General features: G+C 43.4%; 2 protein-coding genes and 1 long non-coding RNA gene across 4 annotated transcripts; 1 reads left to right on the top strand and 2 right to left on the bottom strand.

The window, feature by feature from the left end:
- The first annotated feature begins 7,053 nt into the window (after window positions 1-7,053).
- On the top strand, window positions 7,054-8,133 carry LOC135188493 (uncharacterized). The gene is made up of 3 exons (XR_010307723.1): window positions 7,054-7,256; window positions 7,351-7,418; window positions 7,828-8,133. It is a non-coding gene; the product is annotated as an uncharacterized LOC135188493 (long non-coding RNA).
- Window positions 8,134-10,420: 2,287 nt separating this feature from the next.
- Window positions 10,421-25,877, bottom strand: NPEPL1 (aminopeptidase like 1). The gene is made up of 12 exons (XM_064167927.1): window positions 25,684-25,877; window positions 24,264-24,449; window positions 22,947-23,117; window positions 19,830-19,919; window positions 19,061-19,142; window positions 18,716-18,858; window positions 18,092-18,169; window positions 14,817-14,917; window positions 14,073-14,196; window positions 12,906-13,082; window positions 12,132-12,242; window positions 10,421-11,309 (listed from the first exon to the last, which is right to left on the bottom strand). Exons 1-12 carry the CDS (start codon window positions 25,831-25,833, stop codon window positions 11,151-11,153), a joined length of 1,572 nt encoding a protein of 523 aa, XP_064023997.1. The 5' UTR covers window positions 25,834-25,877; the 3' UTR covers window positions 10,421-11,150.
- Window positions 25,878-28,231: 2,354 nt separating this feature from the next.
- On the bottom strand, window positions 28,232-42,078 carry STX16 (syntaxin 16). Of its 2 annotated transcripts, none has more exons than XM_064167546.1 (8): window positions 41,776-42,078; window positions 37,984-38,091; window positions 36,718-36,858; window positions 36,007-36,169; window positions 35,002-35,093; window positions 33,717-33,860; window positions 33,143-33,223; window positions 28,232-31,048 (listed from the first exon to the last, which is right to left on the bottom strand). In XM_064167546.1, exons 1-8 carry the CDS (start codon window positions 41,908-41,910, stop codon window positions 30,944-30,946), a joined length of 969 nt encoding a protein of 322 aa, XP_064023616.1. In that variant the 5' UTR covers window positions 41,911-42,078; the 3' UTR covers window positions 28,232-30,943. The 2 variants fall into 2 exon arrangements, with proteins under 2 accessions (XP_064023616.1, XP_064023617.1); XM_064167547.1 differs by having other exon boundaries at window positions 41,830-42,077.
- Window positions 42,079-71,096: the final 29,018 nt, after the last annotated feature.

The raw sequence follows: 71,096 nt of genomic DNA, 5'->3' as shown, positions 1-71,096 counted from the left end.
TCATTGGTCCTGCAGAAAAAAAAACTATGGCAAAAAGAAAAGGTGGCAGGCCTGGCTGAAGCACACCTTGGGGAAATTAAAAGCCATCAAGTCATTACCAGTAGGAACGATGATGTGTAGAATTGGAAACAAGACACCCTGCTGGATATACGTGTCTACACACTGCCCTGACCTGCAGGAACAGACCCCACTGCTCTCCAGCAGCTGCACCCAGGGCTCCCCTGTTCCAAGGGGCGTGTGTGTGTTTCAGCAAGATGTGTGCAATTTTCCACTCTGTCCCTCCCAAACACTGCCACTGCCCAACAGACTTCAGTGTACATGGAAAATTATTTTCTTCCCAGATGTTCCTATTTAGAACTTAATGACTGCCTTAAACTATATTAAAATTACATTAAAAACACTAATAAAGGGAATAAAAACATTAACTGTATGTTCCATTATGCTATAGTTGACTTGTAATAAAAAAGTCAAGCATACACACTAAGATGTCCAACCACACAGAGATTAATTACAGGCACAGGGTTTTTTGTGGTTGAGGAGAATTGTTCTCCTAAATCATCTACAGGACTCTGAACTCCAGTGTCTTTTAGGTTGCTTCAGTGATGTGAACTGGTGGTTACCATCTCTTTGAGGCTATCATCCAGGCTTGCTATGTTTAACTACTATAAAAGGAGGGTAACTTGCCCATAATCTCAAGGCAAGTTAAGATCACAGCAACATCAATTAGCTTTTGCTGCACACTTGTGAAATCTTAATGCAATCTGCTATAAATTCATATTTAACTTTTGCCCCAAAGGAGAAAAGCACAGGTGAGACATCTGCCACTTGGCAAGAGCCTTCTGTTATCTCTGTCTAAAATGATCATCATCTATCAATTTTTTTTTCTTGTTACATTCAGAGATGTTCAAAAGAGCAAATTTGTGCAACAATGCCGAAGAAGTAGGCAGAGATGAAACAGCAGAAAAGATGGAAGCTGATGACAGCATCAAAGGCAAGATGCTAGAGATTAATTTACATGAGATATAAGGAAGAAACTCTTCATTGTGATGGTGGCAAGACAATGGCACAAGTTGCCCAGAGAAGTTGTGGATGCTCCATCCCTGGAAGTGTTCTAGACCAAGCTGGATGGGCCTTTGAGCAACTTGGTCAAATGGAATGTGTCCCTGCCCAAGGCAGCAGGGTTGGAACTGGGTGATCTTTCAGGTGCCTTCAAATACAAACCATTCTATAAACCTTTTGCCTGATTTCTCTGTTCAGTTTTCCAGCCAGGGGAACTGTTAGCTGCAGCAGACCACATCCCCTCCACATCAGGTCAGAAGAGCAAAGAGGCAGACAGGCCTGTAAATGAAGTTCCTGCTGTGATTGTTGCCAGTGAATTGTTTCTGAACATGCAAAACCAAAAAGCAAACTCGCCAGTTTAACACACATGTGAGCACTGCAAAAACTCTAAACCATCCAACCAACCAAAAACACAAACAAAAAAAATCCCCACTTACTAGTTTCCAATTTTTTAACTTGTTCCAAGAAGGATTTGAATCATATGGACTAAAAAAAGTGGTGTAGATCAGTTGTCCTGAACTGTCATTACTGCCTGGACAGATATTCTGTACCCACTGTGTGTCTACCCCTGCCAGGACTACTGGCAATGTCACGTGCAGGGCCTGATGCTCGTTTTCACACCATGCATTGTCTCTGTGGCCTTTTAAAGAGAATTAGACTTTGGGCAAAGCAATCTGCAGCTGGTTAGTGCCCTGTCTCTTGTGTAATTGTAAGCACATCCTTGTAATCAGGGAGGTTACAGAGCAGATGCAATTTAGATTATTTAACTCATTCTTTTGGCCCCTGTAAATCAACCCTGGGATCCTGGACTGAGATTACCAGTGACTGAGTCAGCAACAGTCTTTAAGAAAGACTTGGTTACCATGCTGTTACTACCTCACACCTTCAGTTCTTCAGAAGTTCCATTGTGCCATTCCCTAGTCTGATTTACTAATTGTCTGGATTGGAAATGCTGTTTATCAGTCTCTCGCCTTTTTTCCTAGAAAAGAAAAATTATTCATTTGAACTCTTCCCCTCCACCTCTTCCCTCACAGTTCAAGTTATTTCATGGCAATGAACTAGAGGAGTCAGAGATGTTTTATCAGCCTGCCTTGTGCTGTGTTTGTACAATGCTGCAGTGTCCAAGTCAGAAAGACTGTGATTTCGTGATCATTCTGCATCACAGGATTTCAGCTTCAGTTCTCACTTTGCTTCTGCCCATCTTTATTGTGTTTCTCTGGATCATTTTATCTGTTCCAAGGCCAACAAAACCCTTCTGCAGGATAGCTATTATTCATACACAGGTATGTTTTTCTTACTACCGCTAAGGTTTTTCTTAGTATAGAATTGAGTAACTTTGCTAACCAGACATTTCTAAAACACAGTGAGCGCCCTTTAGGATCAATGTTAAGGTTGATTCACAAAGATATAAGACCTCAAACAGACTGTAGACAATTCATTGACTTGAAAATAAAAACTAAATTGACTAAAAAGAGAAAATATTTACCCACCCTAAAGTTCCAGTGGCTTTCAGAGCAAGACTTGCTCTCCAGAGTTTCAAACCATTAAGAATGTCTGCTGGAACAATCCCCTATACTTAAAAGGCCTGCATATCCCTCCTACAATAATTATAGCTCAAAATTCCAGCTAATTTGGTTTCTGCCCCTACTTCCCCCAGATAACAGTAGTTGTCAAATATTTTCTCAGTTTGGATTTTTGCCCTGCACCACTAGACTGTGTTGTGCCATCAGTGCAGAAGAACCGCGCGTTCTGCCAAGTATTGTTGGGATTGAGAAGACGCCTGGCTGCGTGCACTTTGATCTCATCCAGCTGCCTGCTTTCTTACTGCACAGGTCAACGCTGGAGGTAAATTTGCATACATTTGAAGAAGAATTCTGCTCTCTCCCACCAAAAAAAAAAAAAAAAATCTTAGACATGTTGGTAGCTAAATTAAGTGGCACAGAGTGTACTTCAACTTCATTGTTGTTGTAATTCCAAAAGTGACTTTTTTACTATAAGGAACATGGCCTCGGTATCCAAACTTGATGTGAAGGTGTCTCTTGGCTTTGTAAAAGGCTAAATCACACATCTAAGGACCATTGTCCCTACTTATTGTGCCACATCACACAGGGGCCTGAATAAGAGATACTCCCTTTAGCTTGTTGCTTTGCTTTACCATGACTCAATGGGAATTTCCTTTAATGTACAGCTACTCTTCATTGTCTCCTTGTTTTTTGATTTATCCTTAATAAAGAAGTCAAATATGTTACTTTTTTTTTTAAAAGATATTATTCTTTCAAATGAAATTATGTAAATATTTCATCAAATCCTATGCTTGCTCATTTCCGGGGGGTTTAACACTAATTGCCTGGTTTAGCTTTTGTACTTGGTCAAACACACCTACTTCAGTCTGCCAGACCATCAGAGCAAGCGTGCCTGTAGCCCAGTCCAGTGCTAGGCAACATTCTGGTGGAGATACAGTTGCATGCCCCCTTATCTCAGGGGTGACCACCACAGTGACATACAGCTTTTGTAAGAGTACAAAAACTCGAAGCCCAGTCCTACCCACAAAGGACCTCACACCACAGTCGTGCTGTGGTTTAGCCCAGAACATTTGCAATCAAAGTAAAGTAAAAACGATCAGAAATCCTTTGCAGGAAACCAAAACGATGTCTGAACGCTATTGTCTGACCCTTATACACCAACCACATTTCTTACAGCCATGGTGAGCCTACTCCCTTCCCTTGTGGAGCACTGCTTCAACTCTAAGTAATTCCTCCACAAGTAGTTCAGACACACAGTCTCATTTCTGGCAGCCTCCCCTACACTAAATTCTCTCTGGTGCCTGGAACAGCTGCTTATTCCTCCAGCTTGGGCCTTTGAGATGTAAATAGTGTAATCCAACTTCAAGAGGCAAGGAAATATTAGCAGAATTTAATGTAAATATTGTATAAATCATCCCAAAATAGCATGGCCATGGGATGAGCCAAAGACACTAACTGAAAGTTAAACAGACTAAGTAAATACAGACTAAATATATTCCCCTCCTGGAATTGCCACTGGAACGGATCCAGACAGGAAAAAGGTTAAAATGCAGTTTTGTGGCAGCAATATTAAAAAGCCATAGGCCTGTTTGGTGACATTTATAATGAATTTTATGTATTCCATACATTTTTAATACATGCTGAGTTAAATATTATCAGGTCTCTAAAAAGAGTATGGAAAAAATGTCTGTTTTCATATGGGTGGACACTGCTTGGAACTCTCTCTGTGGGTTTTGTGTAAGAGAAGTGTTTGAAAGAAAACACGAAAGGGAAAAACAAAAATCCCCACACTAGAGTTTTTCAAAACTATTACTTGATCATCCAGAGCCTAAAAGTCTTCACACATCAAGGCAAGAGAGAGTTTCCAGGGCACAAGGCACAACAGAGCAAGGAATGAGACGTACTAACTCCACCCCTTACTCGTGCAAATGGAGAGAATTCGATGTAATTGTCTAATGTGACTTTGTGCAGCTTCTGATTCACTCAAGTGAAGTATAAAAGGACCCTTGTCTAGTATGGATGCCTTTTTAGCCCCAGTGCTGCTGTAGCAAACATAAGTAGTAGTAGTTCTGTGCACAGGTAGTAGAAGAAAGATACCCTGACTCAACAGTCTTGGAATACAGGAGCTTGTATTCCACACACACACACAAATACATGTGTGTGTGTGTATAGAAAGAGATAAAACTGTTCAAACTTTTGTCTGCTTTACAGACAGGATGGGATTTCTGTGCCTCTCACTCTCATAACGTACCCTAAGACAGCTATAGATGTCTGTGATCCCTCCAACTCAGACACCCAAGCATGGCTCAGCAGAATTCAAAGCTGAAGCTATAGATGAAGTCAAACAAACCGAAAAGGAACCAAACTGGGTCTGAACCAAGACAACCCTCAGCTTTGCTAGCTGGATCTGCGTTTGTGTGATTTATGTTCTAACAATTTCACTCTGAAATGCAGTGACTCCTGTTGTGCAATCCCCTTTTCACACCAGCTTCTGAAACAGCTGTGACAAATTAGCCAACATTTTCTTTCTTTGCAGAAATCTCCTCAGCCAATGGGGCAGGAGAGGAAAATGGATGTCAAATGCAAACTGTGGTCTCCTTTGCTTCTTATGTCACTTCTTCCGTCCATGGCAGGGGGACTCACAAGGGGAGTTTACAAATTAAGGGGCTCCTCTGACCAAAGCATGACACACGACTGTAAGTTCAAACCTCAGCAGCTAAAAGACTTTGATGCATCACCTCAACTGGAGGCTGCTCAGTCTCACAGGAAAAGCAGCTGAGTGGAAAATGACAGAAGCAAGCAAAGAGAGAATGAGAAATGCGGACACAGTGACTTCCACTTCAGTTTCTTTTTGCCTTCCAACACCACAGGTTTTGTTGATTTTAGTAAATGCTGCTCCAGATGCAGAAAGAGATATTTCCAAACATCCATCAACCCAGGCTCCCTCTATGTAATGGGAAGCAGTTTGCCCCTGTTGGCAATCAAACCACAGCATCCTCCAAAGAAGCTTTTCTCTCAGTCTCTCTGCCTAATTCGCCTCCTCAGGCTACGCATAGCCCTGGGTCTATGCAGGCTGCACTTAGAGCACCCTGCCAGACTCTTCTTCCTGGAATTCTTTCTCATGGGTGCACAGCAGAGGCTTTTGAGCCCTTTTACTTTGGCAGAAAATAACAACCAAACAAATCACTATGCCCTTTACCCAGTAGTTGCTGCCCAAGAAATTGGATACCACACACGGGTGCAGAACTCCTATACAGTTTACAGATGTGCAGACAGCACAGCTGTGGCAGTGGCATGTGGTACTGTGCCTGCTACTCTACCAAAGCTCTGGCAGCTACACCAGCACCATACTCAAACAGCTAACAAAAGGCAGCAGCATGTGAGATGTTGTGAAGAACTTCCATCTCTACTGCATCTTGTAACCACCCTCCCAGGGTTAGTACTGACCTGCAAGAGCTAATCCCTAAGCAGTGCTTTGAGCAAGATCATCTTTCCCTTAGGGACTGAGCCCTTGATAAAACTCTGGTGATGGTTCTGTCACCAGTCTTCATTCAGACTGCATTTAGTAGCAACACAATGTGACAGGTTACACTGATGGCTTAATTTGCTCCAGGCAAAATGCAACAAAGCCAAAAAAGGCCTTTCCTGTGGTAAGGTTTAAAAAATGAAAACCTCACACATTTATTCCTGACCAAACACACTGGCCTTAGACAATCCATAAAACACCAGCTCCTCTTCACAAGCAATCCAGCAGATCATCCTTGTCTCCCACTCTAAAGTCTGCCACACAGTTCACAGCAAACTTACTGCCCAGACTGTGGTGTTGTCACCAAGATAAAGAGCAGCACTGATCTGCTGCCCCCAGATCTGTGTGGCCACAGTAGAGGAGCTTGTTCTTACCTGCTATGTATGTCAGCTTCCATATGTACCACCCTCAAGTAACAACACAGCTCCAAGGAGAAAGTGAGGAGAAAGAAAACTCCTGAGAAAATGTATTAGCTTCTGACTGTAAACCTCCTCTTAAAAGTGTGGGGCCTACAGCTGTAGGAATTTAAGCTCTAATTCTTAGAGAACAGCCTAGAGAGGCACCTCCCTAGCCTTGTGCTGCTCTGGAGTATGCTGTAAGAGCCCCTGTGAACCTGCTCCATCTCCTGTGCTTGCTTAGAAGGCAGCTGAAGAGTGGGAGAACGTGTGGAAACCTGCAACTTGAGAGCTCCCAATTTTCAGTTCTCTGCTTAGATACTGAAACAATCCTTGAGCAGCTCACTGATCCCTGTGCTGCTTTGGTTTCTTCAAAGGGTTGGCCTAGGGTGCCCCACAGCATGGAGGACCCAGGACCTTGAAGTGATTTACAAAATCACACAAGTGCATGTTGTGGAGGAGAGTTTCTATTTGAAGTTGCTTAATGGTGCCAGAATGTACTTCAAGTGTAGCCACCTAAATCCACTGAGGTCAATCTCTGGTGTCTGGATCTGTTTCCTGTGAATAACTGCTGCTTTGTCGTGCAGGAAGGACTGTAACTTAAAAGCATTAGCAATTGAGGAGTGCTTGGTCAGAGCGGCCATAAGAACATCACGAATCTTCTGCAGTCTGCTCACTTCATGCCACATGGTTATGAGGATGAGGAGCAGGTGGCAGCTGCCCTGACCAAATCAGCTTTGCTGTACAGAGCAGGTTTGTTAACTATCCCATGTTTTCGTTTCTGAGTAGATACTCAATCTCCTCCTTCTAAGGCACTTTTGGGACCTCCTGTTTTGATTGTTTCCAGGTCTCATACCAAGACAATCCAGAGCAAATGGTGCAGCAGAAGCTAGAAGGGCCCAGCACCTACATTAGGTAAGTTAACCGAGGTGGAGGAGACAGGTGTTGGAGGAGCTAAAATTCTACTCCTTAGGGCGTTAAAAACCAGTGAGCTTAACAGGAATGGTCCCAATGCAAGCACCATGAAACACAGAAGAACACAGCTGACAAATCACTGTCTAGTGTAAGTTCCAAGCTTCTGCTTTGGAGGACAGACCTCTTATCCAAGCAGAAGGAAATAATAATGTACACTGGGAATTGCAAGAGATTTTATTTCAGAATTGGGGGGAAAAAAAGCCTTGATTTTCATTTTGTATCCCTGAAACATAGGGAGGAGGATCCGACCTTACTGCTAGGTGTTAAACTGTGATTTTCACTTTGCTTAGCAACATTGAGCTGGGTTTCATTTTTTGATTTCTTAAGTATTTATCCCCATTGATTCCAGGTGTGCTGTATTAGATTCCTTCATATGAGGTATTTCTTTTTAATGATGTCTTCCACTACCTGCCTTCCAAATTAAATCCAGAATGATATGCTCCAAGACACAGCAAAATGGAAGACTAAGAGAATTACTCATCAAAATCCTTTATCTGGGCTTGCTGCATTCAGTGAACACCACTAGAATTTAGCTTTACACCACAAAACCATGGGCTTTTAAGGTAAAAATCTGCCTCATTTTGGCAAAAGATTAAGCTTCAACATTAGAGTTGATTAATTTGAAGAGTGTTTCTAGATGATGGAGATCACAGTATCACAGTATCATCAGGGTTGGAAGAGACCTCACAGATCATCAAGTCCAACCCTTTACCACAGAGCTCAAGGCTAGACCATGGCACCAAGTGCCATGTCCAATCTTGCCTTGAGCAGCTCCAGGGACGGCGACTCCACCACCTCCCCAGGCAGCCCATTCCAGTGTCCAATGACTCTCTCAGTGAAGAACTTTCTCCTCACCTCGAGCCTAAATCTCCCCTGGCGCAGCTTGAGGCTGTGTCCACTTGTTCTGGTGCTGGCCACCTGAGAGAAGAGAGCAACCTCCTCCTGGCCACAACCACCCTTCAGGTAGTTGTAGACAGCAATAAGGTCTCCCCTGAGCCTCCTCTTCTCCAGGCTAACCAATCCCAGCTCCCTCAGCCTCTCCTCGTAGGGCTTGTGCTCAAGGCCTCTCCCCAGCCTCGTCGCCCTTCTCTGGACACGCTCAAGCATCTCAATGTCCCTCCTAAACTGTGGGGCCCAGAACTGAACACAGGACTCAAGGTGTGGTCTGACCAGTGCAGAGTACAGGGGCAGAATGACCTCCCTGCTCCTGCTGACCACACCATTCCTGATGCAGGCCAGGATGCCACTGGCTCTCTTGGCCACCTGGGCACACTGCTGGCTCATGTTCAGGCAGGTATCAATCAGAGATTGAAGACTTGATTTCAGACCACTGAAATCAGAATGTCCTGCCGTTAGGTCAGGCTGTCAGTAACAAAACTAACCCTTCAGCCGGCCAATTCCTACAACGTTTTTTGGTACCAGATAGTTCTTCTTTATTTGACTGACTAAAGGCAGAACTCAGTTATATATAGTGTTGTGGAGGCAGGGAATTAATGTGGCCAAGTCAGGAATTTTATATATTTTCCCAAAAACCCACCCCCAAAACTAGATACAGAAATTAAGTTCGTTTCAGTTAGCAGAGTCAGTTAGGTTAAGATCTACAAGGATACCATAGGTAATTTGACTCTTTCTGAAGGCAGAAATTGGAAAAGGCCGAGCTATTAAGTGATAGTGTTCCCCGATAATAATAAGGCTGAGCCAGAGCTACTCACAGGCGATGCAGGCTGGCTGACAGAAGGGCGGTGCAGCCGCTTGTCCCCTCGGGTTCTCCGTCAGAGGCCGACCGAGGGTCCTTAAGGCCTATTGAGCCTGCATAAAGGGTGCTAATGGTGGGAAGCCCTCGGAGCAGAGCGCCAGGGGCTCCTTCTGCAGAATCTCTCCAGGCGGGGGAGAACTCTGAGGCGGGAAGCAGTCCAATATTTATCCCCTTCCCAGACAGCTCCCACAGCTGGGCGCGCAGAGCACAGCCGATCCGCAGCCCGCTCCCGGCGCGGGCACTCCTCGCGCCAGAAGGGCCCCTGGCTCACCCCCTTCTCGCCTGCAGGGCGGGGAGGGGGAAACAGCTCTTTTCGCGCCTTTTCCTCTCCCAGTCCAGCCATTTAGGGGTACACAGGACTTGAGGACATAGAGATCTCTTAACACTATGGTCAAGCAGCCCAGAGCAGCAAAACTGAAGCAAATGCAAGCAGTAATGAAATCTGGAGGGGTACTAAGAAAACCCTCAAAAACTGATGTTCTGCATAAGAATCAAACAGTCCCAAAAGAAACGGATATAGCCCTAAAACCAGGATGAAAAAGGTTGTTTCTTCTCCCTTATGCATTAAGCTTTCCATGAAGCCTTTAATCAAGACTCATGCCTAAACCAGATGTGTACCTCATCGTTGGAACTCCCCACCCAGCACCAGTTCTCTCCAGAGAGCACCTCCAATACAGGGACAGGTGCAACTCATCACAACTCAGCCTGACTTTATCTGCAAAGGAGCCAAAAATTGTGTGCTGGGTGGGATTTTGCACCACTAACACTCCACTGAAGCCAGGAAATGTTTCCAAAGGCTGATGCTCAAACCACAGGGTAGGAACCAGCACTGACTAAAAGGTGGTCACTCTGTTCCCAGTTCTGATGCTGATATTACCCACACTGGGAAAAGTCATTTCCCATGGGTGCCCAAGCCAGATGAGTGCTTCTAAGTTCTGTGTGACTGCCTTAGAACCCAATATGACACATCCCTGCTTACTGCTGAATCAAACAAATGAAGTGAATCAGGGTAAGCTCTTCAGGACTGCTCCAAACCATCCAGTGTAAGCTGTTACTCCTCCCTGAGTTCCACTTTCAGACACATAAGTGCTGGGAAAAGGAATCTGAACAGAGCAATGACACCACGCGCAAACTTCTGGAGCACTCAGTGCTCTCAGAAATGTAAATAACACCATGAAATGCCACATGGGATACGTAAGCTGCTTTAATAATAATAAATTTATTAAGTGGCAAGAAGCCACTCTGCTTTGTAAACCGATTTTACTCAATCACAGTCCCTCTATTTTTCTATTAACACGAATACATTCTGCAATTTGTATGTGAAAGATTTACGTAGAGATATGTTCTGGACCACTCTTGCTGATTTTACTGGTCAGAAAAAACATTAAACATGCAGAAACAGCACCTTATTAAAACTAGAGGCCTTTTCTCATTACATCTCCTTTGCTTCTAAGCTATATTTTGTCACTGAACAAGCCCAAGGCTAGGGAGGTTTTTTCCCTTGTTCTGTGTTCTGAGATGTAACAGGGCCTGCAGAAATATCTGATAAAACCTCACAGACAGTAAGTAATTCAGAAGGCTTTGTAAGCAATAGCTGCAGTTGCTTCTTCAGACTAGAGAGCTTCTCATGCATTAATGCACTTAGGTTTTGTGAGGAGCTCAGAGGAGGGTGTACCCTCTTCCTGATACAGTTAGTTGAGCCTGGACTCTGCACCACTTGATACTGTTCAGCAACTGTGTGCACCAATAATTTAAAAAATCCAAGAAATCAGGCTGTTTTTATCAGAAACAAGTAATAAATCTTATTATGAGAGTAAAAAAAAAAATGGCAATTTCTGACACGTGGTATTTTCATTGCTTGAGAATGAATCAGTGCAAAGTGAGGTAACCCATGCACCCTGTCACTCAGGGGCACGTTAAACCAGGCGCCGCCGTTTGGAATCCCTCTCCATATCTTCAGTGGGAGAGTCTCCATTGCACCCAAGAGGGGACACCAGGTTTAGCAAAGGGTCTTCAGATGCCCCTCCAAACAGGGACAGCAACAAAGCCACGCCATAGCCAGTAGCTCGTTCACCCTAGAAAAAAAACAACACAACACTAGACAAAAACAATTCACCCTTCAGATTGTATAATTTGATTCTAGTTTTAATTTCCCTACTCACTCAGCAAGAGCAGTGATGGCACATGGCCACAGGGAATACTCAGGGTCCCTGGCAGACCTGCTCAGCTGTGCTTCTGTAACCTTCCTGCTGCTGGAATCTGTCCCGGTTAGATTAAACCACCACACTAGCTGATTCACATGACAACAGTGCTCACACTGACTCAAGGGTGGATTTATGCTAGCATTGTCCAGGGAAGAGAATGTGCCATCAAGCATGACTGTGGATTTGGAGTATGAGCTGAGTGAACCGAGTTTACAAAAAAAGGAGGTGAGGGGGACAAACTGCCTTGGTTTTAGGAAAGAAGAACATAGAGAAGTTCTGCCAAAGGAGGTGTGGAAACCCCCAAGAAGAAACAAATGTTTGCTCTGCTGCAGGTTAACAGACAGGTTGATCAGCTTTGGCAAATTACCTCAAAACAATCTGGGTGAAAAGGGGAAGCTAGGACTATTGCCATAAAGGCAAGCTGTTGAAGTTTGCTATGATAAAGATGTTGCTGATCAAAGTGACCATAAGAATATTTTGAAAGCAAAACAAAAAATACAGAGATGAAACTACCAAAACAAAGAAATGTCCAACACAGATGATGAGTCAACACATTTCAAAAGACCACTTCTTGACCTAATTATCTTGCTTTTAATTTGCTGGCACAGGACTGAGAGTAACTGCAGGTACAAGCTATTTCCTTCACACCGCTTCCTTGTCCAGGAGCATCAGCAGCCCTACGAGTATACTCACTGCATGAACAGGTGCAGCAATGTCTATATGGACCCAGACTCCAGGCCAGTCGAAGCCAATGTGAGAAGCAATGAAGAGCCCAGCACAGGAGCTTGGAGTATTGTCTCGGTCCTGCAGAGATCATACAAACACAGTTGGTTTTGCAAGAAGAGAAAACATCAGGTTTTACTCCTGCCTACAGAAAAGACAGCTGTGCAAAGCTTAATCAATGGCCCTTAAACAGTCTTGCAAACCAGGTAAATCCTTTGACTTAATCCCTGGTAGCAGTCTGGCCCTGCTCAATTCCTCTTCCACCCAAACTCCTTTCTGAGGTGTTTTAGAATCGTAACTGCACATTGTAACTCTTTAAATGCAGCAGAATAGGCTGTAGCAATTCCCAAGGCCTCTGTCCTCCATTTCCCTTTTCTGCATTGGCAGTTACTGTCTGCTGGTCCTGTATGATCTGAGGAACACCTGGCTGCTTCTTAAACAGTCTCCATCTGGGAATTTAGCATGCATCTTAGGCTCATTCTTAAAGGCAAGCTTTGCAGCACACACCTTTGCAGCAAGCTACTCTGCTTAATATTGACACGAAATTTAAGGGTGGTGACACATAGCCTGCAAAATCCCCACATAAAAGACTCTGAAAACCGCAATAATATGTTCCACTTCTAAAAGATAACAGCCCACATGAAAGCCTTTCAGCCAGCTATCATCAGGCCAGCACATTATCTAGAAAATACACATTTTTTATGCAATAAATGAAATTTAAAAGGAAAAAAAGAAAAATCTTACTGCCACCGAGTTTTTCATATCAGCCACAGCAGAGGTAAATTCACTGAAGTGAAGCTCAGGGCAATACACAAGAGGATGGACCAAGTCTCCACAGTTCCTGCCAGCTTTAACACAAGCCTTTTCCCACTCTTCATTATTGGTAAGGACAGCAGCATGATACTTTCCTGTAGCAATTCCCTAGTGAGACAGAACACAAAATCAGGAAGGATTCACTTTAACTATGAATCCTGTAGGATAATTCTGTACTAGTCCCCCTCGGCATTAACAGCTGTTTTCCAGCAAACAAAACCACCAACTAAAAAGGTCTCAAAATGACTCCACGAGAAGTGCTACAAGAGTACACAAAGACATTGTAGCTACTGCTCAGTCTTTTACATTTTTGAAAATCCATTCCAGAAAAATCACTGCCCATCAGTATAAGTTTGTATAAAGCAGGAACTGATTTTAAGAAGTAATAGCATTGTAAATCGTACAGAGCTGCAAATTCAATGTAAGCCATTTTATGGACAAGAAAAACTCCTGATGGCTATCATCAAATCAGTTCTGCTAATTATAAAGCCACTGATTTTCAGACACGGAGTACTGGACTGCTTACAGCTACTGCTAATGTCATCAGAAGAACACTGTGTTTTCTTAAAGTATGCAAAAGCAAAAAATGCATAAAGAAGAAAAAAAAAAACCAAAACCTTGAGTAATGCAGTTATAAATGCAACATATTCACAGTACATGTCACAGAATCATGGAATCAGTCAGGGTTGGAAGGGGCCACAAGGATCATCTAGTTCCAACCTCCCCTGCCATGGGCAGGGATACCCTACCCTCGATCAGGCTGGCCTTAAACACCTCCAGGGATGGGGCCTCAACCACCTTCCTGGACAACCCATTCCAGGCTCTCACCACTCTCAATGCTGAAGAACTTCCTCCTCGCAGCCAGTCTGAACCTACCCACCTCCAGCTTTGCTCCATGTCATGTACACAGAGCTTTTGTACTTCACTGAGGTTTTGTTGGCAACCTCCTCTTGCACAAGTTTAGGAAGCTACCATCAAGGATAACAGCTCACAGTATTCACTTTCCCCCAAAGACCAGGAGGGCACAGACAAAGAAGTGTATAAAGCACGCAGCATAAGGATGCAGCCCCATGTGCACTACCAGCTCCATGTCAGCACCTGAGCTCCAGTAAGAGTGGCCATATCCAGAATTATATCAGCTCCGAGATCTTTGCATGCATAAGCTACTCCATCAGCCAGTATCAGTCTGCCTTCTGCATCAGTGTTATTGATCTCCACAGTTCTAGGGAAAAGAGAGGATATTTAATACAATAAATTACAGCTTCAGACTGGAAGATAGAACTCATTTGTCTGGACTAGAATAATGGATGAGAGTTTCAAACCTCCTGTGCTTTCTATTTGACTCTGCAAGCCTGCATGGCTGCTCATTTGCCAGCTGCAAGCACCCAGAGAGAGAATACATGGAAAAGGGTCATAAAAACACTGCCTTCACAGTTGGGTCTATGTAACAGCCAGAACGTTGAGCTGTGATTTCACAAATCACTGCCATACACAGGGGTGTCCTACTGTACTTAAACCAAGAGATTCTTTTACAATGGTAGCCTGTCCCTGTGACTGAGACATGGACAGAGAGAAGTGGTTGGACAGGAGAAAGCATCTACACCTGGGTGCTTTAAGGAGAATTCAGCTCACGCTATGTGTGATACACGTTTTGATGTGTATTTACATACCCAACAGGAAACTCTAAGCACACTTAAAACATCTATAGCTGTCTGAAACACTATCAGTATTTTAGGAGAACTGGTGAAGAACAGGTTTGCAATCTGTATGGTATTCAAAGAAATAGAAACAAAGATGATTATTTCCTCTCACGTGTCTGTGAAAGGATAGATACAATCTTACTTTCCAGAGTAAAGGACATGAATATCATCAGGTCTTGTTGCACGTGGCCCAACTGCATTCTCGGCCAAACAAAAAACAGCATGAAGATTGTCTTTAAACCCCTGTAACAACAATAGGAGAGAAATGGCCTTTGAGTCACATCCAAATAATTTATTGGGACTGAAATCAATGAGAGATTATGACTTTTTGACAGCAATGCCACTAATTACATGGGAAGTCTGTGAAGAATGTCTTGTCACTTGGGGCTGAGGCCAAGAGCTGTAGAAAGTGGGTGAGGACATAACATCCAGTACCAGTTTTAGAGTTCTCACTGGAGCAAATAAAAGCCCATACACATGTGACAGACAAATGGGGAAAGGATCCAGAAAGCCACTGTCAGATAAGCAGTGACCAGTACAACCTACTTGCAGTGGCAAGGCATCCAAATAAAAACATCTTTCATATGCAGTGTGCAGATGCAACTGGAGAGGGTTATGTTTAGTTAAACCTGATCCTCCAAGAGCATCTTCAGCTCTTCACAGCCAGCTCCAGTAATATCCTCACAAGCACAACTCCAAAGCCCGCAAAGCTGCCCAGAAAATGGCTCTGCACTCACCAAAATCAAGTCACTAAACTACAGTACCCCTCTGTGAAAATCTACAAAAATGCAATGCTTCACTCACCTAATTTTAACACAACTCTAACACAGAGTCACAACAGAGATCACCCACAAGGTCCAAGCACTGGATACTTCCAAGGTTACAATCAGAAAGGCTTGTCAGAAGACATTACACAGCCCACCAGGATACTTGGGGTTATTTTCCAAACGTTGTATTTTCCACTCCTTTTATATAATCTCCAATAACAACAAGTGAGTTACCTCCCACCATTTCTGCCACATTATGAAGAGCCTAAATAATAGTGCAAAACAACTGAAATAATGAATGCTAATATGCAGCCACTTGTGAACTCTATACTCTCCCCAAACAACAACCTCAGGTGAATTAATTCCAATTTGTTGGAAGGTAGCTTTGATTGTGGCAACCCTGGAATGTGGTAGAACTTAATATGGTTATGAAAGGCATTTTAAAATGTATGATGATTTTGTTATATATACAATGGCTGTATTGTGTGTGGGGATCCTGCAAACAGAAAGGGAGACTGCAGCATTTAACAAATAAAAATACAGTTTCTCCTCAGCTGGGATAGCAAGCCTTAAAAATACTGAATTCCTAGGGAAATCAGGGTCAGATTTACTGTTAGTCTCTTGATAGAAGTCTGTAGCAGAAGAATTCTGGACTTGCTGCATCCACCAGTCTGAAGTCTAAAAGGCAAATGCATCAATCAAAACCTTACATAATAACAGGCAGCATGTAGAAATCATAAGGTAACCTAGTCCAGACAGAGGCGAACAGCACTGTTGATGAGATCACCTTCTATATACGATCCTTTGGCTCTTCCAAAATGCTCTGTGCAGCAAAACTACCACTACCCCCTTTTCCACCATCTCTCACTGGACTGCACTAATTTTTCCTCCTTCAAGTGGGAGATGTGGTTAATCTACCGTCAAAAAGAGAAAACTTGCTTCCAGCATCAGTTGACTTTTCCTGTCTCATTCTGTCTGTAGCTTTTCAAAAGCAGGATTCACTATGCTAACACACGGGATCAAGAAGGATTTCAAGGAGTCAAGTAAATATTTTTCTCCTCTTTCTTGTGCTGGAAAGCTTTGAATGGCTGAACTGCATCTTTCTAGGAAAAATGACTTGCTTAACTTTCCTATCCAAAGCCTTTCTAAATCATGTGGTAAAACTGTTGCAACAGCAACATGTAGGCATTTTCTGCAGATGGATAATAAACACTGCCCTTCTTCCCACTGAGCTTTCTATCCAACACACATTTTCAATTTCAGTCTCTGTGACAAAGCATAGCTAATTTAAACCTCCTCCAGCTGCATGTTATTCTTAAGAGCATTAAGAAAAATACAAAAGCTTTGACAGGGTAACAACAACAAGCTCTTTCCACTGCCCATCTGAGTACCTTTTCTGCAGGCATTTCATTAGCAGGTGTTCTTTCATGAGGTGGCAAAATTAAGCACCGAAATCATTCCTTTGTTTTTACACACAAAGGTACAGATCTCTTGTGAGGTCTAACAGCTTCTTCAGGCTGTTTGTCCAAACACATCACTGCCAGTTTATTCACTGTTACAGTAACTGCACACTTAGGTTCACACCTACTGTGAACATGACTGCAACATCCTCTCAGTGCACACTATCATACAAAACACTACTTCAGAAACGAGGCCGGAATCACTGAAAGAACATCCTGCACCCATGGCTTTCCCACTCTCCCGAAGCACTGAGGGATCTAACTTTCTGAAGGACTAAGCCATGGCAAGGTAGCCGTTTTGCTTCAGATGCAGCTCACAAATCTGTTTTCAATTTTAAATCTCTGCAGATAACTGAAGTTTACAATCTTTCTACATCAAACTCGCTGCTAGAGCCAAGGCACAGAGCTAAACCGTTGAGAAATGGGAATCTGGCATTGATCGTTCCCTGGACAAAGCTTCCATCAGATCTATGCATTAATCTGCAGCAGTCAATGTTCTTTGAACTTTGGATACTCCTTGGAGGCAATAGCTGCTCTGTCAGCAACTCAGTCATTGCATTTGTGGAGAGGGCAGGGCTTTATTGGCAGTGGCCACTTCTTTTTCCCAGTTTATATTATTAAGGCACAATATGCATTTTTTTAATTCTTCGTATTTCAATACCTGGCTTCTTCTCAGCTTCCCTACCACTTTTTGACCACAGGAGTAAACCAACCAGCAGCTCCTGGCCAGACTAGAGCTGCCACTTCCCCAGCAGATTAACATTAGAATTGGCGTAGGACTTGAAATAGCGACAGACTTCGTATCACAGAGTCACTTCTTCGTTGAGGAGGTGACAGCTGCCCCAAATCCCACAGCCTAAACAAAATCAGCACTGGCTAAGTATAAACCTGATTTAAGAAACCAGAAACCACTCAGTCTGCAGAGCAAACCCAGAAATTCAAGAAAGGCTCTTACAAAAAAATACAAAATCAGGACTCAAGGAATTTCTCACAGTTCTCAAGATCTCTGTAAAGATTGGAAATATTTCCCTCAAAGAGCAGAAAGAGGAGAGTGGCTCAAGATCACCAACAGCAGTGGGAGGTCAGACCTTCAGGATTAGACTGGCCCCCAAATCTGGGAACATATCCAAAGCCAGACTGCTCCTTGGCAATGCTGGGATACATGATATCAATTAACACATTTTACTTACTTGCTTCACAGTGGCTTTGAAGGCACCCAAAATAGCAGCTGCTCCACCACAGTCTCGTTTCATTCCAGGCATAGTAGTCTGTTCAAACAGAAGCAGAGAATATTTTTAAAAGACCATTTCAGAGTAGTGCCTACTAAAACCAGCGGCTCTGAAGCTTCTGTAACTCTGGTCTTGACAGTGCTTAGCCATAACAGAAACACAGAACACATGCATTTGCTTACTGGTGGATCTTGTCTTAGAAATGGAAAATATTAAACCTCTGCTGCTAATTTGTCAGGAAAGAAAAAAAGAAAAGTTTGTTTAAAAGGCTTGCAGCAAGGCCAACTCAAAGGAGTTTTGGAGCAATCTCCAAAGTCAGAAATTAACTACTTTTGTTTCTAGCTTTCTCCTAGCAGTGGGAAATACTTTTAAGGGCTAAATATCAGGTTGCTATTTAACTGCTCTGTGAAGTGTTCCTTGAATTCTATTTTGGTCTTCTCCACTGATAGTGTGTGTGCATGTGGAAGACAGTAGATCAAGTGTTTACTCAAACAAATACACTTTGCTTCTTACAGACATTAACTGAATAACTTCCATCAGAGAACCATAATGCAAGCAAAGGCAGCAGAACAAGTGTTTACATACCTTGCCCTTAATGCTGAGTCCTCCCGTGTCATACACAATACCCTTGCCCACCCATGCAATGGTCTGTGTAGCACCATCTGGAGTGTGACTAAGAACTGCTAGGGCTGGGGGATGCAGAGCTGCCTTGCCAACTCCATAGATACCTGGAAAACAGAGAATTTTAAACCACTTGTGGGCAAGAAAGACTGTGTGGAGCAAGCTGCAGCTATTTTCTGTAGAACATCCTGGAATACCATGGGCAATAAACCTGTTTGCAAAATGTGCAAATAAAACCTTACGATGGAGACGGCAAAGCATTCCAAATGACTGTTAGGCAAAAGTGATGACTTTTCAAACAAGATTTACCTCCAAAGCCTCTCTCTTTCAGCTCCTCATCTCGAATAATGGTAGGAGTAATCCCAAGATCCTTGCCAACTTTTTTGATTTCCTTAATGATTAAAAGAAAAAGCACATTGTCAGTCAGCTACCAGAAGGACATATTGTGTCTTTCCACACATACAGGTACCCACTTAACAGTTTTCCCTGATTTTTGCATGCGTACACATACAAACATTCACAGTTCTGGGAGTGGTGTTGGTTTTCCAATGGCCTAACTCCACTGAGATATCCTTGACTTGCTATGGCATCAAATACAAGTTTGACCTTTAAGCTCCGCCAGTAAAAGAAATCTTCAGAGGTAAAGGCCATCTGTTCACTCCATTAGATCATGAGCCAACGGGACAGAAATATTTTCACTCTCAACAGCCTTCCAGATCTTCATGATAAAACTCATTTGGAAACATGTCAACTTCTGTCCCATAATTTCAGACTCCTATGAAGCTTAAGAGAACACTTGCACTGGCAAAGAAGCCGATTTCATGACTGAATCAAGAGCTCGTGTCTTCTGATTCCCACTACCTTACCCCAAGCTGTGCACTCTGCCTCCTTCCAACTTAGCACAGTTCTACGAATTATTAAAGGCCAAAGAAATAGCCTCAGCATCCTTGGACAAGTTCTTTGATGTGCTTCCCACTGCTGACACACAGATTTCACTAACAGAGAACAACGCTAGTTCTTGATTACTGCAGTCTAGACTTACAATTAGTAACTCTTACTCACCAGGTGTATTACCTACCTCCAGGAAGTTATCTGTGCTCATCTCATTGCATGGGGTGTCCACAATTCGAGCAGCCAGCCTGACTCCTTCTGTGGCACTTGCCAGACACTAGGAAAAGAAGAGAGGACACCTGAGAACTGCCCTTGCTTTGGCTGTTTTTCTTTTGCCTTTAGTCCTATGCAGTCTACATCAGATGTGTGGTTCCCCTGGAGCACATTAATGCTTAAATGCACCAATCACAGGCAGGTGTATGGCACTAAACAGTGTCAACCAAGCTATCCACTACTTTTTGTACGTTAAGCTTCAGTTATTTTTCCCTGTGTACTAATTTCAAAGCAACTTTATTCCTTCCAACAGTGAACTGATATTGCAAAATTACTATCCTTCCCCACTACCACAGTGAGATCATGAAGACAACAAGAGCTGGAGGAAAGAAATCTAAAAGAAAGCCAGCTGAGGAAGTTATAATGAGCTTGTAGGCTGCCTGGGTTGGAAACCTGCAGAGATTACAGAATCTTCAACATGGGAAAGCTCAAGTTTGTATGTGGCAGGCAGAGTGGCTGAGTGCAGTAAGAGATCTCCTACATGGCAGGTCCGTGGACCTGCCATGAACACACATGCTTCTCTTTCTCTTTCCTGTTGCAAAACCAACTGACCCTCACCTGGACTGAGTGAAAACTTAAGTGGTCAACAGTGAGCATGCTGAGGCTGTCTCCTTCAGAAAGAAACCTTCTGGGAAAAGGGACAATGAGGGCACCAGACACTAATATTCAACTTTAAACTCCTGTGGATCTACAACTTGAAACAATAAGATTAGGTGGAAGGAAACTTTGTGCAAGCTTTCCAGCAGCCACACTATACTGCAGACCACACACAGCAGACAGGCGAGTCAAGACGGGTTTCAAAGGAATCTAATGCGCTGGGCAGCCATTTGTGCTGAGGTATCTGGTTTGGCTTGGCCAGACTGGCCTAAGGACTCCATACGTTCTGTATCCCAGCAGACTCATAAACCTTGGCTTGCTTTGGAATGGTGCCCAATTCCCTGCAATTACTTTTGATTGCTTTACCTCCCCCAAAGGGATATGGATAAGGTTTGGAGTGATCCACCATTAGGGCTGTGCAGGTAAATGGAGGTGCTCTAACCCAAAGATCAAGGGAAACAGTAAGATTTACAGAAATAAGCTGTGTCTGGGTTTGGCTTCCAGTGTACTTTAGGGAACTTGGATAATGGCAGCCTTTAATAAGTGCCTTGTAAAACTCTGACAATCCCTGCTAGTCCTCACCATAAAATATCCTGGACAATGCAGTAGGTGCAAACCACAGAAACATGCCAAAGGGAGAGGTTTAGCTAAAAAAACCCTACCACATGCCTCTTCCATGCTCTGCGTTAACTGTCTGGTGCTGGTTGAATTTAAGGGGTGAAAACTTGGCTTGCAGAAAGCCAGTAATAGTTTTGGCACTGATGTAAAGGGGAAGAATAGGAGTTAGAAATAATTTTAGCTTTGTTTTGTATAACCCAAGCTTTGGAATCTACCTATCTGAACGATCTATTTTTCACACCACTTATATTTTTTCTGATTTGGGGCATGGAAAAATTCTGTGATCAAAACTTGTCCTCATAGCACATCTATCTTTGCCACTTCCCTGAAAGCTGGTCTAGGATCATTTGCTATGATCCAATAGGTTCATAAAGGACTTAGTATGGAGGAACTGTGTCCAGTTCTGAAGCCCCCAGTTCAAGAGGGACATAGAACTGCTTGACAGAGTCTAACACAGAGCCACAAAGATGATTAAGTGAATGGAACATCTCCCTTACCAGGAAAGACTGAGGGGCCCTTTAGTTTGGAGAAAAGGAGACTGAGAGGTGACCTCATCAACGTTTATGTATATGTTAAGGGCGAGTGCCAGGAGGATGGAACCAGGCTGTGCTCAGTGATGCCCAATGACAGGACAAGGGGCAGAAGTTAAGGCACAAGAAGTTTCATGTAAATATAAGGAAGATTTTTTTCACTGTGAGGGTGACAGAACACTGAAACAGACTGCCCAGGGGGGTTGTGGAGTCTCCCTCTCTGGAGATATTCAAAACCTGCCTGGATGCATTCCTGTGTGATCTGGTATAGGTGATCCTGCTCTGGCAGGGGATTTGGACTGGATGAGCTTTCGAAGTCCCTTCCAGGCCCTGACATTCTGTGAGTCTGTGAAAAGACATTGAAAGGAAAAATCCAAACCCTAAAGCTGCAATTCTGCAAATTCCAGATGCAGCAACACCATATCCTTTGTCAAATCCATTGCCAATTTTTTTAAGGGATTTGTACTGCCTTGCTGATTGATTGATCAGCTAAGTGAGCATCCATCTGTACTGAGGCACAGGACCTGGAACACTGCAAAGGAAGTTGCCTAACAGCTTGAGTGTGAACCCTGAAGCAACTTTTTATTTAGGATTTTGAAGAGGAATTGCCCAGCAAACTAAAAGTTACCTGATGTGGACTTTCCTCCCTGTAAGTCAGATGCAAGGGAAACAGTCTTTGATTATCTGCTATTGAAAGGCAACTTAAGCATATTTAACTCTTACGTATAGCTCATCTCTGAGCTTTATGATTTCTTAGGGTCTTGTTTCTGCTGAGGAAACTCAGCCAAGGAGATACATGAGACAGAAACTGCAGAGGCCATACGTGATCCCAGAATGTGCAACTTTAAGTGACTTCTCCAAGATAATTCACCTGCATAGCCACGTACAGATCCTGCCTGGTAAGACAGTGAGGAGCCCACACACCAAAGGCAATGTAACACTGGAGACTAAAAATACAATATTTGCACCTGTGATAAACATGAGAAAGGAGACATTCCCTTTGTGCCATTTGTTTGGTGTTTTCCACTTCCAGAATCTAAACTCTGAATACCATCTTCAACTTTGCTGCAATAATATGGTCAGTATCTCTATCCAAAGGTGCTGTGAACCAATCAGTTTCAAGGACCTTTGACCTAGGACAATTTACTACTTTAGCTAAAATATCTGTTCCACAGGTAGCCTGAGAAAGACACATTTGTGCATGCAACAAACTGAACAAATACAAAACAAAACAACTCGAGGGAATAATGGAAAAAAAATGATGACAGAAATCCCCCAAATCTTACTTTAAGTGTTGCCACTTCTATTGGTCCATTGTTTTGCCCGACCAGGAAAAACTCAACTGTCACAGTTTTCTTCTCTGTGCGTCTCGAAGCACTGGACCGATGTGTGAACAAGGGGAAAGCCCTGGCCAATGCACAAGCAGAAGCAAAGACTTCAGACCGTTCACAGACCATCTGAAACACCAGCCAGGAGACAGAGAGTGAGATATTAGGGATGTGGAAGAGTACATTTAAAAGGATCTGTTACCTGTGATGTTACTGGTGAAGAGGGGGAAAAAAAAAAGGAGGTGGGTGGGAATTGCTGTAAGTACATCTTGATGCAGCCATCAGCTATTTTTGGCACAGGTGCAGCATCACTACAAACAGCAGCACACTGAATTGGTTCAGTTCATTTCCCATATGGAAATTAATTACACTGCTGGACATGACTGTGTGGGAATTAGTGCATCCTTGTAACAGAGCTGGACTGGTTTAATCATACTTTCATTATATTGCAATTAACACAGGTTAGGCTACGGATCAAGGCTGGGGGGGAAGCATATGAACCATCAATATGTGCTCAAAACCAAAAGACATGACAGAGAATGTGGGTAATATTAACCCAAAAGCTTTTAAACATGTAGATTTTTCTGAAATTCATTACAGAAATGATCAAGGGAAAGCAGTTTTAGCTACACATTTTCAAAGTTAACTACAAGGAAAAAATCAGTAGAGATATTACTCTTGAAAATAAGTTTTTCAAGTGAAGAGTATAATTGGATTTTATTAACTGACACTGCCTATGAGCCTTCTCTAACAACCCAGAAATCTGAACCGGAGAAGCCAAAGAAATAAACAATGAATTCATCAGGCTCACTCAGAAGATGACCAGAGTAGTCAAAGAGCTTCCCTGCAATGGACTCAGATTAGAGCATTAATCTGTATTAAAACTCATTTCACAAACAAGGCACCTTAAATGGGCTATGCAGCGTAGACACTGCACCTTGCACGAAGGCGACATCAATCTCCTAAAGCATGTAGTGATGTCAAAAAGCCTAGAACAGAAAAAGCCACCACTGGTTTCCCTTTGCATCTATGTTTCAAGTTGAAGACATTCCATACATACCCAACTTTAATTCCCCCCAACTGCTTGAGCATGCATAAGCCATTATAGTTAGGTCTTGTTTACATGTCGGTGCACAACCGCTTATAAACGTCAGTGTAATTACACGGGTAAAGCCTGCCCACCTCCAATCTCCTTGGATACAGCTAAAATCCTGAAAAGTCAAGAAAATACTTGACTAGGCATTTCACCAGAAGCATTTCCAAATGGCCACTTACAACAATACATCTGTTGACACCTCCCGGGAGGCAGTTTCTAACCAGGCGGGTGATGAACTGCGCTGCAGATGGGCTATTGTGCCGGCTGACCCTGGAAGGCAAAGCGGCCACAGTGGCGTAATTCAGGTAGAGAGGACAGCTGTCCGTGGGGTTTGGATTCAGCGTGCTTAAAGCAGATTGCCAGATCTGGGGAGAAAAGAAGAATTTAAGGACAAAGAACTGTATCAGACTTCTCTTTCCGTCTTATTCCTGCTATATGCAGGTAGTCTTTAACTGGGATTTTAAATGTTGGAAACAAAGAAATGATGCACATGCTTCCCAATGCAATACCCTCTAGAGTGAAAAGAAACAGGAAACAAAACAAACCTCTCTGTGAAGCAGAAAATACACATTTACTTTCTGTTACAAGTACCTCTTTTAAGCTATGTGAATTAAAATGCAAACCCCCAAGATTTAGTGCAAAAGCTGTGTCAGAGCCTTTTTAAGGCAGTTTTGCTACTGACGGACAGGGTTGGTTTACTAGTCCTGAGTTACTGTTTCACGTAACGATTCAATTCAAAACAAACAGTAAATAAGGCTAAACACTGTTCTAGGAGATTCGGGAGCCCAGCAGAAAAGCCTGCCAAGCACCTTGCAGCGTGAAAGCCGCGACGCAGAACACATCCTGTTATACCACAGGCCGCCAAGAGCATCTAAATACAGGGGTCCGCACATCCATCCCACTGCAGCAGCTGAGCGCAGGGGAGTGGGATGTGCTTCCATCCCCTTCACCTTGTGCAAGGAATGGGGCTCAGCCTCCTGCTGCCCAACGGAACCGGAGAACGCGTGTTTCGGTAACCACGTTAACTGCAGACATCCCCGTGTCATTTCAGGGCCGGGTAAAGCGCTTTCCACCCACTGTGGCGGACGCAGCGGGTGAGGGGGCGAGAGAAGGGCTGCGCACTGCCCGGGGCCACAGCAACAGGCTCCCGCTGGACGCCGAGCCCGGCCCGCTGCGCGGGGCGCTGACTGGCTCGCTGTCCCTTTATTTTTCCGTTAAGGGCCACTCCGAGGAGGGTTAAGGGGGTAATGCCCTCCGGGGCTATGTAGTTCAAGGCCGGGTCCTTTCCCGCGGGACTGGCTGGCTCCTTCCCCAGGCGCCAGCCCCTCTGGCCGCGGCAGGCCCCGGCGCCGCGCAGGCAGCCGCAGGCCGAGCAAGCCCCCGCCTCCCCCGCACCACGAGGCCGCTCGGGGCCGGGCGGAGAGCCGCGGCCTCGGGGGAGGGGGGGGGCTCGGGGTCGGGGGGCCCGCGGGCGCTCCAGGGGGAAGGCGGCGCCGGGGAGGGGACCGCGCTGAGCCGCCGCGACAGGGTCACCGCCTCATGGGGTGCGTGTGTATGTGGGGGACGGGGACACCGCGCTCCGCCGCGGCCCGGCCTCACCTCCTCGGTGACCCGCGGCTGTAGCTTGCCCCGCAGCTGGGCCCAAGGCAAGCGGTGGAGGTTGTGGAGCTGGCCCAGGACGAGCAGCGGGCGGCTCTGCGGGTCCGCCTCGCCGGCGCTGGCTTGGAACTCCAGCTGCACGTTCGCCATCTTTCGGCCCGGCCCGGCTCGTCCGCACGGCTCCGCCCCGGCGCCGGCTCCGCGGGGCGGACACCAGGGTGCTACGGGCGGCCCCCGGCGGCCGTGCCGAGCACCGCAGGCGGGTATCGCGCCGGGCCGGGCTGGGTGCGGGACCCGGATGCGGCGACGGGAGCTGGCCGAGAGCGGCTGGGACTGTAACGAAACGACCTCCCTATGCTGCGCTCCCTGACAGCCCCGCCGCAGGGCCAGCGCCCTCAGCTCTCACCCAGGCGCGGTGCCTGTCGTTGGCTTCGGGACTGCCACGCACAGCCCCCTGTGTAAGGGCGGTGTGCTGCTCCGAGCTTGTGCTGCGAGCTCTGGGCGAGAGAAGGCCTTTGTGCTTCACAGAACCGCTTCGCTGTGATCATCGAATCCAGTCATTGAACTGTCAAATCCACCACTAAGCCATCTCCTCCAGTCATGGGGACTCCACCAGTGCCCTGTGGTTTGACCTTGGTTTCAGAGAACACTCAAGGAGATCAGAGGTTTTAGTTTCACAGGTCATAGATGAAAATGGAAAAAAAAATCCCATGGTACCATAGTGAAGTGCCCTACTTGGAAGCCTTAAATTGTAGTATCACAACAAAAGTTTATTTCATTCCCATTTTAGGGTGGAAAGGTTTAGTTCTTAAAGTATTGAGGGTATGTACAGATCAAAAAAGGGGGGGGGAAGCTGAACTCTTTTAACCTCGTGAAATTAAAGACTGGGTGAGCTACCCTAGGTGACTGCTTTGGCAGGAGGGCATCTCCTGTAACACCTCCATGGTTTTAGGTTGTAGGCTGGAAGTGATCTCCAAAGGTCACTTCCAACCCCCACCCTTCTGTGGTAAATGTACACCTGGAAAGTATTGCAGGAACAGAGGAAAAACCCAAACTAGGCTCCGAGATACAAAGTTTTCCAAATGCCAACTTCAATGGTAAATTTAAATATTACAGAATCAATGAGGCTGGAAAAGACCTCTGAAATCATCAAGTCCAGCCTCTAACCTCTCACCACGACATATTTATCCTCATCTCTTTAATAGGAGGTGCTTGGCGAATATGAGAATCAGTACTTGTAAACTTGGGGCTAGGAAAGTCAGAAAAGCAGTGCACTTCCACTGGAAAAGTGAATGCTGATGCATAATGGAAATACACCTCCACAGAACAACAAACATTAATTCTGAATTACAGAAAATTAATTTTCTGAATTCCAGAAAAAAAAGGTCTTACTCTGTCTCTGAGGGGACATACGGAAACTTCACTGCCTGATACATTTGAAACTACCCTGAATGGATGTTCTAGGAAAAGCTTTTGCAGAAGTCAGTTGTGCCTCCTCCGAGGCTGGACAGGATAACTTGATAAATGAGCTCCAACTGCAGCTTTTACAAGTCTCCTTAGTGTGCCACAGAACATAAACTCTTCAGGGTTTCATTATTACTTCAATACACATAGGCAGTGTGGGAGATACAAAGAAGGCAATAAAAGTGATTATTTCAGGATTGAGACATTCCAAAGATTCTACCAGGGCAGTAAGTTCCTAGTCAGAGAGTACAAATTCTGCTGTTCCTGCTACAGCAAGAATACAAATTCAATGTTGCCCCCAAATCCACATTATCTGAAAGGTAATCAAAGCAGTAGGAAATACTAATCTAAACCTTGATTCTTCCCTAAGGACAACAGAGGAGAGTCCTAGCCAAGGTAACAGTGTGGAGGAAAAAAACCCAAACCCCTTTACACTTAAAAAAATATATTGATAGTACAGAAATTGCCTCCATATGTTCTACTAACAATAGCTGCAAACATTTCTACTTATGTGAGCCACTGTGGCAGCTGCAGCACGGACCAGACTTCCTTGGCCACTCATTATTGATCACCTACAGTTATTTATGGAGTTCAGCCACTAAAACGTAATCTTATATAATCCATCAAATGACTATGCAAAATCATAATAGATTCCCTCTTTTAGTTTTTTTTCTTTACCCAGGAAAGCTGTTTGGTTTGGGGCGTATTTATTATCTCAAAATAAAAAAAGACATATTTTCCAACAAAATAAGTTCTTGGGTAGGTGACAGTGAAGCTAAACACTTTACAGGACTGTACCAAAAGCAAAGCTTCCAAGGATTTAAGCAAAGGAGGTAAGATTCCTTTGTGTTGTGGTTAAGTGTTCCATAAAAGCAAACCTTAAATCAATACAATCCAGGAAACTTCAGTGAAAACTGCCTCAATTATATTCAAAATTTTAGCACATTATGAAAAACACCAAGCAAGAAACTATTCCATTTTAGTTTTCAGTTTCCATAGGCTTGCAGTAAAAATAAATCTGCTGTTACAGTGGTTTTAATACTGTCATTTCCATCTATCATTTGTTAACAACAACAACAGCAGCTTATTTTTGCACAGTTGGATGCATTTTATTGGAGAAATTCTGTACAAGTCAACAGCTTTACAGGTCATTCCCACCAGGTGAGGAGCCACAGATTCTTGGGAAATGTTCTAGCAACAATGTTCTGTTTTGTAAGCAATCAGAGGTTCAATACAAGCCAAGAAGAACCCAGTGATCAGTAAGAGGTCACAATCTGCAGAACAGAGTGTACCCACTTCTCTGCAGCAGCCTACCGTGATGATTACAGGGCGGGACAGCAGCACTATCCGTAGGTACAGGCAGCTCTTGCTCTCTTAATACCTCAACAGGCAACAGATACTCTTTAAAAGCTACTCCTCAGTTGCAGTGACTTTTTGAGCTTTCATAGCCCAATGGCACAGACATTAATGAATCTGTTACATGCCCTATGAAGACATTCTTACAAAGCACAGCATAAGGATTTGATTTAGCTGCTCATAGTTAGACACCTGCAACGATTTAGAAGCCTGTCATGATTTTTTTTCTCCTCTATATAACCAGCTTCAATAAATTGTAGCTCAAGTCACACAGGATAGTTGACATCCGAGTTTAACCTCTTGTCTAATGCATAATAAAAATGCATTTCCTTTTACAGTACTTAAAATGTGTAGCCAGCCACTTCCATGGTGTTCAGACACATGGGCATAAATCACGGGAAATAACTCTTGACAATCCAAGTTACACTGTGCTACAGAAAGTTGTTTCCAAAGATATTTCATGTCACTGCTGCTTTCACTTAATTATGATGAACACAGAGACACATCAACAGCACACAAGTATGTTTCAGTTAATATCTTTGAAAAAAAAAAAAAGAATTGCCCAATTAGGTTGGAAGTGTTTTATTACTTCTCTGAATTCGTTAGCCATGATAAAATGTCAAAAGCACCAGTCAAGACAGAAATAAATAACACGATCTCATGTTAGAGAGAAAGTTGCAAATACAGTATTTTAAATTATAGCAATATGCTGCTTCACACCAACTGATGTAGACAGCACACCAGGAGACAGTAGTTTTACTCACGATCATTGAAAAGATCCATAACCAGAACAGGGGAGCTGCACACCCAACCATAAGCACTGCTCTTTCTTTTACCAGCTTATTTGATGAATTTAATGACGGCTTTGAACTGGCAGTTTTGGAAGTCCAAAATCCCCTTTTTCTAGAGGTAACAAGAGTAGTACAAAGCTTTTCACAATAAGCTGTGGAAAAAGCCAAGGCTTTCATATCTTTGTAATCTTTGTTTTCAGGTCTGTTGCTGCATCAAGTCAGTTTAAAGCCACATCTTAAGTTCTCCTTGGTACACAGCAAAGATAAACTCAGGGCAGGCAATATGTGCAACATGAATATCATGGTTTTACAAAGCTGCATTTCAGGGGTGTTGAGCAGAGCATCTCTGCAAGTTTATGGGGAACACTGTGTCAGTCCAAAAATGAAGAAAAATAAGTTACAGTCCCTCCAGAGGAAAAAAAATAATTCTCACAGAAAATCCACATTAAAAATTTTAAGGCAAGGCCTCTAGAACTGCACATGACTTCAGGCCTGAATTCAGTGTTCTATTACTTAGGTGTTGCCCTAATTTCTGTTATGGTCTACAGTGAAGTTTTCCCACAGTGGGGAAAAAAATCCTTAATGCTCTACTGAAGGCCTAGTAACATGTCACTTACATGTTACTTCTCCCATTGTCAGTAAAAGATACATCCTCTTCCAGGCAGGCATTTAACCAAATAATCTTGTGTCAGGGAAAATGGATGTCATAGATACTGTAGTGAAGTCACTTACACAAAAACCAGAACGCATATGGACAGATGCACTACAAAACAAACAGCTTGTACAACAACTAAAGTATGAAACATCTGAGACCCACAACAGCAGGTCAAATGGAGAAAAAGAAAAAAAAGCCCCATCTGTTTTTTTAGGCTTAACTTCACCATTGCTTTAATGCAATGTCTGTACTTAAAGAAATTGTACATGAAAAAAAATCTATATGATCATTCTGGTGAGGAAGAATATTCCCCACAATTACTGAAGCTCAGAATTTTTCTTAATTAACTGAATGTGCTACATTATGCCAGTGATTAAATCTGGTTATTTACAAGATCAAATCCTACTCTGATTCTTAGTAGCAGTGCAGTATCTGAATTAAGATCACAGGGGTTGGATTACATTCTGCTTGCCATAGGCTTTATTTTTCATCTCTCTGTCCAATTCTTTTGAGTTTTTGAATCTGTAAAAAATGAGATCAAATAAAACATTTTTGTGCCTCAACAAAATTTACATCTAGATCCTTTTTTGTTACTTAGTCCCATGTCTCAATAACATGGTTTGAATTTAGAGCTTGTATCAACTGTGACTTGAGAGAAGACACCACATTTTTTGTTCACACTAATTGCTGTACTCACTTGGTAGACTTCAATTTTGTAATTATTTCTAAGTACCATGTTTCCAAATACCTCTGCACAGAGTGCCAAATTACTTGTATGGGAGTATCACATTTCTTGACATTATCCACGTAGTCCTTACAGACACCTCACAGATCACCAAACTTGTACTTTGAAGAATTCTACAGGAACATTGCACAGACTTTGCACCACAAGGGCTTATACATTCAAAAGGCAGCTTTCTGGAGTGCAGGCCCATCCATTCACATTGGGGAAGAAAAGTTCACAGAACTCCAACAAAGAGAAATGAAGTGAAACTTAGTGTGACTTGACACCGATAAGAACAACAATAAGGACAATTACTATGACAAACAAAATTAAAATAACAAGCATCTTCCGATTCTTCTTTTGATATTGCTCTGCCTACAGGAACAGAAAAGGGAGAGTCAACGCTTACATTTCTGCCACACCACAAAGTAGACTCTTGCTTAGCGTAAGAGTCTCTATGCCTCCACAGGACACACGCTACATAAGGATACTTCATTTCAAAGAATGCTTAACTATAAAGACCATGGAAACTATGATCAGGCAGCTGGGTATGTAAAACTCTGACCAGCAAAAGCTGGTAAGAAATTGGATATCATTTTGCTGATCCTGCATTATATTTGATGAGTATTAAAATTCACAACAATCTTCCTTTTTTTTAAATAGGTATTTTTGTTGTACCTGATTCAGCAGAGCATTTTCATTTAATTTTAATTAGAATGGACAGCTTTCTTTTGAATTTGGTGCTCAGTTTTCTGCTTGACTCCTCCTTTCTCGTCCCTTTCCTCTTTTTCCCAGGGGAATTAAAAGGAGAACATGTGGAAAAAACTCTCCAAAAGCCAAATGAAAGTCTGCTAATAGAAGCTAAAGAAAACAAAACTTGCATTTAATCCTTCTTAAATTAACAGGCCTTCAAAATTTAAAGGCAAAAAGAGATTTCTTCTTCTCCTTTATAGTCCCTCTTAAGTAATTATTAGATCTGCTAAGGAGGAGTTTTTGACCTGAAAATATGTAACATGCAACCACTGATTATTTATTTAATTAGGCTTTAGATATCAAAGCCTGACAAAGCATCACAACCGATTCCAATTTTCATGTGCATCCAGAATTGGTAATAGTGATTCATATCAGCAGAGTTCTGCAGTGAATTAAGGTAATTTCTGTGAAAGTGCTGACTTGGTAGTTTGCAGCAATGATGCCAATTAAAATGGAACATTGACAATTAGATATTAAAGTTGAATAAAGCTATTAACAGTAATAGAAACAGCCAGGTATCTATGTTTGTTACTACTATTCAGAGCTGTTTGTATGTCTTCCATAATAGGTGAAAGATTTCCTCTGCTATACTGAAAACAGGTTTATGTTGCACCAAAAATTCTTGGTCTACTCAAGCAGGGATCTGCTTACAATTCATTAACTACTACTAGCTTAGCAACAGCCCTGATTCCAACCAATTCATTTATTTCCAGTTGTGCAAAATGCTGCAATTACTTTAAGTCTTGCTCTTCAATGGTCAATGCCATATTTTAGTGACCTCCAATTTACTTTTATGTATAACAAAAAGAAACCTATAAGCAATGTATTTTGCTCTTCCTCAAAGGGCACTTTTTGCTGCCTATATGCCAGAAGTCTACCATAATACAAAGAAGCTGAGTATATAGTCATAAGATATCCACATTGCCAAAACAAAGGCTTTTGCACAGAACTCTCTACTTTGTTTCCAGCAATGGAAGGACTGAACTGAGCTGGCAAGTCAGAACTTACCTTAAAATCAAACCAAAAATGCCAACAAACCCTAACAACCACAAAACTCTGTGTTCTGCTGCCAATTCAAACTTTTCAGATATTCATAGTAAAAGCTTCACATTAAAAGCATAAGTTTGGGTCTGACTTCCAAAAGGCATCAGACGCCAAGAGAAAACATTTGATTTTTTTCTTGCTGCTCATGCTATTGAGATGGTTTCAAAACAGAATGTATCAGCTGACCGAGATCTTTAGTGAGGTACAAAATAACTGGTCCTGCTGGACAAATGCTGGGCTCTCCAAAAATAAAAAGGAATTGCAAATAGGTCCCACCAGCTCAGCAACATAAAGATAAAAGCACTTTCCTTGGATGCCCAGAAATTTATGTAGGCATCAAGCATGACACTACCAGAAGTTCTATGCAAGTTCCTACTTCAGTGCAGTTGGACATTAAATACTGTAGAACCCTAATCCTAACCCCTAACCCCAACCCCTAACCTAACCCTAACCCCTAACCCTCACCCCTAACCCTAAACCCAACCTTAACCAACCCCACCGCTAACCCCAATCCTTAACCCTAACCCCAACCCCTAACCCTAAGGGACCCTAACCCTAACCCCTAAACCCTAACCCCAACCCCTTTCTAAAAAAGATGATGTCCAACTGGAAAATTGCTAACTTAATGGCCATTAAAATACAAAAGATCATTAGATATGCAAAGCAGCTTACCTTATGTAGTTGTTTTAGACCCTCTTCAGTTTTCATACATGATTGTTCAACATTGTAGTCAATTCTATCTAGAACTGTTCCCTAAATAAAATGCAGAGAATGAAGACCAAATTGAACCTAGATGAACTTCACACAGCAATTATTATGAGCAACAGAGGAATTATCAATGGTCACAGCAAACAGCTAATGAACTACGTAAACTATGATCTTTTACAGAAGAACTAGCCTTCAAGGACCTCCTTGCTCAATGTCTGTTATCTCACATCACATTCCTTAATTACCACCTTACTTCCAGATCAGGCTGACAGACATAACCTAAACTGCACCTCTGGGAGAAATAACCAACAGAACTTAGACATTCTATTTTTTCCTCCTAACATCCATAGCCAACTACTTTTTTATTTATTAGTTTTCATTAACTAATTTTCTGGCAGATTCCCGTCAAAGGAAACCTTAGCCTGAAGACATAAGTTAGAAGCTAGAAACCAGGATGTTACAACAACAGGAAGGGTCTGGAAACATTAACACGACATGGAATCTCCCATTTCTTGCCAGCCCTGTGATATCAGTGTACCTGTTCTACTATCATTGCTCCCAGGTCCCTAAAGATTTCATTGAGATCGGAGATTGACTGTACAATCTGGCGGATTTCACGTTCCCGCTCTTCCACCATTAGCGTGTTCTGCTCCACCAATGCTAGCTGGTCATCCGTAAAACCCTGTTGAAATAAAAGATTTAGATGATGAACTAACATCCACAGCTTGAAAACTACAATTAATTATCAGGATAAGATTTCACAACAAAACCACCTTTCACTATTTCCTTATTAGACAAGAAAAAAATTGAATTGCATTTTAAAACCAGTTTCAGGGTCACTAAAATAACTTGGACAGCTATTTATAGTTTGAGCAGACAAAATATCAGTCTTGCATCCTGCCCAAACCCACAAAGAACTTTTAAAACAAGATCTATGCTAAACCAATGTTTGTATTGGTGTACAAAAGCAATACATGAAAGTGTGTAGTAGTTAGGGAACATCTACTGATTGATCAGCATTACATGGAGTCCCACAATGCCAATCCGTAAACACACAGCAGCAATTCTGATTATTAGAAAAACAAACAACCTACAGAGATCTTACTGGTGTAGTGCCCCAGGGACATTCACAACTGCACACTATCCTTTCCCCACCACTCTTACTTAGGAGTAAGTAAAAACCCTCTCAAACACAAGATAAGCTGAAAAGCTGCCTTGACTTTTTTGGTAAGTTTTCAGTTATACATTAAAGATTACAATGAAGTGTTCTGCAGTACTACTAGGCAAGACACAATAAAACAGATCCTACCATTGCACAGAAATGCAGTATCCCCAAACTCCAACAGGAAATCAAAGTGGGTCTGGTACAGCCCTACAACATAACTTGACTGTGCAGAAACAAATCATTACAGCATAATTTGCAAGTTTCTAATACTGAAAATCTTCAGTTACACTTTGATCTTCACTTTAGAGTGCCACCTTCCACCTAAACTCAGAATCAGTTTTCTAACAATTACTCTTGCATGAAAGTGGCATGACAAAGTGCACTGCAGTACTTGTAGACTTCCTTGTCCCTGTCAGTCAGATAAGGAGAATTCAGTAGTCAAATTGAGTTCCCTCATGTCACAACACTGAAGCTGATGGCACAATCATCTTAACATCACAACAGCAATACTAATTAAGAAAATGCATCACTGAAATCTGCAGAAACAGAATGTCCATGTAGCCTGCTGCTCATGGCACACCATTTAATTCTAATATAAAAGTATCCAAAAGTACATTAAAAAGTTTTTGCCCTGCATTTGCCTAGTACCTTAACTTACCCTGTCATAAAGTGTATCATCCTCTCCATCATCCATCAGCGGGACTGAGGTGTCGAAGAAGTGTTTGGATCTTTCTTCTCTGTTCTTCATGCCTGTGAAAGACAAACTATGAGCATAATATTTAAATACATCAGAGGAAGAGGAAGCACCAGATTGAAAAGGACAAGAAATTCTGGCTAGTAAATGACATAAATAGCAGTATCTTAATTTTAACTGTCCCACAGGCTTATTGTTTAACAAAGCATCATAAATTCAACCAGACTGGCAAGACTCCAATTAAATCATTGATTTTAAATGCTGATGTTACACAAATTTAAAATTGGCCAAGTTAAGAGCCTTAATGCATGATCACTCTAGGCTATTTTCTAGTGAATTGTCTCAGGAACATGCCTTGTTTGAATCATGACCTTAAGTTCCACCCGTGCCATTTATACCACAGGAGGAAGAAATATCAGCATTACATTTGAAGATCAAGTTTGTGTGAGCTTCTTCCAAGATTAAAATAAACTTACTGAGCTGAAAATTGAACTGCACACAATTTAAGTTTTAAACAGAGGATATTCCACATCCTGTTTATGCATGCAGAAATTGATCACAGACTATCTTTGAAGCTTTATCTGTCACAGACTACCAATCAACAGCAGGTATCATGGCTGAAGACCAATGGCTGCTTCACTAGTGTAACAGAAATGACTTTGCAGACCAGAACTGGAGAAGCAATGATGCATATAAATATAGATGGATGAAATACACTGGTTTGTTAACATTTACCCGTAACGTTCCTTCTTTAGCAATACAAAAGATGTAGAATAAAACAGTTTGAATATGGTCTGTGAATTAGAACTTCCCAAATTCTAACCTCCAGTCCAATACACTCTGGTAGTACTGTGTACATCATCACTTCACCCTTCTGTGCTTCATTTTTCCCAACCAAGAAAAAAAGCACAACTTAATTAGTGGTTTCCACAGAAGGTGCCCATGGATTATTGTATCTCTTATGCTTACGTTTCAGATAGTCAGACTGTGCATGTCTAAAGTTGGTGGATAGGTCCTGAAGGGACTGTGCTAAGGAAGACACTACATTCCTGAGAACACGTGCTTCTTGCTCTGTGCAACTACGTGACCTGCTCTGCAAGACCTGGACTGCTCTTTGACATCTGTGAAACAACTGAGAAAACAATTCCATTAGTAGAAAACATATAGCAACACATTTTAAATATCATATCCTAAAAGTTCCAAGTGGAAGACTAATATTTTGATTTCTAGATTTCTAAAAGTTAATTTCTTATTGCCCAGAGCAATGTTTAAAGTGGTAGGAAAACAGAGAACTTAGATGAACAAACAATCTTAAGCTAATAGGGTAGCAGAGTAACACAACTGCTTCTGACCGAAGACAACTGCTTCATTGCAACTGCTTGGACTGGAAGCCTTAGAATATATCTATGTATTTCCCCAAGATATCTGTGAATGTGATTTAATAAGTCTCCCAATCCTACTCAAAGTACAAAAGCAAACAGGTAAGTAAAAGAACAGGAAAGTTAAGTGACTTACTGAGAAGTTCACTGAGTCATTTGAATGCAGTACCAAGCCCAGAGCATCTGGCTCACTCTAACACTGATTACAGACTAAATACTTTACTCAGAAGGAAACTACTGCCTCATGATGTGTGCTACAGGTACGCCAAACTGTGGGTTTAGAACTGAAAGCAGCCACTACCTGTGTGATCTCTTGGGTTGTTATTTCTATTGCCCGTTCTTCTTCACTGCTGTCATCCAGTGTTGGTCTGTTTAGATGTTTATCATGAAGACTGGCTAATTCTTTCATCTTCTGTTTAATCCTGGCAATATCATACTGTATCTAAATTAGACAACACAATAATGAAGAAAGAGAAGTGACTAATGCTTCAGAGGAAAAGGTTCTGACAAATACTAGACAAAAATCAGGGAAAGAAATCTCTGACATAAAAAGTAGACCAAAGATTATAAAAAAAACCCAAAGACACAAAAAGCTGACTAAGAAGTAACTGAAGACTTTCATATACTTTGAGTTGAATACTTTTTACACCTATTCTTCTTAATCTTAGGCAAGACTGCTGTTTTCAAATATGCTTTGAGTATTATATAATAATTACAACATTATTATCATGGTTTAACCAATATAAATGAAAACTGAAGTTACACCTTCAACTCCGTCAACCACTGAATAGCCTGAACTTAACAGCAGAAGTTAAAGGACAAGTCAGTCAAAGTAAATCCAGACAGATGGCTTTTATTGTAGTAAAAAGGAGACCAATCACCTTTATGCACAGACACAAACAATGTGTTCTAACAGTACATTTGAAAAAAACACAACAGTTTCTGGATGTCAGAAATAGCTCCACACTCTAAATACTGGGCATGTTTTTTAATTGGGTACCACCAGCATCATTTCCATGCATTTGTCCAAAGATTTCCATAATTTGTAAGGCACCAATACTACATAGAGAGGAAAAATTCTCATACTAGAAGACACTAAGATGTTGTAAATAATAAACTGCTAACCTTCACCATTTTAGGGTCTATCCAACTGGACCCTTCAAAAGGTTTACACAAAGTCTACTGGAAGTGCTGTTTTCTTCATTCTAAGTTTCAAACTGAGACCAGGATTTCTTTATTAGGTCCTTTAGGATTTTCCTGTAGCCTGAAGTCTAAACACTCAATCATGTCTATCCTAATAGCCTCAGTGCACCAGGCTCCCACTAAGGATGCAAACCTGATCCTCTGTAATTTCTGGCCCTAGATAACATCCATTTCACTTGGAATACACCTGTTGAGGTGTCACAGCTTGCCTCTAAACAATGGTGCTAATTTAGAAAACACACATTTTACTGTTTCTTCTAAGACTGTTTCTACCATAGTATTTACTGCATTCAGAAGTAACCAACAGCACGAGTAGATACCTAAATGATAAATCAAACTGTGCTGGATTTGCTGTACAACTTACTTCATCTGCTCCATCCACCCATTTGGGAGGTAAGCGTTTTGTTACTCCAATTGCTGCCTCAGGATCCAAACTGATGCCTGACACCAGTGCCATACGATCATCAGCAAGCTACAGAAGACAAGAAAGACAGCAAATAAATTTTATTAAAAGGTCCAAGTTCTTGAGCATTAGGGAATAAATACACAAAGGTTAATCTAAAATAAGTGCTGGTGCATGATGCAGGTATGATCCAGCTCCATATCTGCTTTGTTCCTATATGCTAATGGCCTACATTCGATTCCTACAGGATCTGAAAGATGGAAGTTACTCTTCAATTCCTTGCAGATTTCCAAGGAGAAGTCTCACTGCAATACCATATTTTCAAGTAATTATCATGTTGATACATTTCTTATCAGACAATAACTCATGGTGTAGCAGAATTTATACTGAAGCAGGCAAGTCTGAAAGTCTCATGTGGGAAAAAATCTCCAAATAAAAAAGTGTTTATTATATTTCTCAAGAAATAGTATCCATGCCTGTTCTCAGACAATTTTATCTAGTCAGACCCTCATCTACTAGGCAGATGAAGCTCTTGAGAACTGATGTGCATCTTAAATTGGTAAATTAGAAGGTGCTAAGAAAAAGGAGAAATCAGGCAAGGCAGAGACCACCCCACACTTCCCTAAATCTCAGTCATACATGCTTGGTCTGCTTCAGCTATACAGTTTGAGGAAAAGAAACTTGCAGGAAAATGGATGGAATAGTTCTTCAGAAAATTCTAGAGATTGTGAGAGTAAATAAGCTAATGTGCCAGTTTTCCACAGATCCACAGGGAGGTTGGAGATAGGGAAGAAACTGTTTAATTAGCAGCTATAATTTAAGTAACTCAGGTGCAGCAAATCAGGGATTTATATTCTCCCAGAATTCTTCTTTTCCTTTATCAGGCCTGGAAAATTTTGTGGTTCTCCACTCTCCTTTAAAAAAAAAAATAATTCCTTTTCCTTCATGGGCAATTCTTTCCTGCTTTTCTATTCCTGATCTTATTTCCTGACCAATAAGGTTTGCACAGCATAAAAAAGATAATTTACATAGCATAAGAAGATAATTAATAGCTTTGTTGTATGGAGTCATTGCATCTCATTTGCATACAGCAAGTCAGACTAGTTTATAGATGTATTAATAATGGAATATTACATCACAAAATGCTTGTCTTCTCTATGCAGCTTTGTCCTCCTAGTGTACATGGAGGCACCTCATCCCATCTAATGACACCTAGTAAACTAGCAGAATAAAGAAAGGCACATTTTTAGCTCAACAGCGTATGTATGCTTGATGCACCACGGCTGAATAAAACGTGAAAGACAATACCTCATCCAGCTCCTGAAGTGATTTGTGGATCCCATCAGCCCCATCCAGTTAGATACAGCAAAAAAAAATAAAAGGGAAAAAGAGACATAGGACAGATACAGGGTATGGTCAGTTGAGAAAACACTGATTATTTTTTTTAAGCACGATGGTTTACCAAGAACAAAACAATTTGGCTTTTAAAACATGGCTATTCATTAAACACATCATGACACTGTCATTTTGTCAGCATTTGGCTTGATGCACAAACTTCAGTTGCTTGGTAAACAAAGAACGTGAGATCAATTTACGAGCTTGATTTGTTTTCCACAGTAACTGAGGTGAAATGCAGTTAGTCAAATCTCAGGGAGAAAAACTGAAATAAGAATATATTGAGTGTAGCAGCAAGAGCAATTTGACAGCAGTATTCTACATCCACTGGTGAGTTAGAAGGTTTCCTTATGATTGGAGGCACACAGAAGCCTTTGTAAGACATTTATTGACAAGCACCCCGGTTATCACACGATAAAACACACAGCAAGAGACAAAAAGCCAAAGCCAATGTAGTGTATACTCACTTAGGCATAAACTTCAATTATGCTCATTTCAAGAAACATTAATCCCACATGTGTCTGAATAAAGTCAACACATCTATACCTTCTCTACTCATCAGTGTGGGTGACCAATAGGGTATTCCACTAAAAGACTGCACAACGCAAGTCTATCGGATCTAAACCAGGGACAGAACACTTGTGGTTTAACAAAACAGCAGGCTTCACCTAATCTCTGCTATCTTATACCAAATTCTTGAATAGAACTGTACTGTTAAGAATGTTTCTTTGATTATCTGAGTGTAATCTCTGTACACATGAGAAAGCATCTTCCAGCACAGAACGCAATTTTGACACAGAACTCTCGTACTAAAGGGTTCCTTCAGGAGAAGCCTGGAGAGTGAACTAAGGGAAAGCAAAGTAGAGGAGCTGGAATTTGTAACACAGTCTTGCTGGCATGCAGCAGCTCTGCTCTGAGGTTACCTCCCAGAAGAAAAGGTAATGAGCTGCAACTCTGGTAATGACAGGCACCTCAGAGACACGAGACAGGTGAAGAGCTGACACCACCATCTTTGCATTTCTTGCCAAAACAGTATGCTTGTAGTAACCAAATACAGAGCTCTCTACACTCCTCCAGGACTGAGACTGAGCCACTGCCAAACTTTATCTACTGCACAAGAGTGACAACTTCCAATCACTGTTAGCTTTGACTGCATTTGATTAAGCAACCTAGAAAACTGCTTCAGTTTACATCAAACGCTGTAAATAAACATTTCGAGCAGGTGCTAAGAGGTATTGCACTCACTGTTGAGTAAAAGTGTAGCTTCACTACTGAGTCTGTATGCAATTTTCAACTATCACTAACTTTTCTACATGGTATTTGCAAAAAATCAAAGGATCCAAAAGTGATATTTATGTTGGCCAAAATGCATGTTAACAAGAACCAAATGCAGTGCCAAATTAAACATGTACAACACACATTACTACTGATATCTCCTGCTCTGAAAATGCAATTTCATACATAGCTTCTTAGACATAGGTGTAATAAAGTTAACAGTGAACAAAGACCATTCAATAGCAACTCATCATTGAAATAAAATTTGCAGCAAGGAGTACTGCTTTTCCTGCATTACTGGGAAGCAGTTTGGAGTCATGAGACTACCAGCAGATACTGACTGATTAAAAAATGATATGTTTGAACAAGAAGTGTCAAATCCCCAGTAGAGCTGAGCTACAAACAGTCCATCAGCCTCACTAGCTCAAAACTTGGAAAAACCCACAAAGTGCCAGTGAAAAAATGGCTTTTTGAAGCTTCAGTAATAAGGACGTCACACTAGAATCCACTGACTCCCCTCTCTCACAGATTACTTTTATTTGTATTATTTGTATTTGAGGGGACAAAAAAAATGGGCAATGAACATTAGAGCAAATCATGGAAATAATTCAAGCAATGGAGACAATCTACACTAGTGTGACTTATCAGTGCCCACACCGAAGAGAATAGAAGAGTTCTGCTCTATGAAACAAGCTGGCGTTCCTTCCTTTGGGGAAAGGTGGCATCAATAAGTGCAGTTCCAAAAAAACCAAGCCCTCACGTCAAGGCAGAGTTTTCAAACCGATAACTGTATTTGTAATTCACGAAGCAATCAGCACAAAGACAGATCTCTTCTATTCATTTTACGTGAAGTAGTAGGGAAAAGGGATCACACGGGTGGGGAAGAGGAGCAGAGGGGAAGTACAGAGGACAGTGGGGTTTCGAGGAGGGGACCAAGGGACAGTAAGCTAAGGAGACCGGGGCGGGTGAGAAGGGAGGTCAGGGGAGGCTGGAGGGCAGGACAGGGGGAGCGGGGCACACAGCACGGCTGCCTGGCAGCCCTAGGCGCACTCAGGTACAGTAGGATGAAGGGAGGAGACTCACCGCAGCAGCCATGCTACGTGAACTCAGAGGGCTGGAGGAGCCGTAACTACTCACTTGCTCGGCCAGCAGCTGTCGGCTCTGCACCGCGTTGTTCCGCAACAACAAGAACGCGTCCGTTAGACGCCGGGTGGCCATGGCTTACTGCCCCGGGGCCCCCCGCCGCGGGGGCCGCTCAGCGCCTCGCTGCCGGGCCCTCGGCCCTAGCTCAGCCCGGGGCCCGCGGGCACAGACGGCGGCCGCCCCGGCGAGGCCCGCTAGCCGCTCACAGGACCTGGGCGGAGGCCCCCGCCGCCGGGCCCCCCCGGCCGCCTGCCCCATCCATCCCCCCCGGATCCGACTGCCGCCCCAGCCGCGGCCCGGCTCACTTCCGCGTTGTGCATCGCTCGGCGCCTTCCGCCCAGCCCGCCGCCTCGCTCCGGCCGGGCCCGCCAGCTGCCGCACCAACGTTCCGGCCCGCCCGGGGCCAGGGGGCAGCAGCGCCCCACGTCCAAAACACGAGGTGTAAAACCGCCTTAGGACTGACAGACCCCCGCCTCCCACCGATCCTGGCCTCCGGCGGCGCGGAGAGGCAGGGAGCGTGTGTGTGAGAGAGTGTGAGTGTGTGTGAGTGCCCTACGTCGGTTGCCCGTGAGGAGAGCCAGGTGCTGGCCCGTGAGTGGTGGCAGCTGCTCTGCCTCCGCACCTGTCCCTGCGCTCCCGCGGTGGCGCTGGGCCCCACCCCTGCTTTTTCTCAGTGGGGAAAACTGACAAAACAGCTTTGTACAAAGAAGCCCTAACATTTCCATGGGTTATCCAATGAACTCGCTCCTTGTCACTGCTATGAGCATCCTCAAATCACCCTCCAAAGGCAGAAGTTTGGATTAAAGCACAACACTGTAGCATGATGACCGTTCTGGTTTGATGGCTTTTCTTCCCTCTCTTCCCCACTGAATCTCTCCACATCTTCTCCCTCCAGTTTCCTTTGCTTGCAGTGGATTTCCTGTTTCCCAAAAACTCACATTTTTTCCTCCCCCCTAGTATACTCCCCATAACAAGTCATTGTGAATGACAATATTTGGGTTGAGTTTCTGAAAGAGGCTTTTTTTTTTATAGTGAACTGAAATTACTTTTTCTTTTACTCTGTCGTGCCAGCCTGACTGCCCCCAGCCTGGGGCCGATGTGGCACAAGGTGGCGTTTGGGCTCCCTCCTGTGCACCTCATGCCAGGGCTGCACCTTGAGCCTGCACCTCAAGGGACATTCAACATGCCCCTTGTGATACCGGCAGTGACCGCTGCAGCTGCTGCGTGCTGGCTGTTGCGAGACCCCCAGGATGAACCGCTCCAGAAATGCCCCCAGTAGCAGCTGGGGCTTACACACACAGTGGGAACAGTCACTGCAGCCACCACCAGATTTTCTGGAAATGCTGCCCCTGTTTATCTGACTCCCCTGGGAAACCTTTTACAGTGAGAAACAGGAGGGGGGGAAGGGGCCGTAGCTATTGTACAGCGTTTGGGGAGTTCTCTCTCTTCTGTCTCAGTGGGAGAGACTCAAAGCTTGGGCTTTAGTGAGGGAATAAGCTCCAGTCATACAAGGACCAATGCATGCGTTTCATTTTTCGTGCTCTCGTGAAATCTGTTTTCGTTTTGGCTGCCTGACAGAGGCTTTAAATATATAGGTATGTACTTAATTTCTTCATGCTAATTTTTAATCTACTGTAGTCATTTCCTTTTTTTATAATTCAATGAAAACTGTTTCAGCTGATGACATTCCAGCTTCTCTTGGCACTGCTGCCACAGCTGTATGTCGGGAACAATTTCTCCTGACATCAGGTGAGCTCCATGTGATCTTTTAGCTCTGGATGCAAGTGCAGGGAAAACTGATTGGACTGACTCACACAATGCAATGGCAAACACAAACTCAACTGGAAGTTGGTACACATCAACAATTAACATCTTTTGATTCCTGATTTTTGTCAGCTGAAAAAGGCTTGAATGTTGGGCAGACTTGGAATTCAAGCAGAGGCTGTAAAATATATTTGTGACTTGTGCACAGGGGGATAAAACTGTGCAAGGAAGGGACCCAGACCTAACTCAGTGAAAAACTGCTTCAAAGTAGATATTAGGAATAGGCAATGGGAGTAGAAGGAATGGAAAGAAAAGATCAATCAAATAAAACTACATCTTAGAAGTTAGGAAGTGTAGGCATAAAGGGAAATGTGCCAACAGTAAAGCTGAGTTAGACCTTGCAAGGGAAATTCAAACAAATAGCAAATGTTCCTCAAGCATACATACCAGGAGACGAAGAGAAAAGAGGTAGGGAAGATGAAAGGGGAGAAGAAGGACACAAATGAGTGCACAACATGTTGTGGAAATGTACACAGAGGAAATGAATGTGTGGAGATAGAAATTATGTCATCCAAGTGGAACAAAGCATAAAGATCATAATGTGATGGTAACTTGGATCAGATGGTCATTATAGGCCCCTTTCAATGGAAATGCTCTAATTTCTGACCCAGACCTCTAATAGCATTGACCTATCAAGATCATATCTGGCAGTGTAACAGAATCGCCCCAAGAGCAACACAACATAAATTGAGAGCAGAAAAAAAATGTTCCAGCATTGAAAAAGAGCAAAAATGATTGAAGTCTGATCCAAATAAAACACAAGACTTTGGGATAAATTTAGCAGGAGCGAATAATACCAGACAAGATGGCAGATAGGAACGGGCTAAAATACAACATACATTTACTGAAGGTGGATAGTGCTAGACTAACCTGATGCCTTTGTAAGATAACTGGTTTTCTAAACAGAAAAGCTGACAGCAGATCTGTTCTGTCTTGTAATGAATCAATGTAGGCTGGAAACCAGAAGAGAGGAATGAGATCCTGGCATATCTTTCCTACAGGCATGGCAAAGACAAACAAATGCATTAGCACTTGATCCATTCATATAAAGGACCATATTTTCCCCTCCCGAGACAGCACTTATCCCTAATTATATCTTTCTGTGAGTATTTTGGACACTTGCTTCTTGGTGCTAAAGCTGCCTGCACTCACACATTCCTGCACCCACTACCTCCCACAGCCATGGTCTGGTCCAAAATGCTGGGAGCTTTTCAGCTACTACTGTGGCATCTGGATCAGGCTTCTGGAGAAAGACAACAATAGTCCACATTTCAGAAGAAGGTTCTATTTTTGGGTGAATAACTGAGCTTTCCCCCCCTCCCTTTTTTTAATCTATTTTTTTAATGGAAAGCTAATCAGAGGCACATTTCAAAAGCCAGCCTTTCAACTGTGCTTGCAAACTCCCTTCCCACAGTCCAGTCCCCCTACCACCACTGTTTTGCTACTCAGGTTAGCTGAAGGGCAACCAGATGTCATGCTTGGGTGATCAGATGAAGGTCAATGTCCCGGACATTTTATCTTGCATAATTGAGTAGATAGATGGAGGAGGTGAAACAGTGCAGTCTTTTGAAGCCTGAACAATCAGCTTGTGCCAAAGGTAGGATTAATGGGCCATTACATGCATTTTGCCCTGGAAAATCCCACCATCCCTCTGCAGCTGTGACACTTGGCTACCAGAAAAGTTCTTCTGCACTAAAGTTTCTAAATTAAAAATCATCCAAGTGGCTGGGTTAGCTCTGTCGTTGCTAGAGGCTCATTTGCTGCATGAGAATAGAGGGGCACTTGGAAAAACAGACCATCTCCCCGCCCTTTTCCTATGTAACAGAAGATTTTCAGGCTACAGAGTTGTGGATCTCGCAGTTTCCAGAGTGTGCTAATCACTGAAGCAGTGTTTGCTTGGCCAAGGAACTGGGAGTCCTCGAGTTTTGGCTGCCAGTGTGATTCTGACAGCCTCTCTGTAGGTGGTGCTGCAAGGCAGTGAGATGTAAGAATCCGCCTATGCTATTTTTGAAAGTCAATCCTTTTGGTAGCTTAATCAGCTCTCGGTATTCCAAATTTCTTAAAAGAAAAGTAGACATACTTGTTCATAATGTCTTGATTTTGATGAGCTACAATCTGACTGCATCCATTAGAAATATAACCAGAGGAGAACTGTTATTTAACCTGGGTTCAAATTCTTGGCATTTTGCACTCTTCCTGGAGAGCTGTAGTTAAACAAACTGTCCTCCTATTGATATACTTTAACCAACATTTTAACAGCAGATTGTAGGATCTAAAGAATTAGAGAAACACAGCTGAAAATTCATAATAGATTGGTCACACAGAGACCCTCACTAATGGATGTCTGAATTACAAAGACATCTCTAAGTGGACTCCGATCTCTTTTGCTTTACACTCACATGTTGCCTTGGGTTCACCTGCTCCTCTGCACACTGACAAATGGCAAAGTGGATATGGCAAATATGTCTTTACTGCACCTCTGCTATTGAAATGAATTTATCCAGGTGGAATCAAGGGGAATGGAGCAAAGCTGGAGGTGGGGAGATTCAGAGTGGATGTGAGGACAAGTCCTTCACCATGAGAGTGGTGAGAGGCTGGAATGGGTTGCCCAGGGAGGTGGTTGAGGCCCCATCCCTGGAAGTGTTTAAGGCCAGGCTCTGGCCAGCCTGATCAAGGGTAGGGTATCCCTGCCCATAGCAGGGGGGTTGGAACTAGATGATCCTTGTGATCCTTTCCAACCCTGACTGATACTATGATTCTAAGTCTTCAAGCTGGGTAGGCAGTGAAGACTGCTGTGTCTGCTTGGAGGGCTGAGAGGAATTTTAAATCAAAATTCAGCTTTTCAAATTTGGTATTTATGAACAGACACACTTCACATATATAATTAAGCAGGAAACCTTATTCAAAGGCAGATAGGAGCTTGTATCTCAGTCTCATGACAGGCTAATAATGCCTATGGTACTTAAACAATGGAACAACTTTGTCATCCAATATTGTGCAAAATTCCTTCTTCAGCTGGACACTATATTAAATCATCTGTGTCACCGTGATGTTAGGTCACCTCTGCAGCAAAGATAAAGGATTGTTTATGGTAACCATTTATAACTCTGCTTAGCCTAATCACCTCTCCAGTAGTCAAACGTGGAAAACAGTTAGTGGTCTCGTTCTTGTTAGATACATATCCAGAGATCTCAGCTCAAGATGTGATGCCTAGTTGCCATGGGTGTCTGTTTTAGTTGAGCAAAAGTTGTGGGGTTGGCTGTACAGCAGCGGTTAGATGTGCATCCCCAGAAATAGCACACTGAATTCATGGCATTTCAGGCCCCTAGCTGCTTCATGGCCACCACAGCAATGATATTACTCTGCCATGTAGGTAGCACAGTGCATTCTGTGAGTGCTTGCCATGTGCTTTAGTGCAAGTTGATCAGTTTAGGTATTAATATAACAGGTTTCCTTGAGAGGTCAGGCCCCTGCAGCTGACACACTAGAGTGCTGAGGGGAGTTAGCTAAATGCCACTGCAAACCCACACTGAGGAATGAACGTTGCCAGGTCTGGACAAAGAGAGGAGGTAAATGTGTTGTTTGCATACTGTGGCAGAGACCTGCAGAACATCCATGCACAAAAAGGTTGTAATCAAAATAAGTAGACAAGAGAAGTATTATTATTTCTTCTTGGGGCATGAGGAGCCAAACCATGAAGAGATTCAGTGAGCAGTTCCCCTGTAGATATGCCTAGTGTGAGAGCTGGCAATAGAACACAGGATTCATCATTGCTGCCATTTTATGGATGGAAAAACCAAGTCACAGAACAATAGTGGCTTGCTCAAGGTCACACAGGGTAATTATAGCAAACCCAGGACTTGAATCTGGAGCTACTGAGTCCTGGTCGGCATTTTTCTCAAGGGAATCGTGGATAAGGAGTTTAATGTCAATAATTTCCCCCAAAGCACAATTTCAGAAAGAGAGGGAAAACTGTTCCAGAAAAAGATGTCTGTGCTTTTGTTAGAAGAAGAAGCATAGACTCCAGTATGCCCAGCAACTCATACCTATGTTCTTGTTATCCTAATTAGTGGCAGTGTTCCACTTCCAGAAGGTTTTATCTTTTTAAATTAGGTGCTGTTTTTTTTTCAGCTAATAAAATTAGAGGAGACAGTTCAGAAAGATGTATTACAGTAGATCATGGCCTGATGTTCGTTCCAGCAATAACAACTGGTATCAAAGAAAGATCTTTTTCATAAACATAGGAAACAAGTCAGGCTAATAAAGACATTAATAGGGTTTTGCCCATTACGATGCAAAAACAATCAATGAAATAGTGCAAAAAATCTAGTCAGAAAGCCTGCATAATGAGTATTATCTTGCACAGAAGTAGTCTGACTCTGCTTTCTAATGAATAGCGTTTAGCCATAAATCATTCTGAAACAAGAGGGAACGAAGGAATGACCTGGCTAGGTTCAATGTTGTTTGGGAGCAGTAGAGGGCATGTAAGAGCAAGCTTCTGCTTAACAGATCTTCACTTTTTTTTTTGACTGAATTTTCCTCAAGAATCATGAATCCTAAATACTGACTTTCCTAGCCAATTGGTGCCTAATGGCTAGTAAGTGGATGTCCTCTGAAGAAGGAGTCACAGCTCTCCACCGGTTTTCTGTTTTCAGGCTGCTGCTTGTAGCTGACATGTTATGCCAGGATATTGCTGTACATGGTGTTTATTGCTGTTCTCAGAGGTGCTTAGAAATGGGAAATGCTAGAATCTGAGATAAGTACAAAGATGATGTAAGAATGTGAGGAAGGAAACTAGACCAAGCAAAAAAAAAGAAGTTTATTAGACCAAGTGGAGCAAGGCAGGGAAGGAGAGGGTCAGAGCTGCAGCTGAGAGTGGCCATGGGGAGATGATGAAATCCCCTTTCTGCCTTAAAGAGCATTACAAGTTAAAGTAAAATTAAAAAATGGAGCAAGGCATACATCTGAAATCAAAACAAAGGGGTTGCAAGGAGCAGCAGAACAGCAGCTCCAAACGGGAACTGCTCTCATTGCTTTCTCTTTTCTCCCTGTTGCTCAGATAAAAGAATTACAGTGTCTTTAGAAACACTTTCACCACTATCTCTGAACTTCCTCTCCACTGAACAAGGCCTCAGGGGACCATATCTTACTGCTCTCAGGTTGTACATGAAGAAACTGAGGCAAGGGAGTGTGATGCTGATTTGACAATCAGTTTTTCTCCAAGCTGTCCTCATTTGATCCCTCTGTAGATGTGGATTTATGACCTTGGGTGACCTATGCATCCCAATCTCAGCTAATTTACCTCCCACTGGTGTTCTAGTGGCTGGCTTTAGGCCAGAACTCTTCAGCTGCTGCCTGTAGGCTCCGGCTGGTCTGTGGTGGTAGTGAATATCCCCTTCAATTGTCTGTGCCCTGAACTCCCCACTCACTCCCACTGTGTAGAGAGAATCATCCAGAGCACTGTGAATGATGGCAGCATTGGTCAGAGTGGGCAGAAGTTATTTTTATCTCGAGTCTCCATGCTGCGATGTATAGACTGCCCAGGCTCTGTGGTCTGTAGGGTGTATGGCCCCACTGCTCTCCCTATTGCATCTCTGCTGGGAAAGATACTCCAGTGCCCGTTGGCTGTATAATGAGGAGATGGTCACATCTTCCTGGGCTTGGAGTACATCTGCTATGTGCTATAGATAGTTCAGCATCCTTAGAGCCCTGGGTCAAACTGCAGGAAGAAAAGAGACCCATGTCCAAACTGTTGCACACGAGGGAGGGACGGATCCAGCCTGTGCCATTACAGTTATCAGGATGGTTATCCTGATACAGCTATCCCATTTTCCTTGCATGAAGATGTCTGCCCTGGCTTCTATCCACTGTATCCCCTCAGAAACTGTTGAAGATTTCAGCAGAAGCATTCAGTCGACAACAAACACAGCATGGGAGCCACAGTGGGATTTTAGGTCCCTAAATATGAGTTATTCTTGGTTCTTCAAGGTCCTAACTAAGAGCAGAAGCTATCCCCACCATTGCAGATGAGAGCATGTTGGAGACCAGAATGTGCTCAATAGCAGAGTGCCTAGATAATAGTCCAAATGCTGAGCTGTGTTCCGTGCAGCACAGCCGTGGAAGATGGTGGGCGAGGAGAGGTTAATGGGATATAATTTGGCTCCACATGTTTTCTTGAGGTATTCTGTCTAAGTAGGCTCAGCAGCTTTGCCTATCCCCATCTCGATTTCCTGACCAAAGATGAGGTGTGAGGAACTGAACCACATTCCCTAGGAAGAGCTGATAGAGCCTCCCCCTTCTCTGGAGCTTCAAACCAAAACAGCTGCAAACTTCTTGTGGCTAGGGATGTGCTGAGTGGCCTGGCAGGAATTCAGGGAGAGGTAAAGGAATCCCACTCACCAGTAGCAAGGGCTTTGTGCCACCACCAGCCCTTGTGTGCCCTAAATCCTGGCTTCCTAGTAATTGCTATCTCCATAAATACCAGTTGGCCAGCAGGAGAAGGCACTTACATCACTGGTCTGTGTTGTACCATGTGAAATACGAGGTGACACACAATACACTGGCATTAGGTGAAGGAGTTGTCTGCTGATGTGGTGACACGCTTGAGGCCAAACTGGAAAATCTGATCCCTTCCTGCCCGCGGTCTCCCAGGCGCTGCGGTAAGGCACGCTTGACTTGCTTTGCTTGGGGATGTCAAGGGAAAATGAAACACATGGGCCAGAACCATCTGCAGTTCGTGAACTCAAATGTGTCAGGTTGGCAAGTGCCCACAAGGCCGTTTGGTTTGCTGGGCCTGGGTCCTGCCACAGCTGGATTATCCAGGCTGAGCAGAGCTTGGCCAATTTTGTCCCTGGTGAAGCTCAAGGGAGGTGAAGAATGCTGAGCTGCTTTTGGCAGTGTTATATCAGAGAGAGCTTTGGCCAATAGTTAGTTTGGCTCCAGATCCAGCTCAAAATGTCTCCCTGCTTCATGGATTGCCAGTTATCCTGTCCTCCTCCCCGCAGGACCAGACGCCTGCTTCCCTATTGAATTGAGGAATGACAGAGCTGTGTTTGCATTCAGTTCTCCTGAGTATGTGAAACAGGGGTGACAGAGATCCACAAACACCTTTCTGTGCTCCCTACATTTGCTTCTTCACCTTTCTCTCTCTCATTTCTCTTTCCAGATAACTCTTCCATTGTTTCAAGCAAGATGGCAGCTGTGTTACAGCCATCAAAGTGTTGAGTGAGAAGAGCTCACCCCAACCTGCAGCTCCACTGTTAGTTCCTTTCTGGCCCCAGCTCCAGAAGGATGTTGTCTATAGTGAGACCATGGAACTGTGTCACTGCTGTGTGCACTAAGAGTTGTAGACCCAAAGCTGCCTAACCTGTGCATGGTCTGACAGCAGAGCCAGTGCATAGGGCTAGCAGCAGACACAAACAGCTGGTGGGTTAAAGGAGGAACCTCCTTCTTTCTGGGGACTGTATTATGAACCACAGCTCAGTGAGATGTCTCCTCTACCTCAGAGCAGTCCTGCAGGTATGCAGCTTCCTCCGAGCACCACTCTTGAAAGCATCTCTGTTTCTAACTTAACCAAGAGCTAGGCAATTATCTGTGGTTCCCACGTGGACTTTGCAAAACTGGTTTCCAAAGCAGCCCAACAAAGCCACACAATGAATACTAATTTCTGTTGGTTCTAGCAGTGTTTGCACCGAGAGATGAGAATCTCTGACGTGTCTGCAGCACTTCTTTGGATGGATGTGCACACATGAACTCATCCAGAAGGGTTTCTGGTTGTTTATGTAACACAAGTGTCTTGAAACATATCTGTTTGTTCTGAAGAGCAAAGGATTAATGAATAATGTACAATTAAAGCCTGCACAGGAGGTAGCAAGTAAGAATAACTCCATCCCTGCTCACTTTCCAGGGCTTGTTTCACATGCACGTTAAAGAGTTTGTTTAAACTTGTTGAAACTAATACCCCTCTTTCTATTCTTTGGGACAGAATTTTCAGCAGGGCTTTCGCAAGGTATTTCCAGAGTAATGCTCCTCATAACCGCCGTGCCAGCCGCTCGCCAGGCGGCGTGACTGGCCCACGCCCGGCAGGCAGCAGCAGTGGTACCCGAAGGGCTCGGGGCTGCTGCTTGCAGCCAGCCCCTGCTCGCAGCAGAAGGTGTCTCCTGGGGGGATATTTGCCTGGGCCTCCGGAGACTCAAAGCCAACACCCTGCCCGACGATGGGTGCTGACACGCGTTTCCTGCCTGACCTCCAGTGAGCTGTCCGGGACTCTGACAGACAAAATGTGCCAAATCTTCCTGGGGCAGGGAAGGAACCAGCCTCTGTTTTTGTAATGGAGGGGAGAGAGAGAGAGGCACAAATGTTTGCCAGGCTCTTGGCCTCTGCAATTCCCAGTCTGCTGTATTACCTTACGCTGGTGATTTAATTTATGGCAGTGAACTGTGAACTGCAGTGGCTGCGAGCTGTGATTTCTGCCACAGCTGCTGGGCTGTGACAGCAGCTTCCAGAGGAGCAGCAGTGATCAGCTTCAGTGCCACCATCTCGGACTGCCACAGCTGAGCGTGACAGATCCTTTTCTACCCAGCGGGATCCCTTTGCTCTATACCCAGGCTGCCAGCAAGAAAGTCTGCATTTCCACACTGGCTTTGGGCTCTTCCAAACACAGATTCAGTCACCCTGGCTTTGGGAGTTCAGGCTCACGCTGGTGCTGTTGTGAGAGTGCAAGGGATAATGTTATGGGAGGAAAATAAACCCTCTGCTGCTGCTGACTGCAGAGGGGCAAATTCCAGGTAGTTCAGAGCTAAAGTTTTCCAGCTCAGCTCATTGCCCAAATGGTGAATTCATAGACATGAACTTTGTTTCCTTTTTGCAGGTGGAAAAAACCCTGGCACAGGAAGGCTAAGTGATCACGAACAATGGAGAGGCAAACCTTTGGCTGAGGAAGTGAAGCAAAAAACATCTTGAGTCCGAGCCCTCACCAGCAGATCAAGACCTCCATATTACTGGAAGAATGTGCTGCAGTATTCAGTGCACATATTGTTCTCCCTCAAAGCAACAGAAGTGTGCACATCATTAAAAGGAAATATTTTATGCTGATCATTCCCACATGCCTGTTCTGTATCTATCTGGGTTCTTAAGCAGCACCCATTCTGCACATAATGTCATGCATTTGCATCTCCTGGGGAAGATCAGACCTCCTCAGGCTAAGGAATTGTGTTCTGGGCCCCTGATAAAGCCATTTTATGAAGATGAATAACTTGTGTGGTTTCATGCTTCCTTTCCCTGAAATGTCATTAGATGAACATCAAGTGCTTTTGTATTTAGTTGAGGGAATTTTCTTTTAGACTCTGTAGGCAGAGAAAAAAATGGGGATGGGAAGGAACTGGGAGTGAATTATGCTGCTAACCAGCAGTGCCTCAGTGAGAGTGAAGAGCACAGCTAGCTGCCTCATTTATATCCATCGGAGGTGCCATGAGCTGTAGACTGGGGTAAGTTACCTTGTCTGAAGGACTGAAAAACCACATCAAAGCTCTATGTGGATCAAAGGTGAAAGCAACAGGCATTTCTGCCTGGCTCATCTTTCAGATGTTTCTCTCTCTTTAGTTTCCATTTTGAATCTGATAATGCAGCCTGAACACAGCCTTTCATATATCTTCATTCCTCAAGGCACAGGTGGTACGGAGCATGTATTTCCTTGTCAGCAGGCTTCATGTGGCATAGGATTTCCAGGGCTTAGCTCTCAGGCATCACTGATGGAAAAGGTCTATCATTCTGAACAACACAGAGCAAGACTGATGGAGCTGGTTGCAGTAAAGCAGAGGCTCTAATGCCCCAGGTAGAGAACAGGGTGCAAGCCTACAAAGAGCTGCTCAGCAGTTAAGTCCCAGTGTGAATTTGGAACACACAGCACTTAGGGCCCTCCCAGAGAACCAAGCCCATGATTCAAGACTTTTATGAAGACACTGAAGTGTCTGTGAGCCTTAGAGAGAGCATGCTGAAACACACAGGGTAAACTGAGAAGGCCACGCTTGATGCCACACAGATCCCAATGACACTTGGTAGCACATGGACATTTTTTATGCTGAAAGAAGTAAATGTAACAGTAAATTCCTCAGAGGACTGAGAAATAAGACTTTTACTCTACAGGTGCGTGATTCTGTCACACAAAAGATGGTATGAGGCAGATGAAAAGCCATGAAAATCTGCATGTTAACTCTTCTGTGCTGTAGGTTCCTCCTGCAGTGCTACTTGCCATAGAAGATCAGAGTCATCACTACATGAAGGAAAGGCCTCATGACCTGAAAAAAAACTTGATTCTGGCATTTTCTATCATTCAGACTCTTATGTTCATGTCTTCAAAGTTCTATCGAGAGCACAGTGGCTCATGCTGGGTGAAGGTTTTCCTCTGACAGATGTTCCCAGCTGTGCATTCATTGCTGCAGTTTGGCATCAGAATCAATCTATGGGCTTAAATGAGATTTGTGGAGATGCTGTCTTCTGGATTCAGAGCTCTGTACCATTACACAGGGCCTTAGCAAGGAGCTTTTAAAATCTAGGCCTTCCTATATCTGTAGGCTTTTGTAATATGAAATATTACCTTATAGTAAAGCTGAACTGGATTCTTTTATGTCAGGGTTGATCTCCAAGGTTTATAAAGCCATTCAGACTGGCAGTGAGATGAGCAAGGTGATTGTACAGCTCCTTCCCCTGCTCCAATCTGCAAAAAGAAAATATTGTGACTCATCAACCAGAGAAGTTGTGTTTTCTTCAGCAGGAAGCTTTGCAGATTCTCTGCTCCCAGATCTCGTTACACTCTTCCATCCCACCATTCTGGAAAAACTCCCATGGAAGGACAGGCAGATATTTTAATCAAGAAATGGTCCTTATTTCCATTAGCAAACAGCTGGTTTCCTTTTAATTTAATTCTCCATTCTTGAGTCTGTTTATGAAAGCTGCCATTAATTATATTTTTCATCAGTCAATGTTCAGAGATGGCTAATGGCCCAACACACCTAATTAGTCCTTCATGTATGATAATGTTTCAGCAAGTCTATAGTTAGCATGTAAGGCTGATATCTGCTGCGTGGTGGAGTGGGGCTGTGCAGACTCCTGGTGTGTGTCAGATAGCGTAACAGCTGCCTTCCATGGCTGCTGCCAACATGTGGCTAGCTGGGGGCTGCAGTTACCAGGATGTGATAACAGCTAGTGCCAGAAGTGGCTTCTAATGTCATTCTGAGCATGCTAGCAAAAGGATGAAGAATTAAAGCTGCTTCGGGAAGCTCTTTGAAGAGAGGGAGTGCAGAGACTGGAATCTCAGCTACTTTTATTTTTGTTTCAAATGATGCACTTAGTAAGTGTTAGTGATGGCTAAATGCACTGTGCTAGAGGTCCTTTGCTTCAGCTTCTTCTGTGAGAAACTTTATGGTCATCCTTGCAAAGGTATTCCCAGCTGTTCTCTTTCAAGTCACATAAGGTGCTGAGGTGAATGCGGAGTGTTCACTCTACTTGTGATGCAGAGTGTTGCTCTCCTGTGCAGACACTGGACTGACCTAACCTCATTACCCTATTGATGCATCTGGGTTTGGGTGAGTCATTGTGTAGGTACAGCAAAAAGCTTGGCACAACTGTCCAGAAACTGTGAGCATGAAAAACAACTCATCTTTGTTCCACAAGATGCACAAGTAGGTTGACTGAATCCTTCACATACCTTAAAGCTGGAGCTGGAGTTCGAACATTAGGCTCAGTTGGAACATTGCCTTCATTCTGACAGTGTTTACAGCTGCAAAGAATAGTAGTAGTTATTGGCAGGTAGCCTCAGGTAAGAAACATTTCAAATGCTCCAGTACACAGATAGGTTTGAAAACTAGCCCCGTCTGTCACAATGGCGTATTGAAATCCAATCCGCATGTGTGCAGAGCTGGCTCTGTTCCCCTGCCCAGGCTGTCACCTGCAGAGTTCACGGCACTGTGGCAAATCGCACGCACAGCGCAGGGGCATGTTTTGTTTATCTTGGTATAAAAGTGGCAAACGACCAGCTCAGGATTTGCAGTCATGTATTGCATAAAACAGTCACTCACCTTCAGCCTTTCCTATGCCTGAAGGGGTCTGGTGCCCATGATCATTCTTTGCTCACTTCATTTGCTTGTGCTGTGAGCCCGCGGGAGGCTGCAGGAAAGGCAAATTGATGTAGCAACATTTGCTGTGTACAATAATAACAACAATGTACTGCAGTGAAACCACTTCAGCTCTTTGAATAATGAGAGATGTCTCAATATTCTACCTGAGGCTGAAGGTACTTCTCTGTCCTGTAGAATCACATCATACTTATGCAGGGGTTCTTGGGCAAGTATTCAACCGGCCAATTGCTGCCTGTGCGACCTCACTGAACTTAAAACCTTTTGACTGCAGGAGGAATGAATCCGCCATGCTGCTAAGCAGACAGAGGCTTTTTCACAAGGCAACTGCTTCTAAAGCAAATGAAATTTGCTTTGATTTTCATGGCCTGTTGAGGGATGAGAGCAGCACCACAAGAAATCATACAATTGACTCAGAAACAGTTTAAAGGAGAGTACAAGGTGCTGTCATTTGAGAAGAGCATGAGAAAATGCAAGTGACCTGTTAAAGAACATGGCCTGTTCCCAAAGCCTCCAGGTCTCATGCTGGGAAGGGGTATAATTGCAGACAAAATAGGTTTAGACACAGAATTAACTCTGCATTTAGCATTGCTCTAACTTAAGATGTTTTTTTGGAAGAGGGAAGACAGCGAGCATCCTACTGTTACCCATTGTTCAGTCACCTCATTGCTAATTGCTTGATTACCTCAACTTTGAGGTCTCATCTGAAATGCCTCAGCTGGAAAGTGCTGAGTTTACAAAGCTCTTGCAATGGCGATACAAGAAATGTTCTAGCAGAGTGTTATGGTTCTGCTGTCAAGTCCTTCACTGGAAACCCAGAGTAATTCCAGTGGAGCTGATAGGTTACTGTCGTGTAAGTGAAGGCAGCGTTTGTCTCTTGGACATCACCTTTTGGCCTCTTCTGTTGGCAAATGAACCTGATGTAATATTGCAAAAACACATCTTTTGAGTGAAAGTGATAAGAAAGACAAATGTTTGACTTTAGCCAGAGAATTTAAAACTCAGAGTCCTTTGAAGACTGCCGAGTTCTGTGCTGTGTTAGTCGTCCATATCTATCTAAGAAAACACTCATTTCATCACAGCTGATGACATAAATTCAGACTTGTGAGCAAATGGCTAGGTTGAGTTAAATCACCTCTCTATCTGCTAATGGCATTTTTGCCTTTGCTCGATGATGAAGGTTATCTTGCTGTTTGGAAATCATAACCTACAACTGTTAGACTGCATTATCTGCAGACTTGGGTGAGATAATCTGCATGAAAAATCCAGGGAATCTGAAGCTTTATTGGCTTCCACTCACATGAAGTTGAAACGCCTCAAGACTCCAGCCGCCTTCACACACCATGTGCCTCCTGCTTATGGTGGGTAAGGAATAGCAGCTGGCAGATGATGGATAGCAATGCTGCAGCCTGCTCGAAGGTTAGGAGTGACATCACTGATAGAAAGGGGAGCAGCTTGAGCTGTTTATAAAACTGCAGTTGGGAAGCTTGCCCCAGACTGCATTAGCCTTCATTCGCTGCCTACCCTGCTTTTCCCCACTCAAATTCCAAGCTCCATCAAGGGAAACAAACATCTGCAGAGACACAATGTTAATTGTTGTACTTAGCACTGCTGTTTACATTTTTGGTGGAAGCAAGTCAAAGCATGTCGAGACTATCCTGATGGCTAAAACAAGCCAGGAATCTCCTTACGGCTGAAATAACAGGGGGCTGGATTCTGATCTCATCTGCCAAGGCATTTTGCACTGGCTCCAGAGGATGGAAATCAGAATCCGGAGAAATCAAGAGGGTGCAGAAAAAAGGAGCAGAAAGACTTGTAAGAGGGTGAATGTGATAGAGTCACCAGGGAAACATTAGAAGGTTAATGCAGCTCTCCATTATCTGAAACAGTTGGGGATTACACTGCATTTGTAAGCTTAGAATGGCTGGCTTCCCCGGATTCTGCTCCCATCAAAATCCAGGCTAATGGCTCCTTATCAGGAATGATGAATCACTCTTGTGCCTACACTTTGGCCCCTAATTTCCACTTTTCATGCATCTGCTTAAAGTCCTTTTTGATTTTAACATGTAGGGCAGTCTCCAAGCTGAGTGTGGCCCTGATGTTCCTAGTCATACTGGTAATTACTGGCCTTGCCGGGTCCCTTTAGGATGCAATTTCAATGGAGTGTGACTTTCACAATATTTTTTTTCTTGTTGTTGCTCGAGCCACTCCAGGAAGGAGCTGTTAAACACGAGTCTCAGCAGGATCCATCATGACTGAGGACAGAACAGAATGTAATGAAACAGGGTGAATACGTGTCTTGCTGAGCAGGATATGTTCTCTTAGTTATATGGTTGATAAAGCTTTGGCTGAGGTTCAAAAAGGTGTTCAGCTTTCATCTTTCTGTCTTCCTTCCTCCACTCCCCTAAATATTAATGGCTGCACTCATACCTCCCCTATTCATGGCTACTTTAATTGTTTACAGATTTTTTTTAATAAAGGATTTGACCTTTTGCCTCTGCAGTTATACAAACCCTTCTCTGTCTTCGTGGTGATGCCCCTTTCATCACAGCTTGTCCTCGGCTTCCCTGCACCCTGGCTGGCTCGGTCCAATGCAGTGCAAGGGAACAGACACTAAATCACTGTAGTCAGAAATACTGCAGTGGAGTTTTCCTGCTGAACAGGAGGAGAGACGGCGCCGCACCATGCTCCGCTCAGGCTGTGACCCCGCTTGCACAAAGCCATGTGCAGGCAGCAGCATACTGGTGTCACTGGTGCCAGGTCTTTTGATGACTGTTGGGTTTGGCACCCTGGGCTTGCTGTTTGAAATCACACTCGCTCTGTTAGTCTCCTTTAGGCTTGGGTGAATGTGACAAGGCTGTGTGGAAAGCTAAGGTTGTGCAAGAAGTGTGTGGCGGTTCTGGGAATCAGAGTCATGTCTCCTAAGTCCCTACCTGGTCCATTAACCACAGAACCATTTGCCCTCACTAACTGCATACACAGAGAACAGTCTTTTAAAATAGTATTTATATGCTGGGAGAGCAGAAGCAGCTCTTTCAGAAAGTGAAGTGGCAAAGTAAATCTAGCACTGTTGTGAAGTGCCAAGTGACAGCGGGTGAAGGTTTCAGGAGGGTTGGGGTGTGCCTCTTTAACCCTGAGCATCTCTGTAAGTGTGGCTTAGCAGCTGGGTTTCCATATTTCCTTGAGGAAATGACAGGGCATTCAGGAGTGCAATGACGCTCTATCCATATGTATATCCATGCCAGGAGGAGAGGGAGGATGTATATTTCCCTTAATGCTGTCTGCTTCTTCTCAGCAGTGATTGCTCCCTTCATGGGATCCCATTGTCTTGAGACAGATTTCACACAAATCACAGCAGCTGGGAGTAAAGGAAGAGAAAAATCAATCACATTGTTCTGCTTTGGTCATGTTGCTGTGCTATGCTTCTGTATCAGCCAACCTCTGATCATGAAATGCTCCTTTATCACATTTTTGGCTATGTTTGCTGTGTAGAATTATGATACTTGAATTAGGGCCTGTGTTTATGAAAAGAAACAAGAATCATTAATATTAATGTGAGCATGAATTAAATTAGTATCTTTAATCCTACAGCAATTAATTAAATCAGAGCAGTGACAAATAGGAACACAGATGCCCAATTAGGCACTGTCACACAGGCAGCTGAAGAAAAGAAAAAACTTCATCTGATGTACTGTGATTTGGATCAGGCCCTTAAGAGGGAAGAGTACTTCTGCTCCAAATAATTGTCAATTTGATTGCTATCAGAACAGGAATTTACTACTGTGTCTCTGGCTGGCTTATCCTCTTGAGCAGAAGAGACTTGGGTTCTCCAGAAATGACTGTGTATATACAGTGCAGCTGTAAAAAGCTGTGAATCAAAAAATGTTAGTTAAGTACAACATCGTTAATAGTTGGTAGCTGAGAAGGAGTGTGTTAGTGATGAAATGCAAAGTTTATTTTCCTTCTGAGTTATTCTGGCATATCCCAGTGTGCAGGGAGATGAACTGGCTGATGATCTGCTGTGCCCCTGGTCCTGCAAGGGACCAGGCAGCAGGGTAAGTTTGTGAGCAGCCTGTGCTCCTGGATCCACATCTGCTCCAGCCAGAAGGTGCTTGGATTATTTCCTTTCCCTTAGCCCATCTCACACCACCCTTCTCCATTCCAGAGGCTGACACATTCCAAAATCAATTCCAGAGGCAGGAAGGAGGGGATGCTCTTGGAGTTGGGGTGGATGTCAGCAGGGAGGGCCAGAGCTGGACCACAGGCATTGGAAGTCATGGCTGAAGTGCATTGGCAAACAACGAATGCAGAGGCCCTGTGGTGGGATGGCAGCTGCTGCAAGTGATGGCCGCTGGCAGGGCTGTGGGTGCGTGGGCACCAGACTGCTTGGCAAGGTTCGTGCTGGCCCTGTGCACTGAGATTAGTCCTTGAGCACTAACGTTACCCACAAAGTATTCAGGAAAATAAAAGGAAACTATGCATACATTTGGGCTTCAATGGCTGGCTCTTTGCATCTCTCTTTCTTACTCTTGGTCATGAAAGCAGCCAGCCTGGCCTGCCTGCTATTCAGATCTGAATTCTTTAACCTGGAAGGCATTTTGTGCAGTGTAATGTCTCCCAGACGAAGACCAAGTCAAGCATCATTCACCAGTGATCTTCACTTTCCAGGCTGGTAATTCTGGCTTACCAGAATGAAGAACAAAGGCACTGAACAAGTAAAAGGAACCGGGATGGGGGGTGGGGGAGTGGAAAGCCACAAATGGAATGGACACATTGGTAGAAACATCCAATTTCATGAAAAACTGATTTTGAGGTATCTGTCAAAGCAATCCCTCTACTTCTTATGATTGTTATATCACATGGCCTTGGTGTGGTTTTCTGGTATTTTGGGAGGACCACCCAGAAGTGGGCCAGGTTTGGTTATTGGATTTACTAAACAGAACAAGAAACACAGAGCTCCTGCCTGCTGTTCAAAAATAATATCGCAAGGGAAGCAAACCACAGTGAGACCACAGGGAGGTGAAGCCCATTTTCCACTTGCTGAGGGAACTGCCCTTGCTTGCTGCAGAATGCAGTCTCCATATGCTGGGAATGATTCCCAAAAGCACTCCGTCCTTGCCGACTCTGCTTCCTTTCAGAAGCTGCATCCACTGGGATGTAGAGTAAGGAAGTGGCTCTGAACAGGATACTCTGGGGTGTTTTCTCTGTGCAGTGAGGTGGAGAGAACAGCCTATAAGAGAAAACACCAAATGTGTTGGACTAGAACAGAGAAAGCCTGTTAGTGTTTCTCAGATTATGGATCCTGGACCACCTGATGGCTGGAGAGAGCTTTCTGGGGTGTAGCACACTGCAGAACAGTCTGCTCCTCTGCCACAAGTAGCATTGCACCCACTCTGCAGTAGATCCCCTGCTCACTTTCTGCCATGGCTGATGGGATGAAGAACAGGAAGCCTTTGAAACAGCATGCAGAAAATAAGGGGAGAAAAAGATAGTGATTTGCAGTGACTGGAAAATTAGGAAATCTGTGGAAAGCCAGGCTTCTCTTTGTGATCTGCAGTTAGAAACAATATCAGAAAGATATGAAATGTTGCAATAAATATGGCAGATTGTTTCAGACTGAGATAACTCACCATGCTAAGGCCCTGACAGCATTTGGCTCTGAAAAGGCAAGACAGAGCTGCTGATCATGCAGTGCATGCAGCAGGAAAGATTTCACCCAGCAGAGCATCTGCTCTGTGGGTCATTTCCATAAGACACTAGCTGGATTAAATTATGCATATGCAATGCCACCACACTTCTGCTGTAGCAGAGTGGAAACAGCTAAACCCATAGCCAGAGGGCCAAAATATTTCAGGTCCTGACTACTGCAGGTAGTTATCTCTGTAATTTTTGCTTATACTAAATCATTTTGCAATATCAGAAATTTCTTCATACACTGTTGCTGGTATGGGTGGGAAGGAAGAAGGATGAAGATGTTTAGCTCCCCATACATTGACTGACTACTCTTTTCAGTTTCTCAGTACTTAAAGGGTTAAGGAGAAAAGCTCCCTCCTGTGACCTTCCCCTTCCCGAATGTGTCTGTTGATTTCTTTTTCTCCTAGGCATGACTTTTATTTGGGAATGAAATGTGCTTACTCACTCATAAGCATTTATTACATAGACACCATGTTTGGGTACATCATCCATCAGAGCAAATGTCACACTGTGTAAAAGCCCTGTATCCAGAGTGACAACTGAGTTAGTGCTTGTGTTGGGAACAGTCTCCTTGCCAAGTTTCTGCAGCTGGATGGTTTTAAACAGGACACATTTATGAATAGATCCACCAGCAAAAGAATCTGCAGTTGTATGTTGCTCTTGAGGAAGCTGCCAGCTTCTGTGGGCCACTGGCCCTCTCACAGGGGTCACCAAAGTGAGCTGGTGGCCCATGGGTAGGGAAAGGCCACAGAGGAGATTGTGATCAAAAGCTGCTCTCAGCTGATTAGGTTTTGACTTCTCTTGTGAAATGACTCATTGGTCTCCATCCTGCTAAGTAGGTTCAAAAGGTGCTGGTTGCTAATTGTGCTGCTGAACTCAAGGCACAAAAACTCTGTCACTGCTATTTCTCTTCTCGGAGGGAGCTCAGTTTGGAGGAGCAATCTTTGGTATGTAGCAGTGCTGGCACACTTAATTAGGCACATTTGATTCTCAGCATGTTATTTGCTACTTCTGCCTTTATTCTGCTGTACAGACACTTTTTTTTAAACCATGATTTGGAGTTTTCATGGCAACATCTGTGCAAGCCAATGGCAGTCATATGAGTCCAGCTCCAAGCAACGCTTTACAAAATATACAGCCATCTATTTTAGTGCTCCACATCATTAATTGGGAGAGACAGATGGGGCAGGTGTGGAAAATATGATCATGAATGTTCAGTATTTAAAAAGGATTCTGAAATGGCCATTGAAATTTGGTGCACTTACTACACACAGAAGAAAATACACCTAGAAAAATTGGGCCATATATTGATTAATCTCTGAAGTGAAATAGATTATTTATATTAGTTACCATTGGACATTGTGACAGATCTCCTGGCTGTAGGCTTTTATTAACTTAATACAGTAATAATGGAGGAAGCAGAGAGAGGGATTGATGGCACAGGAATACTGAACATCTGAAAATAGTTCTTAAATACATCCCTGTAATTTTGATTTCCATCCAGTTGATAAGACACATGATTATGCCTGACAGCAATCATTTCCTCAACTCACACGCTGAGGCACCAGTCACCAGTCAGATTTAGCAGTGACTGTAGTTAGCTGGAGTGGTGACAATATGTTGAGCTCACACAGGTAAAGGCTGGGTTTGTGCCTATTTAAAACCTGTGCTTTTATAAGCAAAAATTAATCTGATTTTCCTGCATATAGGAGCATAGATGTCTCCAGTTAAGTTTTTTGTTTTGGTTTTGGGTTTTTTAGACTTTTTTTCTTGTAAATCATGGAATTGTCTGGACTGGAAGGGATCTCTAGGGGTCACCTAGTCTGTCCTCCCTGCAGTCAGCAGGGACATCCCTACTAGACCATGTCACCCAAAGCCCCATCAAGCCTAAACTTGAATGTCTCCAGGGAAAGGGCCTCAACCACCTCCCCAGGCAACCTGTTCCAGTGCTCCACCACCCTCACAGTAAAGAACTTGTTCCTAACATCCAATCCAAATCTGCTCTTCTCAAGCTTGAACCCATTGCTCCTCATACTGTCACAGCAGACCGTTGTAAACAGCTTCTCTCTATCCTTCCTATAGGCTCCCTGCAGGTACTGGAAGGCTGCTATTAGGTTCCTCCTCCTCTCCATACTGAACAACCTCAGGTCCCTCAGCCTGTCCTCACAGCAGAGGTGCTCCAACCCCCTGGTCATTTTCATGGCCCTCCTCTGTACTCACTCCATCAGGTCTATGTCTTTCCTATAATGAGGGTTCCAGCACTGGATGCACTACTCCAGGTGAAGTCTCAGCAGAGCAAAGTGGCAGAATCACCTCTCTGAATCTGCTGGCCACACTTCTTTTGATACAGCCCAGAATATGATTTGCCTTCTAGGCTGCAAGCGTGCACTGTCTGCTCATGTCCAGCTTCTCATCCACCACAAGATCTGCTTACAATTTTTGCAGCTGAAATGCTTGGTGGGAGCTTTGTAAAGATAACAAAATGTCCATGTTACCTCTGTTTCAAGTGAAAACATAATTAATAGAAAACTCCAAATTGTGCCTGAAAATTTCTAATATGGAATCATAGAATCAGTCAGGGTTGGAAGGCACCACAAGAATCATCCAGTTCCAACCCCCCAGCCATGGGCAGGGACACTCTACCCTAGATCAGGCTGGCCAGAGCCTCATCCAGCCTGGCCTTAAATACCTTCAGAGATGGGGCCTCAACCACCTCCCTGGGCAACCCACTGCATGCTCTCACCACTCTCAGGCTGAAGAACTCCCTCCTCACATCCAGCCTGAATATCTCTTTAATATCTTTTTAAACAGCTGAAAAAGAACATTTTCCTAAAATTGCATTTGATCCAAGCCCCAGCTTTGCTTTGGAAATGTTTTCAAGGTTCTAACCAGCTTGATTTATTTTTAAAGCAGCAATAATCATGGCAGTAGGGTGTAATTATCTTTAGTTCCAAGATCTTTGATCACAGTGTGTTCACATCTCAATCCGAGTTGGGATCTAGATCGCTTTCTTATGCCGCAGGCTGTAATTTGTGTGGCTTCTTTGACAAAAGAATTTCTTTTATAAGATACCCACACACAAGAGCAGCAGCATGTTTTCCCTTGCTCTGTGGGAGTATACAACCTCATAATAAATGTATTGAGATTCTCTTTAGTGGGAAAGGAGAAGGAAGAGATCGTGTACTCCTGCCCTGAGATTTTGATGTGTTGGAAATAGCAACAGACAAGCATCACGTATGGGAAGCTAATGGCTGTGTTGAGGAAGCCCATGTGCTGTGGGAATAATTTGCTGCTGGCATAAAGAATAATATAGAAGTAAAAGTAGGAGTTTTGAGGGGAGTGGTTTAAGAGGAGTGCTCAAGGGGCAGTGGGTGTAAGTTGCAGCATAAGAGGTTCCAGCTCAACGCAAGGGGGAACTTCTTTACTGTAAGGGTCACAGAGCACTGGAACAGGCTGCCCAGGGAGGATGTGGAGTCTCCTTCTCTGGAGACTTTTAAGGCCTGTCTGGATGTGTTCCTCTGTGATCTGTGCTAGATTGTGTGGTCCTACTCTAGCAGGGGGGTTGACTTGGTGACCTCCTTGGGTCCCTTCCAACCCCTAATATCCTGTGAAGAGCAGTGCCACAAGGTTAACTGAGTGGTAATTCATTGCTGCACTGCTGGGATAGATATCTAGAGCTTGTATTCAACTGCACATCTCACCTGAGTTTGGAAAACAGCTGGGGCTGTACATGATAGAACTGGAAAATATGCAGAAATAATTGCAGCAATGGTCCAGGTGTTCAGACACTCCTTGCAAAAGACTTTTCTATATCTGTAGGAGTATTCTCTCCTGTTTAGCCTTAAAGTGAGCTCATGTTGCCAGACTCCCACAGAGGGAGACTGGGGCTGCTCTGGAGGGTGAGTCAGAAGGGCAGAGCAGTCCCTGGCTGTTGGATCCACAGCACCAACATGAAGGTTTCTACAGCGTGTTACGATACATCTCCATCAGTTCTGTTGTAGCCCCTCAAGAGCAAATTGAGGCTTTTCTGGTGTCAGCACAGCTGCCAAACATTGTCAATGAAAACTGCTTATTTGAATGCAATTGAGACTGGGATTCCTGAGTCCTAGGGACCTCAGAATTCTCTGAACTGGTAGGTGCATCTGTACTGCCACATTTCAGCTAGCATGAAACTTTATTTCTGAGTTCCTAATTTTTGTTATATTACTTCCATATTAAGGCTTAGTTTTCTGAGTAAATAACTTAAGTGTGGCTAATACATCTTTTCATCATCACTGTTATGATGATGGATGATGAAAGCAACTGTCCCTGAACTGTTAAGTTTGGTGAAAAAAAAAGGAAGTGAGTTTCAGATGTATGGTGTATCTTCATGTTAAATCTGTACAATCAAAATTGCACAGCCTCAAAGCTTACCAGCCTCTACCAGGCAAAGTGATTTAATTTTGCTGAAATCTTAAATCATTGTCTGTTTATAGAAAAATGTCAGATGACAGAAGCAGTGAGAGGTAAATGGGAGTATGCTGAATGCTATCAGCTTTGACTGAGAAGGCACAATAAATCTATTTCTAGCAAGAAGAAAATTGTACCTGTGGTGAAATAGCATTATCCTGCCTCTTCCAATATGCTTTCACCTGATGGATCAGGGAGGAAAACATCAGTATTAGTGCACAGTGTGTCTCCCCTCTGAGTGAAAGTGGCTTTATATCAGAAACTCAAGATGTCTTTCACACTCCTGCTAATTGGGCAGATCCAGCACTGGGCATATGCTCCTTATCTAATCTTGATTGCTGCATTAAACCAATATGTGCTGTTCTACTTTATCCTTCATGAATTTCAGACATGATTTATATTTTCTTTGCACTTCACCAAGGTAGCCTATAACTGCTTGGAAAATTTTGACATCTGTGAAGGTAAAAAAAAAAAAAAAAAGAAAAAGAAACAACAAAAAAAACCCCAAACCCTTGAGATTCATGGGCTAAAACCTTTGGTCCAGGTAGAATCCTACTCTTGTGCAGTGTGTTCTTTCTCTGTTGAGGCAGCAGAATGCAGCCAAAGCTATGGCCTTTCAGAGCAGTGGAGGACTCTCCTCTAACACTGGAGCCCCTGGTTGCTGCCTGGATCCTGTCCCTGCCTTCATACGAGTCACAGCACATAGTGCTCAGCCATCTCCTTTGCTGGGCCGGCAGCTGGCTGCAGCTGTGGTGTGCTGCAGCAGCCCCAAGGCCATCCTAAGGTATCCTGCAAATCCTTTGAGCCTAAGTTTTGCTCAGCTTCAGGGAAACAGAAGCAGAGCATGAACCTCATGCAGCTGAGAGCTGACCCAGGTTGTGTGATGGCTGTTCCTTACCCAAGAGTTTTGATGACCTGAATATGCCTCCCCCAGCATGGCAGGGATCTCATGGCTTGCTAGGAACATCCTTTTGTTGCAAAATAAATGGGTAAGTGTAGATCCCCAAGGCATAATTATTGATCCGCTGAAGCAAATGTGACCTGCAACATCCCTGAGGTTAAAGTGGCTATGCTTGGAGAGGCTGGGATGCAGGGGCTCATTTATCTTTAAGCACCCTCACAGCTTCACGGCCAGGCTTTACCATTGATGTAGTGCCAGCAGAGCTTTGCCTGCAATGTTGTCACCATCCTGACATATCTAGGAAGGTAATTAAAAGCTTGAATCACTATTGCCTGAAAAAAAAATCTAGTCCTGACATGTAATATGTATGTTCCTCATAAATGTTTCCCTGAGGCTTGTGGTGCTCCCTGAGATAGTAGTGCTGTGGGAACCTCTTGGCTCCTCAGGGGCAGCTGAGAGAATTTACCTCTGGTATAAACAGTTAGTAAAGAGAGGATAAAACTTCCTAATGGAGAGGGAGGCCTCAGGAACAGCCTGAACTTGCACAAATCTAAACTTGTGGCTGAGGTGTGCGAGGAGGCAGAGATGGGGCTATCTTCATTTGAACTTCTCTCTAAATTTCAAAAGCTATCTCTCATTTTTCTTTTCTCACATTTTCAGAGATTAGTACAGCTCCAGGCAGAGCAGAAACATCATGTATGCAGATGTCTGAGATATTTCTGGCGAGGTGAAAAGGAGACTCTGATAAGGCTGATTTGAAGCACTGAAGGCATAGACTTCCACTGAGAGTATGGGGAAAGAGTCACTTGGTGGGAGGATAGCAACACTTGTATAAATCTGTGGTGGAGGAAGTGGGGAACCCTCTGAGATCTTCAAAAGCTAAAATCAAAATTGCCTTTTGACAGTAATCATGGTTTAGTCATAAAATCTTGGGTCTTTGTAGACAGAATTGGATGGATTTCCATGCCACGTGCAAAAATTTCGTTGTGCACTGTAAGCTGCCTCAGAGCTGCTCTGCCATTCACCGTTACTGCTATTGTCATTATGATTATTTTGGATGTTATGTGTTTGGGGGGAATAAGAAGAAATTAAGCTTTGAAATGGAAAAGCCAAAGTTGTTGGAACTGTTTTACTGTTCACAGATTACCTGCTTATTTGTGGTTTCACAAGAATCGCTGGGACTTTAACGGCCGCACTGTTACAGTCTGCTGGAAACATACATCCAGACTGGATACCCATTACTGGAAATGATAGTGGGTGTCTGGAACGGAAATTGTATGTTCCTTCAAAAGCTTCATTTGTCACTGTATGTTACTTGCAGCATTAATATTGCAAATTGGAATACAATGTAAAAACATAAAGAGATTTACTACTACGGGGTGGATGTGTTATGTGATGTGGTGCTGTGATATTAGACAAGGTGACAGTTCATGAATAAAACAAAAGCTCTCATAGCACTTCTTGCAAAGGGAAAAAGGGCTTGAAGCTGGTCACACTTACAGTGTGACTCTTTGAGGACTATTCCAAATGCTAAAAATGTAATGATGGCTCTTAAAAATCTAATTATATACTGAATAAAATGAATAAAATCTGCAGGAGCAAAGGCAGGAATTGATGAAGATCAGTGCAGATATACTGATGAACAACAGGATTTATGCTACCATGTAAAAATCGTGATAAAACACTAGCTAAAGAAAGATACACAAAACCTTGTTAATGGGACTTGAAAGAAAAATGACACCACAAACTGATAAAGACACTTCTTCCTCTCAGATTAAATATAGTCTGTCAGTCTAAATGTTTGCTCAGCACACTGCAGAGAGGAGGGTGAGCAGTAAATATCTACTCTTGATTTTTCGGAATGGCTATTTAACCTATAGTGTGACCGAGCAACTTCAGGGATGCCAGAGAAGTGGCATGGCCAGCAGAGCCTTTCTTGGCCACCTCTTCTCCTTCATCATGTCTTTTGCCTGCGTGGTGTTCAGGAGTGGTGATGTGCAACCCTTTTTGTCAAATGCTCCCTACCTTTGTGCTGCTGGAGGACAGAGCCTTGCCAGAGTGGTCACCACAATTCATCCTATAGGTCTAGATAGAGGTTGTCTCTCAAAGTACCTCAAAGTTTAACTGGCTAGGTCTGGGGCTGCCCTGAAGTCTGGGATATTTTTCAAATTCCAGAAGCTTGCATGCATTATTTTTCTTGTGTGCAGGTTGGTTCAGACTGGATATTTCTGAAATTCCAGAAACTTGAATTCATTATTGTCCTTGTGTGCAGGCTGGTTCAGACTGAAATGCCTAGAAACTCTGTCTGCCCTGGCATGCAGTTAATATTATTGCCCTCTAGGAAAGGTTTCAAGTGGTCTTGTCTGGCTGGTGTTAATGACACCACACCAGCACACAGGCAGATGGGACAGAGGGAAGCTGCAGAACTAGGCACGGAGCTCTAGGACCTATGTATGTTGTGAGTGTGCTGCACAGTGCAGACAGTACATCAAATTCTCTCCTTCTTCAGCTGCCAGATGGCTCACCCCGGAGCTGACTCAGGTTGCTACAGCAGCAAAGTAGTGTAGGTGAACAGCAGAGCTGGCTTTGAGCCCAGCCTGGGGTTTATTTTTACAGGGATGCAACCACTGTCCTTATTTGCCACTTCCCATGCAGCATTGTGCAAGTGCAATGCATTATTTCCCCCATTATTTTATTACCAGAGAATCCTGGTTCTTCACTAAGAGAATATTCTCAGACTTAAGAGTATTTTGGCTTCAAAAACTTTCCCTAGTGTTGACATGGAATAATTTCCCCTTTGCTAATCTGTGGACTTCATGATTCTGCACTTGCATATGGAAAATATTAAATGTGGTAGCCTGCCTGTGCTTTCTATTATTTATTTTTTGTTTAGGAAAGTATTATCCACATTCCTATGAAGCCACCTGTTCAGTCATGGGCTCGAAATTTGCTCCTGAAGAGGTGTATGTGTGGCCCAGCAGCACAAAAGCCTAAGCACACCTCTCTTTGTACAGCTTGGAGCTCTTTGTTTTTATTTGAGCACTAGTATTATTATCAGACCTCCCTGGGAAAATACTTTCATGATTAATAATTGATATAATAAACATTACACATTTTCAGCATTGTCAGCAGCTGAACCCTAATATCATGATAATGTTATTCAGCTTAGAGCTTGTCCCTTTTAGCCTTTCTTTAATAATTAAGTGAAGATTTAATAGACTGAAAATATTTGGCATTACCACAGATAGAATCATATCATAGAATCAACCAGGTTGGAGGAGACCTCCAAGATCATCCAGTCTAACTTATCACTCAGCCCTATCCAGTCAACTAGACCATGGCACTAAGTGCCTCACCCAGTCTTTTCTTGAACACCTCCAGGGACACCTCCCTGGGCAGCCCATTTCGATGCAAATCACTCTCTCTGTGAAGAACTTTCTCCTAACATCCATTCTAGACCTCCCCTGGCACAACTTGAGACTGTGTCCCCTTCTTCTGTTGCTGGTTGCCTGGGAGAAGAGACCAACCCCACCTGGCTACAGCCTCCCTTCAGGTAGGTCTGTCCAGTGTGGGCTCTAGCCTTCACCCAAATCACAGGGCTACTCTAAGAAGCTGTATTCTGGGACACATGAACCAGACTTAGTTACACACACTGACTTGTGCTTTATTAGAAGTTGATGTAGGTTCATTTGCAAAGACAAATCACTTTGTGTCTTAGCATTCTTGCTTTTATTACCAGCTCATAATGCACAATACTTGAGTTCACTGCAGTGAATTGCTTTGAGAACATTTGTTAGGACCTGCAAATATTTCTCCTGCTTATACTATATGCCTAAGCAACTTCATGGCAACTAATGCTATCCTTCCCAGCACTAAATGCTACAAGTACTACTTGTGCTAGCAATATGATGAATAGGTTCAGTGGCACATGTTCACAAAACTGAGATTTCTCCAGTCTCCTCTGCCATTAGTGAGTTGTGGGGATGGAATGCATTGAGAGCAACTGGAGCAGCAATAGTAGAGCTGGAGAAGCCCTCAGGCTTTGGCATCGGAAAAAACTCCGTATGGCCTCAAGTTCCACTTAGGAAGCTTACTACACATTGAAACATAATTAATGGGACATCTACTAATTTTTGATCTTGAGGCTCATTTTAACCATGTTCAGCATTTAAAGAAGTTGAGACTATGAACACTTAATGTTGCAGAGTGGTGCCAAAAATTCCTACTCCTGATTTGTTTTGACAGACATTTCATTTTCTGAA

This window comes from Pogoniulus pusillus, chromosome 29 (genome assembly GCF_015220805.1).
Source record: "Pogoniulus pusillus isolate bPogPus1 chromosome 29, bPogPus1.pri, whole genome shotgun sequence".
Taxonomy (NCBI): Eukaryota; Metazoa; Chordata; class Aves; order Piciformes; family Lybiidae; genus Pogoniulus; species Pogoniulus pusillus.
The sequence above is the reverse complement of the archived record's forward strand: the minus strand, read 5'-3'. Positions and strand labels throughout refer to the sequence as shown.

Coding starts and splice junctions, on each gene's coding strand:
- NPEPL1 (XM_064167927.1), bottom strand. CDS start 25,833: ATGGCGAACGTGCAGCTGGAGTTCCAAGCCAGCGCCGGCGAGGCGGAC. Junction 19,143..19,829: donor GCACAGATAACTTCCTGGAG/GTAGGTAATACA, acceptor TTAATCATTAAG/GAAATCAAAAAAGTTGGCAA. Junction 14,918..18,091: donor TCAAAGCCACTGTGAAGCAA/GTAAGTAAAATG, acceptor TTGTTGTTACAG/GGGTTTAAAGACAATCTTCA.
- STX16 (XM_064167546.1), bottom strand. CDS start 41,910: ATGGCCACCCGGCGTCTAACGGACGCGTTCTTGTTGTTGCGGAACAAC. Junction 35,094..36,006: donor ACAGTCTGACTATCTGAAAC/GTAAGCATAAGA, acceptor TGTCTTTCACAG/GCATGAAGAACAGAGAAGAA. Junction 31,049..33,142: donor GTCTAAAACAACTACATAAG/GTAAGCTGCTTT, acceptor CTGTTCCTGTAG/GCAGAGCAATATCAAAAGAA.